This window comes from Caretta caretta, chromosome 4, assembly GCF_965140235.1.
Source record: "Caretta caretta isolate rCarCar2 chromosome 4, rCarCar1.hap1, whole genome shotgun sequence".
Lineage (NCBI taxonomy): Eukaryota > Metazoa > Chordata > Testudines > Cheloniidae > Caretta > Caretta caretta.
Window position 1 is genome coordinate 93,475,190 of NC_134209.1, and position 72,089 is coordinate 93,547,278.

Here is a 72,089-nt window from a genome sequence, read left to right on the forward strand (position 1 = left end):
CAAAAGGGGATTATCTTGTGAATTGCAGGTTTTCTTTGCCTGGAGGCAGGGTACTTAACTCCTGCAGGGAAATTCACAGTCTTCCAACCCAGAGGGTTTTTTTTTCTCTTTTCTTCCTAAAAGTAAATAGGGGGTGTGTGTTCTACCCATTTGCTTTTTCTTTGGGCTGGGTAAGCAGGTTTCCAAGTAGGTGGAGGTTTTTTTGCTTTAATTTGGGCCCAGAGCAGAGACAAGGGAATTGTCTTTTTCTGTAGGCTGACAATCACTATCAGAGAATAGGTATTCTATTCCAGCACAGCAAAATTTTACAGCCAAGTTTTGTTTGTTTATTTCTAAACCTCGGGTGTAAAGTTAGTAAAAACAGAGAGGTTAGAATGGCAAAATCCGCGGCTCGACTACAGCTCGAATTAGCCAAATTTCAGGCTGAGGAAAGACAAAGGGAACATGAAAGACAGATAGAACTCATGCAGCTGAAGAAGGAACAAGAAAGGGAGGCAGAACAACACCAAGAGGCTGCCCACAAGAGGGAAATGGAAGCAAGGGACAAAGAAATGGAAGCAAGGGCCAAAGAACTGGAGGAGAAGGAAAAAGAGAGGAAGCATGTGGAGGAGGTGGAGAAGATAAAGGCCCAGCAGAATATACCAACAAACCCTAGCAATCCTTCTCCAGGTACCACTTCCCATCCCAGAAAGTTCCCCACCTACAAGGCAGGTGATGATACTGAGGCCTTCTTAGAGAACTTCGAAAGGGCCTGCCTTGGGTACAACATCTCTACTGACCAATACATGGTAGAGCTGAGGCCGCAGCTCAGTGGACCCTTAGCTGAGGTGGCAGCTGAAATGCCTAAAGAACACATGAACAAGTATGAACTGTTTAAATCCAAGGTGAGAGTCAGAATGGGGATAACACCCGAGCAGTCTCGTCGGAGGTTCAGAGCCCTAAGGTGGAAACCAGACGTGTCATTTACCCGACATGCCTACCACATTGTGAAACATTGGGATGCCTGGATATCAGGAGCAAGTGTTGAATCTCCAGTAAATTTGCCCTTCCTAATGCAAATGGAACAATTCTTAGAGGGTGTTCCTGAGGAAATAGAAAGATACATCCTAGATGGGAAACCCAAAACTGTAATTGAGGCAGGAGAGATTGGAGCCAGATGGGTGGAGGTGGCAGAGAAGAAGAAAACTGGTCGCAGTTGGAGCGGAGACCAGAAGGGACCACCCCAGACCACACCCTATTACCGGGGGCCGCCCAAAGCCCCACCTACCTCCCAAAGAACCCTCCAGACCCCTTATCGTCCCACCACCCTGTTCTCCAGCAACCCTCCTCGCCCCAGTGACCCGTCAGCTGGACGATGTTTTAAGTGTAACGAGCTGGGGCATGTAAAGGCCAACTGCCCCAAGAACCCCAACAGATTACAGTTCATTGCACCGGAATCACACCAGAGGTCCACAGGCCCAGATACCTCCCAGATACCCTTGGAGCGGAGGGAAACTGTGAGTGTGGGCGGGAAGAAGGTCACCGCGTGGAGGGACACCGGAGCACAAGTGTCAGCTATCCATGCTTCCTTAGTGGACCCCAATTTAATCAACCCAGAGATCCAAGTGACGATTCAACCCTTCAAGTCCAACTCTTTCAATTTGCCTACAGCCAAGTTGCCTGTCCAGTACAAGGGCTGGTCAGGAATGTGGACTTTTGCAGTCTATGATGATTATCCCATCCCCATGCTGTTGGGGGAAGACTTGGCCAATCATGTGAAGCAGGCCAAGAGGGTGGGAATGGTCACCCGCAGCCAGGCTAAACAAGCCGTGAGGCCTAGCTCTGTTCCGGAAACTTCTATCAGGACCCAGTCAGAGGTGATGGACCTGGACCCCAGGCCAATGTCTGCAACAGCAGTAGTGGATCCAGTCCCAGAGACCCAGACGGAACCAGTCCCAGAACCGGAACCAGCCGAACAACCAACACCAGACCCCATGTCAGCACTGAATCCAGTACTTGCAACCTCAACACCAGAAGGCCCCACCGAACCTGAACTGGCAGCAGCCGATAACCCGACCCAAGAGGCTCAGCCGGAGCCTGAATCCCAACATAGTGCACCAGCGGAGAGCGGTTCACAGTCAACAGAAACAGCTCCATCCCCTATATCGCTTCCAGAGGGACCAAGCCTAGGTCCACAATCCCATGAGGAACTGATGTCTCCAGCATCAAGGGAACAGTTCCAGACCGAACAGGAAGCAGATGAAAGCCTCCAGAGAGCTTGGACGGCGGCACGGAGCAACCCACCGCCTCTCAGCTCTTCTAATCGATCCAGGTTTGTTGTAGAAAGAGGACTTTTATACAAGGAAACTCTTTCTGGTGGACACCAGGAAGACTGGCATCCTCAGAGACAGTTGGTAGTTCCAACTAAATACCGGGCCAAGCTCTTGAGCTTAGCCCATGATCACCCTAGTGGCCATGCTGGGGTGAACAGGACCAAAGACCGTTTGTGGGGGTCATTCCACTGGGAGGGAATGGGCAAGGATGTTTCTACCTATGTCCAGTCTTGTGAGGTGTGCCAAAGAGTGGGAAAACCCCAAGACCAGGTCAAAGCCCCTCTCCAGCCACTCCCCATCATTGAAGTTCCATTTCAGCGAGTAGCTGTGGATATTCTGGGTCCTTTTCCAAAAAAGACACCCAGAGGAAAGCAGTACATACTGACTTTCATGGATTTTGCCACCCGATGGCCGGAAGCAGTAGCTCTAAGCAACACCAGGGCTAAAAGTGTGTGCCAGGCACTAGCAGACATTTTTGCCAGGGTAGGTTGGCCCTCCGACATCCTCACCGATGCAGGGACTAATTTCCTGGCAGGAACTATGAAAAACCTTTGGGAAGCTCATGGGGTAAATCACTTGGTTGCCACTCCTTACCATCATCAAACAAATGGCATGGTGGAGAAGTTTAATGGAACTTTGGGGGCCATGATACGTAAATTCGTAAATGAGCACTCCAATGATTGGGACCTAGTGTTGCAGCAGTTGCTCTTTGCCTACAGAGCTGTACCACACCCCAGTTTAGGGTTTTCCCCATTTGAACTTGTATATGGCCGTGAGGTTAAGGGGCCATTGCAGTTGGTGAAGCAGCAATGGGAGGGATTTACACCTTCTCCAGGAACTAACATTCTGGACTTTGTAACCAACCTACAGAACACCCTCCGAACCTCTTTAGCCCTTGCTAGAGAAAACTTACAGGATGCTCAAAAAGAGCGTTCCTTCAAAGTAGGAGACCAGGTCATGGTCTTAAAGGCGCTCCAGGCCCATAAAATGGAAGCATCGTGGGAAGGGCCATTCACGGTCCAGGAGCGCCTGGGAGCTGTTAATTATCTCATAGCATTCCCCACCTCCAACCGAAAGCCTAAGGTGTACCATATTAATTCTCTAAAGCCCTTTTATTCCAGAGAATTAAAGGTTTGTCAGTTTACAGCCCAGGGAGGAGACGACGCTGAGTGGCCTGAAGGTGTTTACTACGAAGGGAAATGTGCTGGTGGTGTGGAAGAGGTGAACCTCTCCATGACCCTTGGGCGTATGCAGCGACAGCAGATCCAGGAGCTGTGCACTAGCTACGCGCCAACGTTCTCAGCCACCCCAGGACTGACTGAACGGGCATACCACTCCATTGACACAGGTAATGCTCACCCAATTAGGGTCCAACCTTACCGGGTGTCTCCTCAAGCTAAAACTGCTATAGAACGGGAGATCCAGGATATGTTACAGATGGGGGTAATCCGCCCCTCTGAAAGTGCATGGGCATCTCCAGTGGTTCTAGTTCCCAAACCAGATGGGGAAATACGTTTTTGCGTGGACTACCGTAAGCTAAATGCTGTAACTCGCCCAGACAACTATCCAATGCCACGCACAGATGAAGTATTAGAGAAACTGGGACGGGCCCAGTTCATCTCTACCTTGGACTTAACCAAGGGGTACTGGCAGGTACCGCTAGATGAATCTGCCAAGGAAAGGTCAGCCTTCATCACACATCTCGGGCTGTATGAATTTAATGTACTCCCTTTCGGGCTGCAAAATGCACCCGCCACTTTCCAAAGACTTGTAGATGGTCTCCTAGCGGGATTAGGAGAATATGCAGTCGCCTACCTTGATGATGTGGCCATATTTTCGGATTCCTGGGCAGACCACCTGGAACATCTACAAAAAGTCCTTGAGCGCATAAGGGAGGCAGGACTAACTGTTAAGGCTAAGAAGTGTCAAATAGGCCTAAACAGAGTGACTTACCTTGGACACCAGGTGGGTCAAGGAACTATCAGCCCCCTACAGGCCAAAGTGGATGCTATCCAAAAGTGGCCTGTCCCAAAGTCAAAGAAACAGGTTCAATCCTTCTTAGGCTTGGCTGGTTATTACAGACGATTTGTACCGCACTACAGCCAAATCGCTGCCCCACTGACAGACCTAACCAAAAAGAAACAGCCAAATGCTGTTCAGTGGACCGGAAAGTGTCAGAAGGCCTTTAACAAGCTTAAAGCGACACTCATGTCTGACCCTGTACTAAGGGCCCCAGACTTTGACAAACCGTTCCTAGTAACCACAGATGCATCCGAGCGTGGTGTGGGAGCAGTTTTAATGCAGAAAGGACCTGATCAAGAATTCCACCCTATAGTGTTTCTCAGCAAAAAACTGTCTGAGAGGGAAAGCAACTGGTCAGTCACTGAAAAAGAATGTTATGCCATTGTCTACGCTCTGGAAAAGCTACGCCCATATGTTTGGGGACGGCGTTTCCACCTGCAAACCGACCATGCTGCACTAAAGTGGCTTCACACCGTCAAAGAAACTAACAAAAAACTTCTTCGGTGGAGTTTAGCTCTCCAAGATTTTGATTTCGACATCCAACACATCTCAGGAGCTTCTAACAAAGTGGCTGATGCACTCTCCCGTGAAAGTTTCCCAGAATCAACTGGTTAAAATCGTCCTTGAGATGTGGAAAATGTTGTTAGTCTTTATGTACTTGGTAGTATATTTAGAGATGCATGTGTCTTATTAACTCTGTTTTCCTAGAGCTCCAGGAAGAAATCCCAGCCAGTGTTTCACCCTAGCTGAGATTTGGGGGGCGTGTCATAAATATAAAGGGAAGGGTAAACCCCTTTGAAATCCCTCCTGGCCAGGGGAAAGCTCCTCTCACCTGTAAAGGGTTAAGAAGCTAAAGGTAACCTCGCTGGCACCTGACCAAAATGACCAATGAGGAGACAAGATACTTTCAAAAGCTGGGAGGAGGGAGAGGAACAAAGGGTCTGTGTCTGTCTGTATGCTGCTCTTGCCAGAGACAGAACAGGAATGGAGTCTTAGAACTTTTAGTAAGTAATCTAGCTAGGTATGTGTTAGATTATGATTCCTTTAAATGGCTGAGAAAAGCATTGTGCTGAATAGAATAACTATTTCTGTCTGTGCATCTTTTTTGTAACTTAAGGTTTTGCCTAGAGGGGTTCTCTATGTTTTTGAATCTAATTACCCTGTAAGATATCTACCATCCTGATTTTCCAGGGGGGATTTCTTTATTTCTATTTACTTCTATTTTTTATTAAAAGTCTTCTTGTAAAAACTGAATGCTTTTTCATTGTTCTCAGATCCAAGGGTTTGGGTCTGTGGTCACCTATGCAAATTGGTGAGGCTTTTTATCCAACATTTCCCAGGAAAGGGGGGGTGCAAGTGTTGGGAGGATTGTTCATTGTTCTTAAGATCCAAGGGTCTGGGTCTGTAGTCACCTAGGCAAATTGGTGAGGCTTTTTACCAAACCTTGTCCAGGAAGTGGGGTGCAAGGTTTTGGGAAGTATTTTGGGGGGAAAGACGCGTCCAAACAGCTCTTCCCCAGTAACCAGTATTAGTTTGGTGGTGGTAGCGGCCATTCCAAGGATAACGGGTGTAATATTTTGTACCTTGGGGAAGTTTTGACCTAAGCTGGTAAAGATAAGCTTAGGGGTTTTTTTCATGCAGGTCCCCACATCTGAACCCTAGAGTTCAGAGTGGGGGAGGAACCTTGACACTTGGCGTGGGTGGAGGCTTGCCAGGCCATCTATTCGGCAGCCTCCTCCGTCTGGGTCAACTGGGTCAAGAGCTCTGGCTTGGCGGTAGGAGACTGGCGGCAGGCGAGCTCCCTCCCACCTATGCTTCAGACCAGCCGGTGGAGCGCGAGTCCGCTGCTCTACCTCGGCATTTACCTTTCTGCCATGCATCCCTCTCCGCCGGAAAACTGGGAAAATTTAGAGGGCGGGGTAATAGAGCAGCTCCGGAAATAGATGGGACTACTCCGATGTCTCTCCCTCCGAGGGAGAGCTCTGGTGCTTAATCAACTAGTCCTGTCCATTCTCTGGTACCGGCTCAACACCCTGGTCCCAGCCCCGAGTTTCCTGACCAACCTCCGGACATCGATTCTGCGGTTCTTTTGGTCAGGAATGCACTGGGCCCCTGTAGGGGTTCTTCATCTACCCCTGAAGGAAGGAGGACAGGGCCTGAAGTGTCTACACACTCAGGTCCATGTCTTCCACCTCCAGGCCCTACAGAGGCTCCTCTATGGTGCAGGCAGTTTGGTGTAGAGCACACTGGTGCACGCCATCCTGCGCCGCATCCGGGGGCTCTGATATACACGCTCGCGCTTCACGCCGTCACCCTAGTGTCCCGCCCCAACACAAAGTGGCGAGACCTTCTGCCACCTTTGGAGGGTGAGCAGCCCCGGTGGGCCAGCCTATATTCCACCTTGGTTCCGAGGCCCGTCGGGGACATCAGTTGGCGTCTCCTTCATGGAGCTGTGAGTACGGGCACGTACTTGGCGCGGTTCACCCCCGTCCCAGATACTTGTCCCTTTTGTGGTGTGAGAGAAACCCTCACGTATATTTGGAGCACGCCAGGCTGCAGCCCCTGTTCCAGCTCCTCACAAATCTTCTATTACATTTTTGGTTGCATTTTTCCCCTCACCTTTTTATTTATGCACGCCCCATCCGTGACCTCACAAAGTCGCGGGATCTCCTGGTTAACCTCCTCCTGGCCCTGGCTAAAACGGCCATCTATAAAACCAGAGAGAGGAGGTTGGCCAATGGAGTTTCCTGTGACTGTGGGGCCGTTTTCTGATCCTCAGTCCGTTCACGTATCCGGGTGGAGTTCCTCTGGGCAGCATCCACTGACTCCCTTGATGCTTTTGAGGAGCGGTGGGTGCTGTCCGAGGTTCTCTGCTCGGTGTCCCTGTCCAGGTCCCTTTGTCTGACCCTTTGATTGGGGGAGAGTGTAAGGGACCCCAGCCCCAGCTGCTGCAGACACCACCACCTTAGAGGAGTCCTTTCACATGTGGGTGCACGTGCCACCCCCCCCCCCGGATTGTTCACCCCACAGCCTGCCCCTCTTGTTGCGTGTTTTCAGAGGAGGGAATTGTTGGTGACACTCGGGCGTGGCGCCAGGTAACTCGAGGGAGTGGAAGACCACAAGAGTCAATGAAGCCTCCTTGCTCTGGGCCACCAGGTAACTCAGAAGGGTGGAAGACCATGAGAGTTGAGGAAGCCCCCCGCTCTGGGCCCAGGCAAGCTTTTTTTCATAGATATTTGGTCAGAAGGGACCACTATGATCATCCAGTCCGACCTCCTGCACAATGCAGGCCACAGAATTTCACCCACCACTCCTGCAAAAAACCTCACATCTATATCTGTGCTATTGAAGTCCTCAAATCGTAGTTTAAAGACTTCAAGGAGCAGAGAATCCTCCAGCAAGTGTCCCGTGCCCCATGCTACAGAGGAAGGCGAAAAACCTCCAGAGTCTCTTCCAATCTGCCCTGGAGGAAAATTCCTTCCTGACCCCAGATATGGTGATCAGCTAAACCCTGAGTATATGGGCAAGATTCATCAGCCAGATACTACAGAAAATTCTTTCCTGGGTAACTCAGATCCCACCCCATCTAATATCCCATCACAGGCCATTGGGCCTATTTACTGTGAATATTTAATTACCAAAACCATATTATCCCATCATACCATCTCCTCCATAAACTTGAACACTTCCCTCCCCTGAAGCTAATGAGAAAACAATTGTGATTGGTTGCTGTGTTACACATTGCATATGCTGCTGTTTTTACTTTGTAAGTGTGTTATGCAAATAAAAAAATTACTCTCCTTAAAAAAAAAAATTTACTCTCCTATAGCCATCTAGCCAGACCCTGTCACAACTGTGACAGATATAATTTTATAAGGTCTGTAGCCAGGGATGTCCTGTGACATAACTGGTTGTCGCCCGGGACAGGCTGTAATCATAATTTTGCAGCACTTGGGATAAGTAAGTGTGACCCTTATGACTGGTTTAAAAATGCGATGAAAAATTTCAAATGAAATGAAACATTTACTGTGTTTAAAAATTTTCCCAACTTTTTAAAATTTAATTTAATTTTTTGACAAAACATTTTTTTAAAGTTTTTTTTTCTTTGTATTTTCTCTCATTTTCTTAATGGAAAAGAAGAGGAGGAAAACCAAACTAAACAAAAACCTCAACATTTTATGTTTAGATTCAAATTGATTTGAACACATACACACACACACACACACATCACTTAATTTCATTTCTTCAGAAAACTGGAAATTGTGAAAAGGTACATTGTGTAATTCAAAAAGGCATTTTTCTTCAAAAACATTGATAGAAACTTCAGTTATCTGTATGGACCATGATATAAATGACCAGCTGTATGTCTGTGAATGCTTTCCATGCTCTTTGTGCACACGGCACTTCTTTAGATCAATAAGTGCATATTGTCTTTGTTGGCAACATCCAAGGCTTTGTGTCCATGTCTTTTTTGCTTTGACCTTTAGAGTCCCAAAGTCCCTTTTTTCTTTCTGTTGAACTTCTTCCATCTTTCCAGCTGACTATCCTTCAGTGCTTGGATGTGGCCATGGCGATTATTCTCACAGTTGAATTACCTAGTATCTCTCAGTTCATAACACCATCTCTGCCAGCATAGATAGTTGTTGCCAAAGCATCTAGGCCTGTACTCTCTCAGGGAGATTTTCCACATATTGTTCCAATATCTGTATGTCCACTGTTTCCCTGCTTTAAGCGTCTCAAGCCTAATTCCACAGGTTAGCCATTCTGTCAGGTATCTGATGAAGGAGTTAAGACAATGGTTTATTTCAAAATCTCTGCCAATATTTATCTTCTGTGATCCCCAACCCATCCAAAATAACTTAGGTCATGATCTGTGTGTAGCAGTGTCCTTATCCAGAAGTCAATACACAGGTTGTTCCTATCCCATTAGAAAACCTCAGGATACTTTTCCATACTGATTTACGGTAGCTACCCATGCAGAAGTGGCCCGGTAAGCCTTTTGGTCATCTAATGATCCCAACTGGAACAGGAAACAGCTAGGGTTTACTAGTGGCCAGAGTGGAGCCCCAGAGCCACTATTGCTGCTGTTGTTCCTTCACAAACTGCAGCAAGGCCTGCAATGTTGTCGTTGGGCTGCAGTCTGACTTGCTGCTGTTGTCTGAGTCCTATTATTCAATTAATCACTTCTTGCATTTTGCCCTTTGTTTAGAAGGTGTGACACCCATGGAAGCAGGTGGCATTCATACACACACCATGAAGTAGTCCAGACTTAGCCGTGTTTGTTATTTAAATTAACAATTAAAATAAACCTCCAAACACAAACTTCTACCTAGGTTTCCTTCCACACATAGCTGTTCCTAGTGTTTTTTCAGTTCTAAGCCTTATATCTATTCACCCAATTTTCTCTGCCTTAGACACACAGTGGGATAGAGCTAAACAGACCCAGCTAATCTGACTGCTGGGTGAGTCAGCAGAATCCTATATGTCATGCTGTCAAAAGACCTGTCAAGGTTCCTTCCCGACTCTGAACACTAGGGTACAGATGTGGGGACCTGCATGAAAAACCTCCTAAGTTTATCTTTACCAGCTTAGGTCAAAACTTCCCCAAGGTACAAAATATTCCACCCTTTGTCCTTGGATTGGCTGCTACCACCACCAAACAAATACTGGTTACTGGGGAAGAGCTGTTTGGAAACGTCTTTCCCCCCAAAATACTTCCCAAAACCTTGCACCCCACTTCCTGGACAAGGTTTGGTAAAAAGCCTCACCAATTTGCCTAGGTGACTACAGACCCAGACCCTTGGATCTTAAGAACAATGAACAATCCTCCCAACACTTGCACCCCCCCCTTTCCTGGGGAATGTTGGATAAAAAGCCTCACCAATTTGCATAGGTGACCACAGACCCAAACCCTTGGATCTGAGAACAATGAAAAAGCATTCAGTTTCTTACAAGAAGACTTTTAATAGAGATAGAAGTAAACAGAAGTAAAGAAATCCCCCCTGTAACATCAGGGTGGTAGATACCTTACAGGGTAATTAGATTCAAAACATAGAGAACCCCTCTAGGCAAAACCTTAAGTTATAAAAAGATACACAGACAGAAATAGTTGTTCTATTCAGCACAATTCTTTTCTCAGCCATTTAAAGAAATCATAATCTAACGCATACCTAGCTAGATTACTTACTGAAAGTTCTAAGACTCCATTCCTGGTCTATCCCCGGCAAAGCAGCATATAGACAGACACACAGACCCTTTTTTTCTCTCCCTCCTCCAAGCTTTTGAAAGTATCTTGTCTCCTCATTGGTCATTTTGGTCAGGTGCCAGTGAGGTTACCTTTAGCTTCTTAACCCTTTACAGGTGAGAAGATTTTTTTCTCTGGCCAGGAGGGATTTTAAAGGGGTTTACCCTTCCCTTTATATTTATGACAAGACCCTATTATTATTCATTATATCTATACCACTCAAAGTGGGCCTGACACTTACAGAATGACATGAAAACAAGTTTCTTGCCCCAAAGAACTTACAAAGTAAGGGGCAGATCATGGAAGGAGCCAAGTGCCTACTTATATATTGCTGAACCCCCACCAACTCCCTCTAATTTCAATGATATAGGAAGGTGTTCAGCCCACACAGGAGAAGCTCAGCACTTTCAGGATTGGAATATACATTTACAGCACACAAACACAACAGAGGCAGTGAGAAAAAGCCAAAAGCAATGTGAGGGAATTATTTGTTTCATTTATAGGTTTAGAAAGAACTTCTTTTTCAGTAAGTTAAATGGAAAGGCCATGTAGGGCTAGGAGGAACTTGAAAAAGGTGGAAATATACCAGATGGGGTTAGGGAGGTGGTTTCAGGAGCATGGGGCATCATGGAGAAAGAGTGGGCACCAACAGTAGAATAAAAACAATGAGGAGTCCTTGTGGCACCTTAGAGAATAACACATTTATTTGGGCATAAGCTTTCGTGGGCTAGAACCCACCTCATCAGATGCATGGAGTGGAAAATACAGGAGCAGGTATAAATACATGAAAAGAGAGTTGCCTTACCAAGTGTGAGATCAGTCTAATGAGACAATTCAATTAACAGTAGGATACCAAGGTAGGAAAAATAACTTTTGAATTGGTAATGAGAGTGGCCCATTTCAAACAGTTGACAAGGTGTGAGTAACAGTAAGTGGAAATTAAAATGGGGGAAATTAGGTTTAGGTTTTGTAATGACCCAGCCACTCCCAGTCTTTATTCAGGGCCTAATGTGATGGTGTCCAGTTTGCAAAATAATTCAAGTTCTGCAGTTTCACATTGGAGCCTGTTTTTGAAGTTTTTTTGTTGAAAAATTGCCACTTTTAGGTCTGTTACTGAGTGACCATGGAGATTGAAGTGTTCTCCTACTGGTTTTTGAATGTTATAATTCCTGATGTCAGATTTGTGTCCATTTATTCTTTTGCATAGAGACTGTCCGGTTTGGCCGATGTACATGGCAGAGGGGCATGGACAGCATATATTACATTGGTAGATGTGCAGGTGAACAAGCCCCTGATGGTGTGGCTGATGTAGTTAGGTCCTATGATGGTGTCCCTTGAATAGATATGTGGACAGAGTTGGCACTGGGGTTTGTTTCAGGGTTTGGTTCCTGGGTTGGTGTTTTTGTTGTGTGGTGCGTAGTTGCTAGTGAGTATTTGCTTTAGGTTGGGGGACTGTCTGTCAGGGAGGACTGGCCTGTTTTCCAAGGTCTGTGACAGTGAGGGATCGTCCTTCAGGATAGGTTGTAGATCCTTGAAGATGTGCTGGAGAGGTTTTAGATGGGGGCTCCAGGTGACAGTTGGTGGCCATTGTTGGTATAATCAGTTGGTATAATCAGTCAGTAATAAGCCACTCTGTTTCTCTTACAGGAGTGTTCTTTCCCATCAGTATTTAACTCCAACAGTGTATTTCTTTCCACTTCTGTCACATTGTAGCTTTAACAAGATTTTAAGGCTTTAGTTATTTTATATATTATTTATAGCAGATGGTGTGCTTTGTGCTAGTGAATCTAAATTCTTTTAATCTATAACCCCCCCCCCCAACACTGTTCTATTTCAGTGCATTCTCCCTGCAAATGGTTCAAATTATTCCCCTTATTCAACATATGGCTTGCATATGTTAATTCACAATACCAATAACACAATGACCAGCATTTGCAAAAACAGCTATTATTTTCAGTATTCATATCTGAAGAGAAATAGGATGTGTTCATTAGTTAGTCATTTTTTAAGTTACAATAAAACAATATTTTGATATGTCTCTATCAAATTAGTACTTTAGAATTAGGAACAAAGACTCTCTCTGATCCCTCAAAATGATGATTAGCCTCAAAGTCCATTGTCTTCAAGATACCATGGAGATAGATTCTTTACAAGTTCCCTTGCTAGATACATATAGGACACTCAGGATCTTGCCAAAAGTGTCAGCATCCTACAGGAGCAGATTTGCATAATATAGTCTGAATAGATGTGCTTCTTTGAGCTTGTATCAAATTCCTCCTTGTAAAAGATGGCTTTGAGACATGTTTTACCTTGGTTGTTCCATTTTATTTGTAATCCTGTTTTCCTTGACATGGGTAACAGTCCTGTCCTGCTCAACTAGGAACAGAGGAAAAGTTACCCTTCATGGACAGAAAGTCTTCTGCCTCCGATCATCTTATATCAGGGATCGGCAACCTTTGGCCCGCGGCCCACCAGGGTAAGCCCAGTGGCGGGCCAGGCCAATTTGTTTACCTGCCGCATCCAGAGGTTGGGCCGTTCGCAGCTCCCACTGGCCATGATTCACCGCTCCAGGCCAATGGGGGCTGCGGGAAGCAGGGGCCAGCACATCCCTTGGCCCACGCCACTTCCTGCAGCCCCCATTGGCCTGGAGTGTGGAACCGGGCCAGTGGGAGCTGTAATCGGCCGAACCTGTGGACAAGGCAGGTAAACAAACCAGCCTGGCCCTCCAGGGGGCTTACCCTGGTGGGCCACGTGCCAAAGGTTGCCGATCCCTGCCTTATATCAATTAACTCGCCAACACATAACATCAGTTGGTCAGGCCAAGTTACTTGTATATGTGTGTATGTATAAAACTTTCATTTAAATGTATCTGACTGTATGTCATACTAAAAATAAATATAAAGAAAATCATATATTCAGTTACATGTACTCAACACTGTCCAGCTGGATACACTGCCTTCTCTGGACCGGGTCAGAATCTCTCCGAAATGTCTACTATGTGTCAGTCTCTTGTAGACCCTCCCACAGCCAAGGATTAAACACCATCCCAAAAATTCAGAGAAAACCTTGTTAAGGAATCATTTTGAGAGAGTAAACCTTGGTAAGATTATGTTTCTCTCCCTGAAAAGTATAAGGGACCAATCTGTCAGCAGCCTTGTTGCACTGAATGAGCATTGTCCCTGGCTTTGCCTGAATCTCCCTTCCTACTTCATTTTCCAGTCCAGCACCAGAGGCACTATACAAATGTTATATATTTCTATGAAATAAAAACAAACAAAAATCATTGCCATGATGGTTTAAAAGTTGTTGTTCTATTGAGAATGTTAAGGGAAATCAACAGCAAAAATCTATACTCCTATTTCATTTCTTGGGAAAGCCCTGACTCATAACCAGTTTATTACCTCTCATACAATTGTGATTATTGCAGGTTTTTTTATTAAAGGAAGAGCTAATGTGTTCTGTGGACGTTCACTATACTGAAAAATGTTAGAGATATATACATTTTAGGTCATAACTGGTAATTCATTGGTAATAACAGTGCAAGCTTCCTCACAGTGTCTTGCTAATCTACCTCAGTCCTCTTTTAGAGGAACCACCAGCATATGTGGGAAAGTGGTTCCTTTTATCATGTTCAGTCTGTCTTTGGTTTCAGTGCTGAAATTACCAAAGTGGACATTTGTTCACCATGAACTGGACTGAGACCACCAACTCACTAAACATAGGACGGACAGATAATAAATTTCATTCCTACTGATATTTGTATGATAGAACGACTTCAATGAGAGATAGGTGCTTAGGGGGATTTTCCACCTATCTTCATCTTAAGATGCCTAAATACCTTTGAAAATCTGACCGTCTCTCTTTCTCAGTGGTTCCATTGAAACAGTTTGGTTTCTCTCTCATATATTGTTTTTTTCCCCCAATCTAAATAACTGCTGACACATGAAGCATCATGTAGAAAACGTCACTGAGTTAAACTAACTTAAATTGCCCCTCTGAAGCCAAAGTAGCCCAGTGCAAGGAGCCACATGGTATTATTACATCAGGAAAGATGTTTAAACAAAAGTCTTCCTATTAAATTTCAAGGTGCTGCTTATTGGAAACTTATATCACTCAGTCTCTCTCAACACTTCTGCCCTAGGCTTTGGATATAAAGGGTGTAGACAAGGGTGGCATGGCATGGAAGCTGAGTGAACAAAGGGAGAAAAAATGGAAGATAAGTAATTAAAAGCATACATCACACTCTTGTTATTGGGCATTTAGATGTTGGCTGATAAACTAATATTGAGTCAAGTATCAAGGTTTCATTGTTGCAGAAGATAGTTCTTGCAGAACAAAACTAGGCAAATATAGCTTGTGAGTATGTATGGGGAAACTAAGAGAAATTTAAAAATACATTTTAATATGCTTGGAAGCATCATGCATATTAATCACTGGATGCTTTTTCTTACTTAAATAAAATTATTAAATTATATACACATACTGAATGGTTTGTAAAAAGAGTCTGCACCATATTAATTTATATACATATAGCTGTATTTGGAACTATAGTGTAAATACTGTCTTCAGAAAGCAAACATTTTGAATCTACACCATTTTGCATCCTTTTCATTTTTAAAGGAAGTACATAGTTTCTAGCCATATTTTCACAGAACTTCCTCAATTGTGCTTAAAAATATTTGTGAGCACATTCATTTCCTTGTGCAAAATCTCACAGTTGCAATGGCAAATTGGGTGATTATGCACTAGTTTTCATGTTCTAAAGCAGGGCTTTGTGTACACAAATGGATGCATTTACACATTGAGATGACTTTCTGAAAGTTTGACCTTAAATGCTTAATAAAGTTGTTTTGAAATGTAATTCATCTGCAGTCAGACTGCTGTGTATAATATATTTACTGGTTTCTTTAAAAAGGAAATAGAAGATACATCTACATATCCATCATTTGTTTATTACTCTCAATACTGCTTTATTATTATAATTTCTGGGTGTTATTTTCTTAGTTATAAATTGTCTAGACAAAGTAATAGAAATCAGTGAGATTAGAGATGGGCTCAAAGCAAAAAGTTAGAATCCATGTCTAGATTTTAAAAACTTTGAAGTTTATAAGCATTTAGCTCTGAAGTTATAGTTCAGCTCACTATAAAAGACAGGGATTGTTTGTAAAACTTGGATTCAGATTTCGATTTTGAACACCCCAAAACTGGTGGTGTTCAGATGGCTGGTTTTGGGCCTCTCTAACTGAAACAACAAAATCTCAAGCATGAGTTCCATTGTTCTTTCACGCTGCATTCTACCTTTTGACCTCTCAGTACAAATATGTTTTTCATGTGATCTGCATTACAGTCTCTCATTAGAAAAAGGGAATTCTTTTGGTTACATTTTATGACTCTAGTTTATGCTTTGTACTTTTGATAGTTTAATTTTCTGGGTCCTGCTCTTACCAGGAATAAACTATATATATATACACATACACATACATGCTGAGAAAATCTGATTTTCATGTAATTTAGATGAGAATGCTTTTATCTATGGTATTTATTATGTCTCCCTTTATTGTAGTATCTGAGTGCCTCACATTCTCTGAAGTATTTACCCCTCTGAGGTGCTAATTGCACTTTTTTCCCTAACAGATGGGGACCTGAGAAAAAGAGGCTAAGTAAACTGCCTGTGATCACACAACAAGTCTGTGGCACGGTAGTCTTGAACCTAGCTTTCTCAAGTCCTAGGCTAGTGCCTTAACCACTGAACAATACTTACTCGCTACAAAGTGTGCTTATCAAATTCAAGTGAAAGTTTTATTCAGTAGGCTGGAATTTTAGCTATGTCTGGAGGCAGATGGCAGGTTTGGTTTGCAAGAAAGGAAGGAGAAATCACTAGTGGATGGAGGATATCAAAAAAGGGGAGGATTGAACTCCAAAGAATTTATGAAACTTAAAACAAAGTTTTCAAGACGTGTTATGACCTGTTGTCTACTTAATCTACTATCTGCTCTGTTCGTTTCCTCTGGGGCCCCTCGCTTTGGCCACTGTTCGAAGACAAGATATTGGGCTAGATGGACCTTTGTTCTGACCCAGTATGGCCATTTTTATGTTCTTAGTACCACTGCAAGCCAATCTTTACAACAGCACATCTGGTGTTGAAAACCTGACAGAGTCACAGAGGCAAAAATATGCTTTCTATTTACATTACACATATTCCATTGTTGTTCTGCCTTTTTTTATATTTTTGTACAAACATCTGTTTACGGTGGATGCTGTCAATAAACTTTGCACAAGGGAGTTCTATGAGGGTCAATCAGAAGAATAGAATCCTCTCTCCCAGAGTAAAGTAGTATCACTGCTCTTCTACGTAGCAGCCTCTGTAGTGTGTCTGCCCTCTGCAAAGAGGTTTGGCCAGGAATTGTCAGATACCATGGTTACACTCATGTTCCCAGTATGTTTACCAGGGTACTATAGATAGCCCACACAGAGTACATCACAGGAGGGTGTGGATGCCTTTTACAGGGTCGCTACATTTTGTTGTCTCCATGTAGTAGAGCTACACTCCTTCCCCTGCCCTTTGGATTATATTTGCTATGAGGAAACAAAATGAAGCTGGATTTAGGCCTAAATATGTCTGAATTGCTCTACTCTCTGAATTCCCAAAGGCAATGATATGCAGGGTTTCTCCAATATATATATATTTATTAAGTATGCACAGAGGGGTAGATTTTTCTTCAGGGTTTGAGTGGTCCTTCTGCTCCATTTGTGAATAATTACATATATATCTTGGCCTATAAACGTCCAGCTTAGATTTTGGCTCATCACCAAAGAGAGGACAATGATAAAAAAGAAGGATTCAAGGCCCACAGTGTATATGGTATCAGGTATAACAGCATATTAGCAGACCACCAGACTAAAAAGCATTTGCTGGTTTGTAAATGGTTTCAGTGACATTTTGTCTAATATCACAGATTTATGAAAGAAGACTGAACAAAATAGCATGGACAGAAGCCTGTCAAAGAATTTTCATTACCTCATCACAACCTATCAGAGAAGTCTATTCTGGCCCGTCCAGATTGACTAAATGTTTGAGCTGTTCACCCATGCATCCAACACAGGTCTAGGAGCAGGATTGATGCAACCCAGGGAAAGTAACAAGTAAAAAACTGACACCTAATGAACAGAATTAGTCTGTCATAAAAGAGAATGTCATGAGATTGTATGGGCCATCAAATAGTTAAGGCCTTGTCTATTCTGAGACAATTTAGAGTCCTGACAGATCATTCTCCATTGGTATGGCAACACAGAGCAAAAAGGTACCAACTCCAAACTGCTACTCAGGAGCCTCTCTCCAAGAATATGACATGGAAATTGTACATTTAAAAAAGGTAGAGCAAATATAGAGCAGACAGGTTTCAGAGTAACAGCCGTGTTAGTCTGTATTCGCAAAAAGAAAAGGAGTACTTGTGGCACCTTAGAGACTAACCAATTTATTTGAGCATGAGCTTTCGTGAGCTACAGCTCACTTCATCGGATGCATACCGTGGAAACTGCAGCAGACTTTATATATACACAGAGAATATGAAACAATACCTCCTCCCACCCCACTGTCCTGCTGGTAATAGCTTATCTAAAGTGATCATCAGGTTGGGCCATTTCCAGCACAAATCCAGGTTTTCTCACCCTCCACCCCCGCACACAAATTCACTCTCCTGCTGGTGATAGCCCATCCAAAGTGACAACTCTTTACACAATGTGCATGATAATCAAGTTGGGCCATTTTCTGCACAAATCCAGGTTCTCTCACTCCTCTCCCAAAAACCACACACACAAACTCACTATCCTGCTGGTAATAGCTCATCCAAAGTGACCATTCTCCCTACAATGTGCATGATAATTAAGGTGGGCCATTTCCAGCACAAATCCAGGTTTTCTCACATCCCCCCCACCCCCATACACACACAAACTCACTCTCCTGCTGGTAATAGCTCATCCAAACTGACCACTCTCCAAGTTTAAATCCAAGTTAAACCAGAACATCTGGGGGGGACACATTGCCAAGGCAAGAGAGAGTTTTGAACCAATATCTATGGATCAACCAGTGAGTGATTCTACTGCATATATATCTGGAGGGGGGTTGCCCAGAAGCTTCTTAGTACCAACTGAAGTGCACAAGGTATACTGAGGGGATGCACGGAGTTAGAAGAATCTCCGAAGTCTAGTATTTACATTCTCGTTCACCAAGTGTTGTGTGAGGTCTCTAATAAAAGCCTTCTACTCTAGTCATCACTGTTGTGGAATATATGTACAAATACTATGCAAGGAGTTATGTACAGATACTGAATATATGTTCTCAAAGTCTGTGTCTAGGGACTGGACTGACTTGCTGTCAGACAAGAAAGGTTGATCTCGCAGGATGTTTACATATAAATTAAGTATTGTTTCCCTGTGGGTCTCCTATCACCAGTCCCAAATGAATGTTAATGAAGGACTGTAAAAAATTCCAAGGGAGAAAAGCAACTGGAACACAAGCAGCAGGAGGTGGTGGGGCAGGGAGGACCATATACTGAGGTTTACATCAAAGGTTTTCTCTGCTATATTTGAGGAACAAAGTAGACACCATATCATTCCTCACCTAGGAAGTGAATGGACAGAGAATTTGCTTCATAAAAGTGAGATCTCAACCAGGCTTGATGGAAAATGCTAGAAGGAACAGTGAGTGAGATAACTAATAATTTATCCTCTTGTCGAAAGAATCTTAAGTTTTAGTCTCTATAAAGCATGTTATGATTTTGTTTGATATGTAATCATTTGTTTCCACTATTCTTACTCACTATTATATGAATCTCTGTTCTTTGATAATAAACTGATTCTTGTTTTTACTATAGATACATCTAAAGGGGGTGATCCTGAGATGATTTTTACAACCTGGTGTGTACTTTTACATTCAAAGCAGCAGGCCTGGTAACTCTGTGGGTGTTCAGCAGATAAGGGGCTGGACACCTCAAGGAATGCTCTGAAGGCTTGGAGGTTGGTGTAAGCATACAGAGCAAACAAGGCTTGTAGAGGCATGGAAGGCACTGCTTGTGCTCCCAGAGCCTGATGATTTCAAAGAGCTGATCACAGCAGGCACAGACAAGACTTCCTCACTCTAAGGGCAGGTGGTGGTGAGGTGCCTCACAACCGTGGGTACCCCCGGGGAGAGTCACAGAGACATCTATGTAACAAGGCTGCTTTAAGATTGGATTGGTTTCCAAGTACATAGAAGGAAATAATTTTCTCTTTTGCTGAAAAGTGGTTTTTAAAATTGTCAAATTCCCTTATATGTTTAATGCAGATTCCCCACATCCATATATGAAATCAATGCTCCATTATCTGATTGCCTGATCAACATTTATACTGCTGTACAATTAACATTCTTTTTACTTATTACCAATGTACCATGCAGTTAACACTATTTAAATGCAGTTCCCATTCCTGCTTTACAAATTATTTGCACAAAAGAGATATATTCTTATCTAATTTCATAAAGCCAACATGGAGACCTTAGTTGCTGGTTTGAAGTGATCCAATTCAGCACTGTTCTGACAATCATTCTATTTACTTTCCTTATTGTCTCAGGTCTTGGCTTCTCCAGAGTTGAGTAACAATTGTGATAGTTTGAATTATATTTCTTGTTCTGTTGTATACTTCTCAGCCTTATAGAGAACAGCTTGTGCTCATCAAATTCACTTAAGACCTAACTCCTTTATCCATTAAGCCCTCCAGCTTTCTGAATATGATCTTAACCCTTTACAAGATTGCTGCCATTGGCACCAAAGAATATCCATTAGTGATGAAAAATAATAAACTATCGCTAAGCTCTCTGCAACCATGTCTTGCAGTCAGACCCAGATTAATAATAAAAATTATGGAAATAGGTTTTCAAATATTGCTGTACACTGCTGGCCTATCTCCTCAGCCTAGAAAAGATTGACACCACACCCAGGGTCTTTTATGGCTTTTTTCTACATCAGGACTTAAGTTTCATTTCTTCTAGGTAACACAAAGTCATCAGTTGTCCCTCTCCCCTCAACCCAGGGCTTTTGGTTGGAGCCTATTAATTTCCCACATTTCCACTCTACTGACCACTTGCCTGAGAGTCATCCTGCCCCAAGACCAATCTACTTCCTGTTACCTCCCCACCAGGGCAACCAGTCTCAGCAGGAAGGTAGACGATCTGTCACAGGTGAGGCTATGCTCAATTCCCCTTAAGGGCTAGGCATCCTGTGACAGTTTTTTGTTTTTTTATTTTTAAAAAAGAAAGAAAAGGTAACATTTTGGGCTACATATTGCTTGATCCATGAAACTCTTACTAATATCAATTTAATGTTATGCAAGATTTACCAAGCGTGCCTGGTTGATCAAGATGAGGAAATAGCCATTGGTTGTATGCATTATTATTTACTGCATACTGTCAGCATCTCAGCCTGATATATGCAAATAAATACATGGACACATCACCTGAAGTTATAGTTTAATGGCCCAGTCATGAGAGTTGATGACCACATACAAATGAACCATCAGCCATCCATCTTTCAGGGGACATCTCTTTCTAGTGTTTAATGTCCTATCTCCAGTCAGGAGTTATTTGTATTGTAGTAGCACTTAAGCTATCAAAACCCTATTGTTAGGCACAGTACAGACATAATAAAAAAGACAGAGTTTACAATCCAATTATAAGGTGAGAGACATCAAATAAATACAACAGACAAATGGGGAAGACAAGGTAGCAATGATGTGATTATGTTCAAGTCAATCTAATCTTGTATTTCAGCATTAATTATACAATGGACCATGCTCTCTGAAACAAACATATTTTCATTGTGTATTATTGTGCCCCAAATGAAATATTGTGGGGTGCTGACCTTTAAAAATTAAATAAAATGGTTCTGCAGAGAGTGGAAGTGTCCAAATTGGTGTGATCTAATAGGTTTTGTCTAGATATTGGGGATTGGTCCTGCTTTGAGCAGAGGGTTGGACTAGATGACCTCCTGAGGTCCCTTCCAACCCTGATATTCTATGATTGATGGTGAGACACTTAAGGCACATATTATGCATGTGGATAGTGATCTGTGGGTATTGCATGGCTGGACATTGCTACATAAAAATAGTGGTAGAAAACCACATTCAATATTGATGGATGTTTTAACAAGTCTGGGATTAACTCAGCAAACTTCTCAAGCAATTATCCTGACATATGCCGTATAATTAGGATAGTCTAAAAGCTCTTTCCCACCATGCATATAGGGGGAGATTCGCAAGTACAGAGATTTAGGTACATTACATTGAAGTATTATTGATGCCATTCTAAAACTTGAGCTGACAGTTGTAAGCAGAAAGAATATGAGCATTACTTCTTACGGCAGTATTACTTGGGTCACTATAGTTACTATTGTGTCAGCACTTCTATTATCAGCCTATTTTTCAGGGGTTTATAAATCATCCTCATAATTTCACTCCCTTCTTGCAACTGGCATACACAGTCCCTCATCATTATCCCTCATCTCTGTTTCTCTGTCACACAAACATACAGCTGCCATCACTGACTTGCCCAGGAGACCCTCACAGTTTTAAGAGAGTTGTTTTATTCACCTCCATGTATAAACATTAAAAACTCAAGGAAGTCACATAAAAATGCACATGTATAATGATAAGGTTGTGACACAAACTGACATAGGCCAGGAAATAAAGTCAAGATTATCACAGCATCTTTAATGCATGTTTATCTTCTCTCAAGACAATGAATATTCAAGATTCAGTGACAATTATAAGATTTGTTTCTTAGCTGGTTGGTATGGCTCATACACCCAAACTAAAAGTGTGGTTATACTCTGAGGCACAAAATTAAATAAATTGTTCCATAATTGTTATTCTTATGTGGCAAATAAATTATTCACCCACAAATACAGAGCTGGTGGAACACTTAAAAAAAACCTTTGGAAAATGATGAAATAAACAAAATTTATTTTTCCAGTAGATTTGAAAATTGGCTGTAAATTTACATTGTTCATTTACATATTTGTTGCCTCAATGACCTTCCAACTTAAATTTGCTAACTACAATTAAAAAGGTAACAGAACTTCATACCTAATCTGGTATTTGAGTTCTAGGGCAACATGCATGTTTTCTGGCATGTACATTAGGAGACGTAATAACGATTATGAAAAACAAATTGAACGATTTAAAGCAGCCTGCTTTGTCTCTGTTTTTGACTTCTGGTGTTGTCATTCTGAATTCTAAGAAAGAAAGTAGTTTTATGCTGTAACTTTCCAGCAAGAGAGAGTATTTATGTTTTTGTCTAATTTCTCTGTGTATGGTGTGAACATAACAAGGACCAGATCTGTTTAGCAAGAAGGTGTAATGTTTGGATAGCCACTTTTCTGATAGTAACTGCTGTTTAACTTTATTCCAAGTCTATTTTCTTTGCTAAAGTTCATTCATTTTGAATAAGTTTTGTTGCACTTGAGCTGGATCAAAGAGTTCCTACTCTACTGAACTTTGCAGAGTCAAACTTGAACTAAAATGGAATTGCAAATCCAAATGCTTCCACGGCTTTACTTCTGTGCTCTAACGATATCGAAATACTGGGTATGAATTTGTTAGTTGGCCCATTCTAGTTTCCTGATTCAAAGGAATGGTGTAGTGATACTTGGAATTAGCTTCATTTTGACACAATTTCTATTAATTAGATCAAAAGTAAACAAACCATTGTTTTAACTGTCATGAACTGTGTGTGAGGACATTAGCTCCTCCTCCTTCACAATGAACTGCTGAGGTTACATCTGTAATTTTGGGGGGTATTTTTTTTAAATAACAAATGTGTGAGCATGAAGTGCATGAAAGGGTCAAATGGATTTAGTTCCTTCACATGCTGCCATCAAATAAGAGAGAGGGTTTTAATTATGTTAGTTAGCACTGTATGTACAGCCAGTCCCATCTATGCTCTGCCTGCTCAATTTATTTTATAGCATTCTAATAGCAACACTTGCATGTGTCAGATAGTACAGCATTGCTCCCTGGTGAAATAGCAATGTAAGAGTAAATGAGATTCTAATCGTTATGGGAGACAACTGAAAGTAGGGTCAGGAATATTACATTTTCCCCCTATTAACTATCTTGTATAGGTGCCATATTTGTAATTAATCATTACACTGATTTGTGTACATGCTAGTTCAGCATGGTGAAACAAGTGATTACATTACTCCAAAGGAAATTCATATGCTCTATACCATAAGATAATCACACATAATTATGTAATCAAAATAGGAGAAAAGATGAAGAGAATTGTTATCAAAGAACCATGTGATAATCATTTTACTAGAAAGCAATAGAGCCAGATTTACCCCTTGACTTCCACCAGCCTAGTCCACTAACAACTTTTATTCTGCTGGTGGACTTAAAGCCAGCTGGTTCAGGTCACAGACTGGCCTTAGGAGAAGTAACAATACTGTGTACCTTCTGAGCACCCTTCACAAATGTAGATCTTAAGTAGACTTGTCTGCAAGATATAGCTTATAACTGTGATTGGATGCTAGTCTAGAAGGGCAATGGTTCTACCACATGTCCACCCAGGATGAGGACAAAAGAATAGGATTGCTGGTAGAATCTGTGGAATGTGGGTGCAGTAGCAGAAGCAATTTACATCAGCTTGAAACCAGATGAGGGGATGAATTTGTCTAAAATATTTATCCATCCACATCATCGTGGACACCATTGTCACTATTAAGCTATAGCTCTGACTTTTAGTCAAATTGAATTTCTTCATAGTGAGGAAACATGTATAGGGAAATGAAGATGCTATCGTTGCTTTTAAGGAAAATATCATGGGTGCCATGCAACCCAAGCAACCCCATAATCTATTTGTAAACCTCTCCTCCACTTTGCACAATGCCATCTACTTGTATGTCAGGTCATCTCAGTTGGAATGCCAGCTCCTCAGGGTAGGAACCTTGTCTTCCATTTCTCTGTACAGTGCAATATACACTTCATGGCACGTTATTTAAATATTAAACAATAATAATTTTATAACTATGCATTATCGGTAATGCCATTTCCACACCCACCAGACCCCAAAACATGCCTCCCAACCCAAACATTTCACACTTATAATTGAGAAGTTACATCACAATGGAAACAACCAGTTAACTGGCAAAATGCATCAGTATTGTGTATACTTGCTCCTTTACCCTCTTAAAAAGTCAATAATCTATAGCCAAATTGCAAAATCACTGGAGGAATAGGAGAGGCAAAGAGTGGAATTTCAGATGGAGTGTTAGAGGCTCTCTTTCTAGGTAGAATTCTATCCTCAAAACTGATGGTCAGCAATAGAATAATGGTTGCTACCTGCAATAGATTGTCATGTTGTCTTTCCTGACAGAAGCTAGAAAGGATTTCCTCTGTGGCTACAGCTACACTGCACACAACTCATGGGGGGATAATAAGGTATGTGTAGTTACACACCGAACACAGCCTGCTTTTCATTGCACGCTGCTGTGTGTAGCTACATATGTCAGTGAAAGGTTCTGGCAGTGGGGAGGCAGCAGGGAAAGACTCTAGCAGTGAGGAGTTGCTGGAGCCTTTCCTCGCTGCCTCCCCCTCCCCTCCCGAGAGCATTTCCCCACTGCTGGAGCCTTTTTGGGGGGCTTCAGAAGCATAACATTACACTGCTAAAAGTAGCAGTGTAAAACAGGGGAAACACTGCTTGGATATGTAGAAAGCTATGTAGGGGGACAAACACACAGGGTTCAGGTGTGCTTTTACTTGCCTAAGCAATGCCTCAATATCTACATTGGTATTTATACGAATGCTAGGGGGGCTGTATAGTGTACATACTTTCCATGCTACCATAAAGAGTGTGCAGTATAGATTTACCTTTCGTGAAGTGTAAAATGGTGGCTGTACTGCAATAAGAGATTTGTGATCTGGAAGGACAAATACAGACACTATGGATCATAGAGGCTGAGGAGTTATTGGAAGACCAGATTTGGAAAGCATCACCAATCCAAGATTCAAGAAAGGAACTGGCCATCAAGGAATCAGAAAATGGAAACCAGAGGAAAGGTTTGGTAATTGATAACCACCAGACACAAGAGAACCAGATGACATTTCTTCTCTGCCTACAGACGTATAGCTGGTCAGGCTGGGGCCTGAGAGGAAAGAACCAGGATCCCACACAACAAGAAGTATCCATGGGTTATGTTGTCAGTATGGAAAGTCTCTGTGAAGATGCAGTCTGATTGAATAGAATTGAGATCTATATAGAACTTACCTATGGATAGCTGCTCAGCCCAGCAGAAAATCAACATGTCCACAAAGATCTACAACCATCCAAGGAAGACAGACTCTCTTGCTGGAGATGCTATATTAAGAAGAATGGAAAGAACGTTTTGCAAGGGACAGGCAGACAAGAGGATGGTGTGCTTGTTCCTGGAGCCAAGACACCATATGCAAGATTGGATAGGGATCTGAAGTCTGTGGGTAAGGATCCACTGAGGATGGTGATTTAGTAAGTAATGACACTTTCACATGATACCTCACGGTTTGTAGATGACTTTAAGCAACTCAGAAGGACGCCAAAGAGAAGAATGGCCAAGTGATCTTCTTGGAGAACTTTTCTATCCTGCAATCAGAGAAAGGCAGAAGATTCTGGAAGTGAGCAAATGACTAGGTAAGTGGTGTAGGCTTTTGTTTTGTGGAACATTTGTTCACCTATGAAGAGAAGAAGCTGTATAACTGAAGTGGAAGGGGAACCAATTTTTCAGGGGACAGGCTGGCTAGACTAGCCAGCCCGTGTTAAACTAAAAACAAAAAGGAAGAGTGAAAAGGAGGAACAAATGAGCACTTATTTAGAACCAAATCAAGGTGTGGGAGGACAATGTCAAGGCACATGAAGAGAAGAAATTAGTTAATTGCCTACACACCAATGCCAAGAGCCTGGATATTAGACAAGAGGTATTAAAATTGCTCATTTATGAACATAAATTAGACCACAGTTGGTATTACTGACAAAACTGGTGAAAAGAATAACATGATGTTAAAATAGGAAGGATAAAGTAGGCTTTTTTTTTTATCTTGCCTTCTGTAATATAAACACATAGCAAAAGTATATTTAAAAATAATAAAATAAAACCTACCAAAGCGAGATACTCCTCTGCACATACTTCTCCCTCTGGGGAGAGGATGAGACAATAAACATGTGAGGGATATGTAATCACCTTGATTAATGCACTACTGGAGGGTGCTCAGGTAGTGTGATGATAAGCATGGTATAAAATCTACATGGAGCAGAACTGAATAGAGTGGCACTCTTTATAAAAATGGCATTACTTGTTTCTGAGTCACAAGTCAGACACAAATGGTCTTGAATGTTTACAGATCAAGATACTAACAGATAAGACACAAGATGGGGTACCAGTTGGTGTCTGCTATAGACCACCAAATCATATTATAGAACTGTTTCTTAAGGAGCCAGTCATCCTATTTCTAATATGCAGAGGAAAAAAAGCTGCATTATCATGGGAAACTTCAATCTGAGTGCCAAGTGCTGGAGGTCTCATGGTGTCAGTATTAAAACATATTCTGAATTCCTAAAAGTTATGGATAATTTTCAAACTCAAAGCGTGTTGCATCCGGCATGGGGAAATTCAATATTAGACCGCATATTGACATGTTTTAAACAAACATGGGGAAGTAATTCTTCACACAATACACAGCCAACGTGCAGTACTTGTTGCTGGGTATGTTGTGAAGGCCAAAAAAGAATTAGATAAGTTCATGGAGGATAGGTCTATCAATGGTTATTAGCTAAGATGGTCAGGGTGCAACCCCATGCTCTGTGTCCCTAAATCTCTGACTGCCAGAAGCTGGGACTGGACAATATAGGGTAGGTCACTTACTAATTGCCCTGTTCTGTTCATTCTCTCTGAAGCATCTGGCACTGACCATTGCCAAAAGACAGGATCTGGGTTAGATGGACCATTGCCCTGACTTTGGCAATTCTGATGTTCTTAGATAAAGAGGAATTAATCACAGAAAGAAAAATTAGTGATTTATCAGGTGAAAGTGATCATGATTTAATTATTCTGTTTGCACACAACAGATGCAAAGTCCTATCATTTTACAAAGCTGAAAACAATTATGAGCCAAATCAGATGGGAGAAATCATTTAAACAGAAAAATGTGAAGAGCATTTTACTAGCCATCCAAAAAGGCATAGCCCTATAATTAAGAAAGAGGAGCCACATTTTTGATTAAAAAAAAAGGTTAAAATTCCTCTTAGAGAGGAAGTGAAAGCAGCTGTACAATGTTTTGTGTACATAAGAAGAAGAAAGGGGAAGTCAATAGTAATGAAGATAAATAATATGCTAGGAATTGTAGAAAATTGATCAATGAAGCAAAAGGATACAAAGAGAAATCTATGGTCAGCGGAGTTAAGTTTTTCATTTGTTTTTTTGTTTTAAGTATTTTAGGAACAAAAGGAATCCTAACAATCATGTTGGTCCATTATTAGATGGAAATGATGTGATTATCAGCAATAATGCAGAAAAAGCAATGGTCTTTGATAAATATTTCTGCTCTGTATTTGGGAAAAAGCCAGATAATGTATTCATATTATATTAGATCAATGAAATACTTTCCACTCCAATACTAACTTAGTAGGATGTTAAAAGCAGTAAAGCTAGTAAAGATAGACATTTTAAAATTAGCTCCTTTTGCATACAAAAATTTTAAGGGAGCTGGCCAAAGAGCTCTCTGAACCTTTCATATTGATTTTCAAAAAGTCTTTGAGCACTAGGGATGATCCAGAGGATGAAAGGCTAATGTTGTGCCAACATTTTAAAAAAAAGGATAGTAGGATGATCTAGATAATTATAGGCCTGTCAGGCTGACACCGATCTCAGGCAAAATAGAATGGCTGATTCAGGACTTGAAGGTAATATAATTAATGCTGATCAACATTTATACAAGATAGATTTTGTCAGACTAACTTGATATCTTTTGGATGATATTACAAATTTAATTGACAAAGTTAATAATCTTCATGTAATATACTAGACTTCTGTAGGGCACATGACATGGTACCACACAACATTTTGTTTAAGAATCCAGAATGATACAAAGCCAACATGTCACCCATTAAATGGATTAAAAACTGGCCAACTGACAGGTCTCAAAATGCAATTGTAAATGAATAATCATCACTGACCATGTGTGTTTTAGTGGGGTTCTGCGGACACTGTTTCTTGGCTCCATGCTGTACTTTTATGAATGAAATGGAAGAAAATATAAGAGCATTACTGATAAAGTTTGCAGGTGACATAGAGATTGTAGAGTGGTAATTAAAGAGGACGGGTCACTGATATAGAGGAACCCAGATCGCTTCACGAGCTGGGCTCAAGAAAACAATGTGTGTTTTTATATGGCCAAACATAAGTCATAGGAACAAACAACGTAGGCCATACTTATCGGATGGATGACTATCCTGGGAAGCAGTAACTCTGAAAAAGACATGGGCCTCATGGTGGATGATCAGCTGACCAGGAGTTCCCAGTGTGATACTGGCCAAAAGAGCTAATGTGATAATTGGATGTATAAACAAGGGAATATCAAGTAGAAGTAGAAAAAAAGTTATCATCTCTGTGTTTGACACTGATGAAAGCACTATTGGGATACTGTGTTCAGTTCTGGTGCCCACAATTCAATAAGGATGTTGATAAATTGGAGAGGATTCCAAAAAGAGCCATGAGAATGATTAAAGTATTGGAAAAAACTTGCTTATATTTATAGATTCAAGAAGCACAATCTGTTTATTTTCTCAAAGAGAAATTTAAGTGACTAGATCACAATCTGTAAGTACACACATGGGGAACAGAAATTTGATAAGAGAGGGCTGTTCTACCTAGCAGACAAAGATATAACAAGATCCAGAGACTAATTCAGAATTGAAATAAGGCACATTTTTTAACAGTGTCAGGGTCAGACTAGGCTACGGACAGCCTCTGTGCACCAGCCAGTTACCAGGATGCAGGTATCAGGTAAGTAGCAGAGTCAGGGTTGAGCCATGTCAGGATACCAGGAACTCAGGGTCAGAATACCAGGTTGCAGACAGCATACAAATTGCAAAGTCAGGAACAAACTAGCGCCAGAAACCAGAGCTTAGGATCCACAGCATTGCTCAGACAACTCCCTGTCATGTAGCCTGGTTTATTTACCAGCATGAGCAAATCAGTGGACTGTGCAGGACCACCACTCAGGTTGTGCTGGGTGGTACTTCCTGCAAGGCCTAGCTTCATGGGGTCCTCCAGCAGAAATGTCCCCTAAGCTTCCCATGATGCTGCAGAAATGTCAGCCCCCCACAACCCTCTAAGTCCCAGGTTCTAGTCCTGCAGGATCTTAGAAACAGTGAGGGTAATTAGCCCTTGGGGAAAAAATACAAAGTGTTGTTCTGGAGTCTTCCTCCCATGAAATCTTTAAATCAAGATTGTATGTTTTCTAAAGGATATGCCTTAGTTCAAACAGGAATTAATTCAGGGAAGTTCTTTGGCTTGTGTTATGCAGGAGATCAGACGAGATGATCACAATGGTCCTTTTCTGGCTTTATAATCTATGAATACGACTGACCTAACTGCCTGACACATTGGGCTGCATGAGTTTTTCAAACCTTTCTCTCTCCTTCTTAGTGCTTCCTCTTCCTGTCTGATCTCCTTTGTTCCTGTGTATTCCAGCTGTGGGGCACCTGACTGGTGAGCACACAAACACTGATCAGTGAGACTCCATGAGGGATCAGTAACAGTTTGCGTAAGGCAGGGGAAATCCTGCCTGCCTGCATACTGATGGTCCCCAACAGAAGGGTGAGCTCAAAAGGGACATTGTGTTTAGGATGTTTGCTCTATTCTATATGAAATACTTGCTTGTGCTTTATATGATTATGTATAAAAGAACAATAATGTGTTAGACTTTTGTAAAGTATTTCTCTGTGTAGAATACTTTATAGCTACTATGATGCCTCCTGAGAGATTTAAACTATAAATCTGAAGCTTCACACCATTCTGGGAGAGGGTGTGTTTAAGTAACTGAGGTATTTGGGGGGCCGGTGCTGGTCCTCGCAACATGGATTGAGGAACTACATTTCTGCGAAGGGATAGTAGACTGAGAACCAGGAAGAAAACAGTGCTGCAGCCTGCTGAGACCTGGGGATGCTTAAACTACTTGGGGATCCAGAGACCTACTGTCTTGGATTCCCCTCACACAGTCCAGTAAGCAGCTACTGTTGGAATGCCCTGCTCTATCTGTGACACCAGGATAGTCATTGTCATTGTAATCTAAATGGAATTTATTTTAAACATTTCCCCCCTTCAGTCTAGTCACATACAGAAGAATAAATATTGGAATAAGTCAATCAAAGCATTTACATCAAAGGCTTACAGTCCTTCTTCAGTTTGAATATCCATATAAATCAACCTTGGATCGCTAAAATAAGCTATTATTTATTTATTTCAGAAGAACTTAAAGGCCCCAACATAGATTGGGAGCCTATTAGTCTAGGTACCCGTGCAAACACATGGTAAGAGAAAGTCCCTGATCTCCAGAAAAAGTGGTTGGTGACCCTAAGAACAAAACTAATGCACCATTAATTTATTACATTCCATATAGCCATCCAGTTTTTCTTTATGCATTGATACTTTATTCTTCCACTTCATCAATATGCTTAAATATTATTAATCTTATAATGCAGTATTTCCAAACCCAAGCACTCAAATATCATGAATCAGCCCCCACCCTCATCATGAGAATATCCTAACAGTAATACATATATTAATATTTTTTAAAGTGTGGGATTCTTCTTATTTCGCTTGTGATTTTTGATCCTTTAGGGTTTATATTTTCAAGCTGTCCTCCACAAGCATGAGGGCTAGAAACTTACTTTTTTAAAAAAAATGAAAGCTGAGAGTCTAACGTATTTGCATTACTCAGGAGTTGGGGCTGTAAGAGAAACACCAAATATGACAAGTCTCACAATATAATCATGAGAGCTATAACACTATAGTGTTACCGGAGTGCTTAGCAGCCCCAACCAAAATTAAGTACCTTTGTCAACTTACAAAGAAGGCCCCTTCCCAGAAGAACTTACAATTTACATAGACAAGACCAGACAAAGAGTGGGGAAAAAAGAAATATTACTTGACTTATATTCTTGAGATAAAAGCCAACAGCATATTAACCTTTACTGCTGCTGTACCTTGGACCAACAGTTTTAATGCCCAAACTATCAGTACACCTACATAACGTTCATCTTATTAATAATTCAATGCCATTTGCATTACAGAATACTGAGTTTGGGGACTATTTCTACCCCAGTGAGATACTTCAAACTTAGACACATTAAATTTCATATTCCACCATTCAGCCTGTTCACCCAGTCTGTTAATATTATGCTAAGAAACTACAGCCCTCGGAGTTTTAACCACTCTTCCTACTTATTTCTAATTTGCTAATTACTTGTTACAGATACAGATTGTTTAAATATTTACAAGTACTGGCACCATACTGTCATCAGTTACACTGGTAAAGTGTGTGTCACATCCCCTGCTGGTGGCTGCTGCACTGGAGGATATCAGTCTACTGCTGCTACTGCCTATGGAAGTTACCTCCTTAGTACAAGTGATATATGGTAGGTCAGATCAATTTACTCCCTTGTAGGTTTAAAATCTGGAAAGTTTGAGCTGTGTGCTGAAGTTCCCAGATTCAAATTTGTCTAACAACTCTTGGAAGAGGAAAGGGTTAGCACTCTCTCTCTCCACATACATACATACATGCACACCCCTCCCCCCCTTTAATTACAACTTTCTATTTACTATGGGGTTTTTTTGTAATGCACTGAGCATGCTTTTGAGCACTGCAAGAGGACTCTTTAGACCTGTGGAGAAAGGGGGAAGTTTGCATAAAACACTATAATACCAACTAATTTCTGGAGATTCAGGGTCTCGATTGTCACAAGGTTGCGGACGATATCTCCTACAGAAATACCAATTGTTCAGTGTTCTTTATGCCTTAATCTCAGTTTCACAGCCCTTCTTGTCTATGCAATGATTTATGTAGAGAAGGAAGAAAAGTCCAAGTTCAAAAGGTTCAAATAAATACTAACTTTCAAATTAAAAAGAGCAGACAGTAAGCACGGTTTGTGCACTGCATGTGTTGATACTCCATAATATGAATGTTTCATGTGGAATGTGTAACTTGTGAAATATAGATTAGAAAAATAATATCAGGGAAAATGTTACAAGTCAGCCTTTTGCATGTGTAACTATTAGGTCAACTGAGATTAGGAGTGAATTCTGGTCCATGCATTTTATAAATGGACAGAGTCTCCGAACATCAAGCAGATATTCTGTAGAACACTCAGTCCCTGCCAACAGGTTCATCAAATAGTATTGGCACCCACTCCTATGAGAAGCACTGTCCCACTTTTCTAGCAGAAGGGGCAAATACTGCAGTCATTACCTTGAGCAGGAAGCTGGTAAGGAAATAATGATAGTAAAACAAATCAAAAACAAAAACATAACCAAATAGAACGTTGGCTCTGCAAAAGCAAAGATTCTTTACCATGAATGCTATAACAGTTTTAGATACTTTCTTTTAAATCAAGGAAATGGGCCAGACTTGGAGCACTAGCAAACATACACATTATTTGCAGTGACTGCAAACACACATTTCCAGGAAGGCCTGCCCTGTATTTCTCTGACTTGATGCCTTTAAGGGTTGTACTTCCCCCCCTTTCTTTTGCAGCAGAGAATAGAATTATATTATTTTCTTTTTGTGAAAGAAAACTTGGCATGTGATGGCCTGGTTGTGCTTTGTTGCTGGGATGTGAAGAAATTGACATGACTAAATGACAGAAACAAAATAGCAGTTCCAAGCCACATATTAAAGACTTGAACACTTATTTTTGGTTGCAAGAAAAGCTATTAAATCAGACTGTGGCTTTTTATAGCTGAAGGGCTTGAAGAATGGGAGGGATGTGAACACTTGCAAGAAAAGGATATTTTATCTGCTGCTCACAAGGCAGACACAAACCCCTACTGAGCTGTACCCATATTTATTCTTTATAGTTCATTGCACTGTCTTTGGTAATGTTATTTTTGTTTTCAAATAATGTTCAGCACATGAACATTTTAAATTATGTTATTAAATGTTATACTAAAAACTGGCCCTCCAGGGAGGGACACTGAGTTTAACCTTTTAACGCAAAAACCAGAAGAATTAGCATGAACACAGTTGGGTTTTTTTTCGTCCACCTTCTTCTTTGGAACTCAGGCCACCTTTCCCAGCCTCTGACTTCTCAGTATTCTCTAGGGGGCAAATACTGCCCCCTTTCTCCACAGGTCCACAGGACCCTCTTGCAGTGGAACTGGCATAGCTCCACAACACATGTGATTTAGAGAGTGTGTACCCCTTCTGTGGATGGAACCATGGGGGCTCCATCCAGGCTGTCGTATCCATCTGGAGGAGAAGCAAGTGTGGAACCAAAGGATTGGGGGATATAATAAGAATAAAACTATACATTCTTGTTTTCTATGCTGCACTGTACTGCACGTTCTAAGGATTCCTCTCTCTGTCTAGGTCCTTATCTGTCCCTCTTCTTCATAGTATCTGAGTGCCTCAGAATCATTAATGCATTTTTTCCCCAGAAGACCCCTCTGAGGGAGGGAAATACTATCCCCATTTTACAGATGGGAAACTAAGGCACAAGGTAAATTGAGCAACTTGAGACACTATGACCTTGTGCAAGTCCCACTCCAGTGCCCAAGCTGCTAGAAAATCCTTCCTACCATCTTGATAAGCACTTCTGTTTCTAGCTATTTAATGTACTTATATGGCCCCCATATAAGTTGTATCTGAGCACATCATAATCTTTATCCTCACAGAACCCCTGTCAGATAGAGAAATAGTACTATCCCCATTTGTTTGGGGTCAGTACTCAATGTACGAACATATATTCTACGGGGACAAGGATAAAGACAAGTTGGGCTATATTGTTTCACCCTAGTCACTGCTCTGCTCTTGGATCACTGGTTAAGGCTTTCCGCCCCGCTATATGCTATGAATGAGTTTTATTAATAAGAATTGTTAAAGTTCTGTCTGAGAGCTTTTCTGTACCACCTTGGCTAAGCTAAGCAGCGACCAGAAGCTCAACTGGTGTCCATTAAAGGAGGATTGATTTCATATTGTATAACAAATATAAAATCTTATTACAAAAGAAGCAACACATCTGTAGTAATGACTGATGTGAGGCTAGTAACTTGATAGGTAACACGCTCCCTTCCAAGTTGCTACTGAACCAGTACCTCAGCACAGCATTAAGGGCAGTCTGCTGTGGAAGGGGCTATAAATTTGAGTGAAACAAAACTAAGCCCTGACAATCCATCGTCTAAATAATTTACAGGTGCATATCAAGAGGCTGCTTTTGACTTAGGAAGCCATAAGTAGTTTGGATTCTGCCTACTGTTTTACACCTGTGCAAATGGAGTGAGTTTGTGCAACACATTACCTTTCTGATTTGGCAGCCACTTTGCCCAGCTGTGAATGATTACACAGGATGCAGGGCAATGGGGAATCATCACTGTGTGTGATGATACCACTGATGAGATCAGCTTGAAGAGAGTGATCACATGGACTCTAGAATTTTCTCCAACAAAGTTTGAAGCTATTGACACTCAGAGTATTTTGGAAGGTCTCTCGGGCTTTCAAGAAGGGGAGGAGAGGAGTATTATGAGTTCAGGAGATTAGAAGCTACTGGCAGTGGTATGGGTGAGGAGTTATAATTATTTTTATACTGTTCATGCATCTACAGCCCAGAATAGGCATATTTTATACATGATATAGGTACAATTGCACTTTTTATAAAGAATAGTGGCATTGATATTGATGCCTTGTTCAAATTCCCATTGAAGTAATTGCATTCTGCTTACAAATAATTCCCTAGTAGTTTCACTTGTAAAAATTATTCTTCATGTCCCGTTCTAAATAGAATTACTGTACATAGTGTTACTGCAGAAGAACAGCTGAAAAATTCCACTCAAAAATGAATGCATTTTGTCTGAGTGTATCTAATGTTTATTGAAATCTGATGTTCCTGAATCTAAACAAGGTTCTCTCCTTTTCTTGGGCTTTATCTCTCAAATAGTAAACCTAGAATAAATTAATGAACCCCTGGCATTCAAATGTGTCAAAATAACTCACCAAAATGGTTAGACTTACCTGTCTGTACTATGTTTCCCTTTTTCAATATCACCTGCAGACTAGGATTTCCAATTATTTTATTGTTGAAAATCTCAGCTTCTGTTTTTAGATTGAATATCAATTGCATATACTAGATGTAAAAAAAAATTCATTTATAGATATCGTGCTTTCAAGCATGACAATTTTATAATTGTTGGTGTCAGAGTTTCGAGAACAGTTTAAGACATTTTTGTAAGACTGATTTTTATTTCAATCAACTACAAATGTGTATATGGTTAAAAAATAAAACAAACAGAAAAAGTCAAGACATTATTCTCTATTTCCTGTTTTGAACCATTAAACATACCAAATGGTTTCTCCTACATTGTTGAGAAGGTTTTCTGAGATAGAGTTCTTATGGTTAGTACATTTCACCCCTTCTCCTTCCTCCCCATTCCGTCTAAAAAAAATCTTTACCTTATACATATTTTCTGTAAACGATCAACCTGTGAAATGTTCATTATAAGTGTGTTACACATTTCCTCAGTCTGACCTCTGAGCTGAATGTAGGGCTATGAGACTAAATATAAATTGCAAATTGCCCTTGTATTTTAAGAATGGCCATACTGGGTCAAACCAATGGTCTAAATAGCACAGGATCCTGTCTTCTGAGTGCCGGTGCCAGATGCTTCAGAAGGAATAAACAGAAGAGGACAATTAATCAAATGATCCATCCTTTGGTGTCCTGTCCTAGCTTCTGGCAGTCAGAGGTTTAGGGACACCCAGAACATGAGTTGCGTTCCTGAGTATCTTGGCAAGTTGTTGTTGTTGATGGACCTATCCTCCATGAACTTATCTAATTCTTTTTTCAATCCAGTTATACTTTTGGCCTTCACAACATCCCCCAGGACTGAGTTCCACAGGTTGACTGTGCATAGCGTGAAGTACTTCCATATGTATGTTTTATACATACTGCCTGTTAATTTCATTGGGTGACTTCGGGTTCTTGTATTATGTGAAGGGGTAAATAACACTTCCTTATTCACTTTCTCCACATCAATCATGATTTTATAGATCTTTGTTATATCCCCCACCCCTTAGGCATCTCTTTTCTAAATTGAACAATCCCCGTCTTTTTAATCTCTCCTCATGTGGAAGCTGTTCCATGCCCCTAATAATTTTTATTGCTCTTCTCTGTGCTATTTTCCAATTCAAATATCTTTTTTGAGATGGGGGTGACTAGAATTGCATTCAGTATTCTCAGAGTGGGGATGCTATGTATTTAGATAGCAGCATTATGTTATTTTCTGTTTTAATATCTACCCCTTTCCTAATGGTTCCTAACATTCTGCTAGCTTTTTTGACAGCTGCAGCACATTGAGCACATGTTTTCACAGAACTAGTCACAATGACTTCAAGGTCTCTTTCTTGAGTGGCAATAGTTAATTTAGACCCCATCACTTCCCCTAATGTGTATTACTTTGCATTTAACAACATTGAATTTCATCTGCCATTTTGTTGCCCAGTCTCGGGACATCACTCTAACTCTTCGCCGTTACGTTTGGCTTAACTATTTTGAGTAATTTTGTATTGTCTCCAAATAGTGCCACCTCACAGCTTATTCAGATAATTTGGTTATATTGAAAAGCACTCATCCCAGTACAGATCCTGGGGGGACCCCTGCTATTTACCTCTCTCCTCTGTGAGAGCTGACCTTTTATTCCTACCCTTTGTTTCTTATCTTTTAACCAGTTACCGATCCATGAGAGGATCTTCCCTCCTATTCCATGACCGCTTACTTTGCTTAAGAGTGTTTGGTGAGGGACCTTGTCAAAAACCTTTCTGTATCCAAGTAAACTATATCCACTGGATCACTCTTGTCCACTTCTTTGTTGACCCCCCTCAAAGAAATCTAATAGATGGGAAATCATACTCACCAATTATACAAGCTTATATGTATGTCTATATAACTTAGAATCATAGACTTTAAGGTCAGAAGAAACCATTATGATCATCTAGTCTGACCTCCTGCACAATGCAGGCCACAGAATCTTACCCACCCACTCCTGTATCAAACCCCTAATCTATGTCTGAGCTATTGAAGTCCTCAAATCATGATTTAAAGACTAAGTAAACAGAATTAGTATATGATGTACAGCTATATATCTAGAGGTGCAAGATTGAGATGCCAATCATTAGTGGTTATTAACTGTTCCCCTGCCAACTGTAAAGAGTAAGGGTACGCTATTCTGTCTTAAGCTGTTGTGCAATTTTGTTGTGGGCAGGAACACAGCAGCTGTTTGCCCATCACCTCCATATAGTTCAGGAGCACTTGAAGTAACTTGTATCCGAATACATAGGTCTTCATGTTGCCCTGCCAGCACACAGTTATATGAGAGGTATGAGAGAGCTCAAGGTATAGGTATGAGAGAGCTCAAGGAGCCTTCACTCCACCTTACTCTTCACCCAGAGGAAGAGAACACACAAGACCTGTGCTTTGGGGGGAATTTAGGGACTGTTCCCTGTGTATCCTTGTGACAGCATCTGCTCTACAAACCACTGAGCAGCAACTCTTTGTGGCTCACCTGGTCTGACACCCCTTCCTGCAGTTACTCAGCCCGCCATTCCCCTCACTTACTCCATGGTTTCGTATGTGCCAGGAGCTGCAGTGCTTTCCTCTTCATGGCTTAGCCCTCCAGCTAAGTCACATAAAAGTCCCCCCCCCTTTTTTTAAATATGGGGATATACCTATCTAACAGAACTGGAAGGGACCTTGAAAGGTCATCGAGTCCAGTCCCCTGCCTTCACAGCAGGACCCAGAACCATTCCTTCTGGGATATCATCAAAGTCTGCTTCTAGCTATCCCAAGTGTGTCACTCCAGCAGTGACTTGCAAAGGAGCCCGTGACCACATGCACATCCACCCTTTACATTGGGTTCCAGTTCAGCCCTCAGCCCAGCAACTCTTACTCTGCCACCCTTTCTGCTCCTTCCCTGGACTGCTTCCTGTCTTCCTCACCTTGTATCTAGGAGTATGAAGTCAGATCTCTTCCTGTCAGTCTACCAACTTTCTCTCTTTATAGATCCTGCCCAGCTGCTCCCCTAGTTGGACTTCATCAGCAATTAGGCCCTAAAATGCCCTGGATTTCCTCCAGGTGCAGCTGAAGATTAATTAGCCTAATTTACCTTTCAGGCTCTGTATGGGGTGGACAGCCCCATCACAGTCCTTATAAGTGCAAACCACTGCAAAATGCATAGGAGTGATATGTGGCTAAGTCATCATTTCCACTCAGCATTGATCCATCCAGATGGGCATCCTGTGGGGGTGAAGGAGAAAGGAGCAGGCTGCACCATCCTAATAGCTGATTTTATTAAGAGCACTTTCCCTGTACACAAAAGATCTTGGGAAGGTGCTATAGGTGGGATCCATAAAAGCATTTATGTGCCCAAACCCCAGGATTAGGTGCTTAAGTGCCTGTGTTAGGGATCTAAGTCCCAATTTTGACTCCACTGCGATCCACAAAACTCCAGCCAAACCCTGTAGGTGCCTAAACTGACTCAGGGCTTGAGTTTTTCGGGGTAACGCTTCCCTAGGTGCCTATGTTTCTACCTCTGGGAATGTGCACTGCTGCCTAATGGTGCAGAACCTAAGCCTCAGGGATTCATGAACCAGGAAAGAAAATCATTTGGCTGTTTAAATCATGTGTGGGGCCTGATCCAGTAGGTGTGCTCAGAGACAGCTTACCATATGGGGTCCTAGTTACAAATCCCATGAGAGGAGAATGGGGAGGTGGTCATGTCCACCTTATAACTGTTAGCCCAGTGGTTAGGGTACTCATGTGGGATGTGGGTGACCTAAGTTCAATTTCCCCCTCTTAGACAGAGAAAAGAATTAAATAGGGGTCTCCCACCCCTCAGGAGAGTTCTCTAACCACTAAGCTGTGGGATAGCTTGTTGTGGGAGGGTATACTCTCTCAGTCTCTCCTGTTGAAGCTGTTCCACTTTGGGTAAATAATGAAAGAGTGGTTGGAAGAGCGGAACTGGACCTACGGTCTCCCGTCTCCTAGGTGGGTGCTCTAGTCACTGGGCTACAAGAGTCATATTCTCTCTCTCTCTGTCTGGCCCAGTGACTATTTTAATATTTATCCTGAGTGCAACAGCTTCAACAGAAGGGACAGAGGGCACAGTACCTCAGACTATCCCATAGTTCAGTGGTTAGAGCACTCTCCATCGGAAGACCTAGATTCAATTTCCCTGCTGGAGAGGGAGAAAGGATTTGAACAAAAATCTCCCTTCTCCCCCTCTGGCAGGGTCTCTAATCCCAAATCTGGGTCTCTGACATCCCTGAGGATTGCTCTAATCACTGGCATAAAAGGTGAGTATCTCCTCATCCTGTCATTTCGTATGTAGCAAGGCAGCACCTAACTCATTCCCTCAAGAAATGATTTAGGTGTCTAAGCTGCCTAACTCTAGACACTGGGTTCCCATTCATGGATCATTAAGCAGAGTTTGATGCCTCCATGCAGCCTGGACTTAGGAGCCTCTCTTGGAGAGAGGGGAGGGGCTTAGCACACGTCTCTTATCAGCATCTCCTATTGGCTAGCTTAGGTGGCTCTCTGCCTAGGGTGCTGGCTGTAGTGGATCACATGCTGAGGCACTTATCTCTCCTCATCCATTGTGTAAGGAGCCTAGGTGTCTAACTTAGCTTGATGGGTCTCAGTATTTTTCCTTTGATTTTCTAGGCACCTAAAAGTTGGGTGCCATGACGTTCAGCGCTGCAACACCTAAGTCCTTTTGTGGATCCCGCCGTGTGCCTTTTCTTATACCTTATCCCAAGGATGTTCACACAATCTGGTCCATAAAGCTCAGAGAGTCCTTGGGATGAAAAGTCTGTATAAATATAAGGTGTGAGACCATGCCATTACCTTAGAAGTGAGAAAGGGAAAACAGGGGAAAGTCTTAATAGGAATTAAGAGTATTTAATAGCTGAGACACCCAGCAAAAGCAGGAAATTGCAAAATAAATATTTTAAGGCAGCAGCTGCTTGACTCTGCCAAGGACACCCCTGCCCATCTTCTCTTACCCCCAAGAAAAGCATGCTGGGGAAAAAATCTATAAGAAAGCAACCCTGCATTCCAGAGCTTTAATAGGCCCTAGGCAGTCTTGAGGAAAGGCTGTCTGAGAGCAGTGAGAATGGTGATTGTATGAGCAGCAGAAGTAGCTTGTATGTGCTGTATATCACACAAGATATTAGGATTATATAGTTGTTTTGTTCTGTATTGATTACCTTACAATTGAGAGTATTAAATTTCAGCACACGTCAAAAGATAAGCATAGATCCAATTACTGTGTCCAATAACTTGGCATACATGCCTCAAATAGTACAGATTTTTGGTTCACGGTAAACAGATTGCAATATTCTTTATGTCAAAACAAAACATTAAAATGTGTGTGTGTGTCCGTCCTGGGATGAATGTATTGTTCTTATGGGAGCTCAGAAATACTTATGAGAATGTTAATGTTGTCTTATGTTGTACCCACATTTCTTACAAGTACTCTGCATTTATTACTGTGGCTTTGGGCACAATATAAAGAAAAGAAAGACATGGGAGGCTGTGAAATTATTATGATTTTCAGAGTTTAAAAAAAAAGTAACTTTAAGGTTTCTTTGCAACAATGTCTTGTCTAGTGCTCAGAAGCAGCCAGAAAACAACATTATGAATTCATGCTCATAGGAAACTCATTTTTCAGCTGTTCTGCTCTTCAAAGATACATGAAAACATTTTTTTTTTGTTTTTGATCTGCTTGAGTTTGCTTTCCCTGTCCCTGTTTTCTCTGCCAAAATGACCAATTTTTACCCACTTTTATATTAAAGCTATTCTCTGCAAAGTAGTGAATTTCTCATGCAAAATCATAAATTTATCAATAGTTGCTAGAAGATAGATGGGTAGGAAAGAAAAGACCATAGAAGGATATTATGTTTGCTCTGATTTATTTGCATTTAGTAACATCATTCCAGTCAGCATGAATGGAATAGCAAGCCTGTCTTTGTTCATGAATTGTTCACAAACAAATCCTGATTTCTTTGAATTCATTAATTATTTTTAAGCGTTTACTGAACACTTGGACATATAATATTCAGACTATGGATATTTACTAATGGTTCACATCCAATATTTCCTATTTGTGTTTGGTCACCTAAGTCATATAGCATTGTTTGTTTTCTATGACTGAAACTTTTAAAACAGGAGAGTAATGAAAAACAAATATCAAATAATAAATGTTTTGGCTAAACAATCATTTCATATCCAAATTTAGTGACCATTCTGGGATTGTGTACCTTTCATGAATACCCAAATACCTGTGAGCAGTGAATAAATTGACTACATGAATACTAACAAAATAATTGTTGAAAATTAATTTCTGAAGCTTACTGGGGGGCTCAGAATCAGAAATTAATTTGCTACTTGTGTTTTTCAGTATTCAACCAGCTCTGAAGGATCTCCATCCACCTACACCCTAGATAGTACACTGAAAATGTACCTCTTAGAGTTATGCATGTTTATGACAAAAAATCGTGTGTGTGTGTGTGTGTGTAAAGTACCAAACTGAGATACCTGGAAATCAAAGTTCTCTATTTTATCTACAGAAAAAGTAGTGCAACAATTCAAGCTTTCTCACATTGTCCCCATTCCTGCAAAACATTCAAGCATGTGCATAACTTTAAGCATGAGAGTAGGGTTGACTATTCTGGGAGAGACTACCCATGCTTAAAGTTAAGTGATTTGCTGGATCAGGATCATTGTGCCTCAATTGTGATCTGATCACTCTTTGGTCCTCTGCTGAAAATTCAGAAAGATTTGCCAGTTCTGATGGTGCTTTTTACAATGTTGGACATCTGACTACCTGAAAATAGGCCAAGACCACTGACTGATTTGAATATACTACCACACAGCCATGAAATGATAACAACATTTTGTCTTTATCATGTAAGCAGAATTTGACTCTGATCTAATGGTGAAAAGGGCTACTTGCCGTTACTAATATGTTGAATATTCTAGTCCCCAATAAGTGGTTTTATGAAGCTCTTTTATACTTGCTTTCTCCATTTACTTTCTTCTCACATTTGATTAATTTCAGTATGGTTGAAATTCAAACAGCAGGCAATTAGTAAATGTAAATTTCTTACGCTGTACTTTTATTGTGTTGACTGTTATTTCAGTGTTTGATTAAAAGCTTAGAAAATGGTATATTAGCTACCTCGTCTTGCGAATCATAATTAAAATGAAGTGTATAATATAAATAACTAATATATCAATGTAGGCAAGATATAAAACAATTTTTGAATCAGTTCCTAATATGTGGATCAAATCTCAGTAGAGTATTAAGTACTACATTAACTGTGAATTTCACACATTCTTTGTTCTCTTAACCATGCTTGTCTACTGGGATAAGAAGTTAGGCTCAAAATCAAATACTCTGTCCCTGCTTCTCTTAGTAGAGTCTAATGCTCATTCATTTATGCACAAGAAAATTTGAGAGCAGGAACAATGATTCCTAATGTGCGCTTTTTTTTTTGTCAATGAATTAAGGAAGATTTAATGAAATTCTTTATACCATTCATCTACCTGTCATGTTAAACCACTATAATATTTTTCTCTTGGCGATTACAAAATTGAGAATTATGGAGCACAGTCTTCAGCTCAGTAATTTTAAAACAAAAAAGTTGTCCAGCTGCTTATTTCATGGATTGAACATTTAAAAGTAATGGGCTAGGTTAGGAATCACAAAATAAGCTGCTCTTTCCAATGCTGCATTAGGGATTTTAGAATTTCTCATGCTCCATACCTTTAGCCCTATTTTTTGTGATGGTCACAACCTTTTAAATTAAGAACTTTACATTTTTGCTAGTTAAGGAACACGTGTTGCTTTTTCTATTGACTAATGTCAGTGTATTTGCTGCATAGTATGAACAGTTTTCACTATCTGAATGGTTCAAAGTGATGGTTCATGTTGATAATTAATTTTTCATTATTTGTGAATGATCAACTAAATTACATGATATTGCTTCTCTTTCCTAAGCTGAAATTTAGTATACAGAGCAGTAAAAATTAACAAATGAGGAAAAAGAAAAAAAACAATTAATAGTAATCATGTTTGTTTGTGTTCATGAAAATAAGGATATTCATGCACAGAGCAGAAATTCCCCAAACATTTGTGCTACTAAAAATGTTTTCATGCAAATATTCATGAATAGTATATGATATGGAGTTTGAACATCAAACTGAACAGCTGTTCAGAAAACTGATAAATTTGGTGGTGTTTGGCCAGCAAACTTTGACAAAAACATAAACCCTATAAGAACCAGAATTCCTGGTTCCTCCAAGGAAGTCAAAAAGCCTACACAACATTTGGCATTTTCTCCACCTAAGAATTGATTTCCTAACCATGAAGAGTGATTGGTCAAGACCTTTAGCAGTCCTGGAAGACTAACAACACTCAAAATAGCAACAACAAGGGAATGGTGGTGATTGTACTGTGTAGGAATAAGGTAGTAGCTTTTTCTCTTATGTGGGTTAGAAGCTGCCAGAACCCAACCAGAGAAGTAGTATATATATGTTTCTAGGCCTTGCATGTTCTGTATGTTCAATAAACAACATTATTAGACCTCCATTGTGCCTATGTGGGTCTTTTATATTATGTTTATGTAAAAAGCAAAGTATACAACAATAGTGGTGGTGGGTGGATTAAAAATATCCTCAAAGGTGGGAGCTGCAAAGGAATGCAGGCATGGGGATGCTGTGTGGCTGGAAGCCCTGGCCCCACACTCCAATTTTTGCACTTCAGGGCCACATCCAAGAAAAGTGGAGAGGCAAAACCAGAGGGTCCATCTATCTCAAGATCCTGTTTGAATAGCCCAACTCCGTGCTTCACCAAGGGAATTTATGATAGAAGCTACCAATGACTGCATCATTGTGAGGGTTATTGGGAAGGGAAGACAGACAATATGCTCCAAATCTAGCAATTTCATTTTTGAAATAAACAGAAAAAATTGCATAGCTCATTAGGGCTCATTTCCCTTGGGATTCTCAGCAAGAGGCAGACTGCCATCTCACCAACTAGTATCCACACCCTTTTCACTTTTTAATAGTTCCACACATGCTGTGGAAGCACCAGGGAAACTTCATGACAAGAATGTAGTTTGTTTACCTCTTTTATCTCTCCTAACTTGGTAGACTCTGAAAGTATGATCAATATATACTGGCGGTGGATTTGCTCACATAGCATTATAAGTTTCGTATACACCCATAATTTAAATGAGAATGGGAGATGGGAAATGGTGGTTATTGAGTGCAGAAATCTTTGATCCCTTTTCAGCTATTCTTTTACAGACCCTAACACTGAACAAAAATGTCTGATGCAAACCCATCTTTCTGAAAGCCTCAGCAAGTAATCCTTGAATGATACAAAGCCTTAATGACTCTACAAAACTGATGAGGGATGATAGGCCAGGCACTTTACATTTGACAACCACTCAGTAGGGTTTTCTGAATGAATATCATCAATTGTATGACACCACTCTGAGACCTTTTGAGATGAAAAGGGATATTGGCATTTGAATGAGTTTGCTGATATTACTGCAGTGATTTCCATGGACAAGTGAGTCACAATGACAGAAGAATTTCACATGGAGCACAGTGAAGATTTTAAAGAACAGAGGGTCCAACCCTGCAGGTTTTACACATGCAAAAGTCCTATTAACTTCAATAAGAATTCTGAATGCTTGTAAGCCAGATGATCCTCGTATTGCAGCCTCTATGCAATATAGCACTTAAATCTTGTGGTAGCAAAACCCAAGTGAGGGATCATTCAACATAAGGGGTGTATGTTCTAAAAGGGAAAGCTCAGGAAGCCCTTTCACTCTAGCTATCCTAAGTTAGGTTTTCAGAACTTTGTTATTGCCACAAGCCAGTGTCACTTTGAACAGTCCCAGGCTCTTATAACACAGTACATGGTAGAAGCAGTGAACAGACCAGCATCAAGATGATGGCCTCATGTGACTCAAAGACATCTAGATGCCAACTGATAGAGCTCACAAGAGGCATACAGATTACAGTGATCCCCAGGGTCTGATATCTACATTCTAATTCACCAAAGAGGTTTCTGCTGGAAGCCTGTGTCACACTGGTTATAGTAATCTTTGCAAAATGTATATATGGACAATATGTAAGGAGATAATTTACAATATATATATTTGTGTTCTTAAGGTCTTTTAGTTAAAGGCAGGCCATTCAAGGTATGTCTACACTGTAATTAAAAAAACAGCATCTGGCCTGTGCCAGCTGACTCAGGCTTTCCCCCCGCAACCTCAGCGCCCCCAGCTCCCCCCAAACACAGGGTGGGCAGCCCCAGCACCAGCAGCCTCCCCCCTCCCCGAGCACTGGGCAGTGTGGCCCTAGCACCCTGGAGCCTCCCAGCTCTAGGCGGCCCCAGCCACCGGAGCATGCTTCCCTGAAGAGGAGCATCCAGCCTACCTGGGATGGGACAAGGGTCCAAGGGCAAGCAGGAGGGGGCCTTCTGGGCAGAGCATGCGCAGGGCCATGCTTGGCTGTTTGGGGAGGCATAGCCTCCCCCAGCCTATGATATGCACCACCCATGGCTAAGAGGCTATTCAGTGGCTTCATAGACAGTCGGGCTCGGGCTGGAGCTTTGGCTTTAGGACCCTGTGAGGTGGGAGGGTCCCAGAGCTTGGGTTGCCGCCCAAGCCTGAATGGCTACATCACAATTAAACAGTGTCTTAGCCTGAGCCCTGTGAGCCCAAGTCAGCTGGCGTGGGCCAACCATGGGTATCTAATTGCAGTGTAGACATATCCTCAAAGATAGTATGGCTTGAGTCAGACTTCTCCAGACAGGAGGTGGGAGACACTTACCGCCCTAGCTGACCATTGTTTGTCTTATAAGAGAAGTGTATTCACATTCTGAGTCAAATGCTAATGAAGAGCTTAAGACACTTCAGGAAGAAAATTAACAGGAAGATGTAAACAGTGGGGTTGTTTTCAGGTGCAGATCAAAGGTCTGAGGAGCTATAACAGGGGGTGCAGAAAGATGCCCAGACACTCTTCTTCAGGGGGAGGCTAGCTGTCATGGACTCCATGAAATGAAGGTCGCAGCCATCATGGTTGAGAAATGCAGTAAGAAGGATGCTGGGGTAAGCAGTACCTTATTAGACAGCAGGGCATCTTGTGAGTGGTGTTTAGGCTCCACACAGTGTATTATGACTTTATTTTATCTGTAACTCCTTGTTTCCAATATTTCTGTTCGCTAGCATTTAAAACTCTGTTCTCTGTTAAATAAACTTTTATACTGGCTTTCTCTATAAACAAATCTAAGTGCTGTGTTTTAAGCAGTATTGTATCCTATGGTATGACTAGTCAGATGCAGTGTACTGTTCCTTTGGGACCAGCGGGCCTTGTAATTCTGTGAGTGTCCCGCATATAAGGGGCTGGACACTGCAGGGGGATGCTCGGAAGACTCGGGTTGGTATGTGCCTATCGCTAGCCTGAGTGAGGGACAGTGAAGCCTAAAGAGAGTACTTGTGTTGCCCACGTCTAGTGGTTTGAGCATTGGCCTGCTAAACCCAGGGTTGTGAGTTCAGTCCTTGAGGGGGCCATTTAGGGATCTGGAGCAAAAATTGGGGATTGGTCCTGCTTTGAGCAGGGGGTTGGACTAGATGACCTCCTGAGGTCCCTTCCAAGCCTGATATTCTATGATTCTAAGTCAGGGAGCTGACCCCCTGCCAGGCACAGACAAGGCTCCCTCATGCTCAGGGTAGGTGCTAGAGAAGTGTGTCCCAACCATGGGTACCCTCGAAAAGCATCAGACATGCCAGCTTTGTGGTGCTCAGGGTACGTTGAAAATATCTGTTGAGGGGGGTTGGGCCCTTTGGGTGGGATTTTCAAAGGTGCCCCAAAATAGCTTAATTCTGTTCCTATTGAAGTTAATGATAAAATTTGCATACCTTTTTTTGTCAGATAAAGGTGGCAAAGTGAGATAGAGGGCTAGAGGAAGCTGTCATCCTCACACCTCAGTGATGAGCTTCTCCTCTATTAAAGATAGTAATTTTAAGCTGTCACTATGTACATGCTTGATGTGGGGTATCTTACAGGTCTACCCACAAACCCTTGCTCTGGGTATGTTTGAAGTGTTGTTGGAACTGTTGTCACTAGTCTAAAGATTTATTTATTTGACATATGAAAAGAAAACTTATAGTCATAAAAATAAACATATTTTGAGTGATAGACTATTAATATTTCTTGAATAATGCCCTCTAGGGCAGGGGAGGAAGAGGAGGAAAAAATAATGAAGAAAACTCAGAGGGATTCTTTTGTCACTGAAGGTATGAATAGTAACAAGTCAAAAACTATTAGCCCAATAGGCAGGCTTTTCAGATTTTTATTGTTGAGCTAATTTGTTCATAACCTCTTTCCTGTTTTAAAACCTTGTTTGAATTCAAAGCTCATGAAAGTGAGAAATTTATATCCCTTTCTACAGCCAAACTAACTAATGTAGGAGGAAACTAACACGGTTTTGCCAGCATACTTAATCCATTACTGAACTATCCAAGTCTTGGCATAGAGAGAATGCTAATTGTGTTAATTTGTGTGGTTATTTTATAATGTGACCAAACCAACATCCATGAGGGACTGAGTGAATTCACCCAACTCACTTCCTTCTCAACAACTTTTGAAAGTCTCTGGTGAACCAACAAAAACAGAGTGGAGGACGAAGTGAAAGTGCTACCTAGTAAGTGCTATTGCAGAGATTCATTATTTCTACTTCATTCTAAGGAAGAAAATTACAGATGATTAGCAAATACATTCCCAATGCCACATCCCTCCAGAACATTTAAAAATAAACCTAATTGCAGGTCCTATCTGAATACAAATACAGTTTAGAGAAAAGCAAAAGCTTTTTGCTTTAGTCAAGTTATATCTTTACTTAAAAGTAATTCAAGACGATGAACGTTACATTATCAAATCTTTCCTAAATAATCTACAGAGCCTACCTCAATTTAAATACACTACCAATCAACAAACCCCACTGCTCCATTCCCCTGCAAGACTAAGACAATTTAATGAAAACATCACAACCAACTGGGTTTTGAACCTTGTTTGTAAGGGGAAATCCTACAAAGGGTTTGGAGGAGAAAAAAATCTATCCACAATTGTGAAGGAATTTCTTGAAGAAATACTAATGCACAAGCTCTCCAGTTCCTGGCAAATTGCCATTATCTCAGTCATTCTAAAAGAAAAGATCCCACACTGTGTAGTTAGTACAGACCAATTTCTCTTTTAAATATTGACCTTAGACTATTAACAGAAATAATAGTGAAATAATTAGAACTGTTGGAAATGCTCATTAACACAGATCAAACAGGCCTCATAGCTAACAGACTCAGAGTCTAGAGTCTGAGGAGCAATTGTTTAACATAATGAAAAATTCAAAAATGGACAAAAGAAAATGTTACTTTCCCTAGATGCCAGATATGCACTTCACTGAGTAAATTAAAGTATTGAATAATGTGTGATGTCTGCTTAAATATATCACTCAGATTAAAACACTCTAATCACTCTCAAAGGTATAGTTCAGAGTGAAAACTCTTAATTCAGATGTGTTTAAACTACAGAGAGGCATGCAGTAAGGTTGTCCTGTGTCCTCTCCTATTTATCCTGGCAATTAAAAACTTGACAGTCATAATTAGGGAGAACAAAAATAATCAGGCAAAGGTGGGGGGAACAAAGCTAAACAAACTTTCTGTGCAGATATCAAACCATTATATATTTCTTAGTACAGAGAGTCCATCTCCAAATTATCCTTTACACTAGAGAATTTAGGAGCACCATTTGGTTATAAAATCTATCGCATAAAAAAAGTGGCCATGATGATATGTGCCCAGAAACTTGCTGATTTTATGGGAAAAAAAGAAGGCTTCTAGAATTTAAGACCTCAGGTAACAAGAAATCAAAAACTCATATGAAGTCAGCAGTGATAAACTTGTCATTATAAATTAAAATGCTCAGGCTAATGGAAGAAACTTCCTGTGACAGATTGACATCCTGCAGTAGCCTGGATGAACTTTATTGAACTGAGTTAAACTTTATTCAATTAAGTTTAACATCTTTGACATTCATTAGATAAAAATACAATTGTCTATGCGTTAATATGGAATTGCCTGTATATAGAAACCTTCTCTAGGAGATTGACTGATGCAATCTCTGGAAAGTGTTAGGAACTTCAAAGGACTTTTTGGAACAATATATATGAAGTGGATTTCTTAGGAAGTGTTTGGGAAATGCAGATGACACACTTTGAACCTTCCCTTTTCAAGCTTTTCCTGGGAAGGAAAACCCTTTTTCTGCTTATTAATTGTTATTTGATATTCCAGAGCGGAGACCTTGAAGTGTGTGAAGACATAGGTGCTGACTCAGTGGGTGCGAAATAATGGTGAGCGCTGAGCACCCACCAGCAGCCCCCCATCAGCTCCCCTCCACCACCCCCAGTGCCTCCCACCTACCAGTGGGCCCCACAGATCAGCACCTCCCCCTCCCTCCCTGCACCTCTCAACTGCCACAATCAGCTGTTTCGTGGCATGCAGGACAGAGGCTCTGGAGGGGAGGGATAAGGAGTGAGGATGCAGCATGATCGTGGGAGGGGGGTGGAGTGGGGGCAGGAAGAGGCAGGGCGGGGGTGCAGCTTTGGGAGAAGGGGTGGAGTGGGGGCCGGGCCTGGTACGGAGCCGGTGGTCGAGCACCCCCAGCACTTTGGAAAGTTGGCACCTGCGTGAAGATGAACTAAACATGTTATCAGTGTGATTGTTCTGAGCTGAAGCTGTGATGAACATGTAACCACAAGGAATCCCTTTGGGTGGTGGTTTGAAAGATTGTTTCTGCCTGAATCCATTTTAGGATTCGTGTTAATACTGGTAAAATTTATTAGCACTGTGTAGGTTTTTAATTGTTTTAATATGTTTTTTCTGTAGTGCTTTTTACCTTAAGAATAAAATGGGCTTGCATAGGAAGTGCTGTGTGGTACCTTATAACTGTAGCCATTAGATCTGTTAACTGTCTCTGAAGAGAAAGTAAGCAGGTGTCCTTGGGCAGCTTGTCTGATGTGTCTCCACCCAAGAGAGATGAGAGCCTGGAGAGCCAACATTTTGAGAGTGGGTGCCCTTGCTGGACCACTGAGGGGAAATACAGATGCAGTTGCCCTAAGCTATGACACTTGCAGGTTGGCAAGATAAAAGTACTACTCAAATTTCAGGAGGGGGACATACTTTTAGAGATCTAAAATTTTGCATGTAAGATAGTAATATTCAGAAATCAATAAGGAATTGCATGGGCAAAAACTCTTTTTGCCCACACAGCTCTGTCCTTGCATGTCTAACTGAAACATCGTGGGTCACCTGGGATCATACTTTGGAAACAGTGGTCTTTATTTTTACTCCAATATAATGTTATTACCTTTGACTTTTTAATGTATTACCTTTTTCATAGAGTTAATAACTACATATCTTGTTTTCCACCCTTGGCTCCAGGCCAAGGATACAATACAAAATCCTACTAATTCCCAAACTAAGCCTTGCCCAATATTTGGCTATCAGCCAACTAAAATATTTAACCGAGCAAATTGGAAGAAGACCAAATATTAAATTGTTAGCAAGTGAACAGACTCCATTTTTTGTGCATACCCTTCCTTTTATAAGCATCACCACAAAAGCCACTCGATGACACAAACCTTTTGAATATGGATTCCGCTGTATGAAAAATGGAATTACACATCTTTAAAACAACCACAATTCCTACTGTTCCTAGCTTTAAGAACGATTGAGAAACTTGAAATAATATACAAGCCAGTTGTACTGAAATATGAGCGGGCGAGGGAAAGTGTGTTTGAAATACAACGAAGGAACAAGTAGAAATGTCATTAAATATAACACAATATTTACAAATTAGATAATTGCACAATACAAAATCTGGAACATAATGAAAAGAGAAATGTCTCCTACTGAACTCTTCATAAGCCAAATAAAAAACAAAGAAACAAAAACATCTCTTCCACAAATTGCCAGATTACGAACAAATGGGAGTACATATGTAAAAAACCCACTAAGCCTCCCACCCCACCAGTACATACAAAATGCAGACATCTTCCTTGTCTATCAATGCAATTTTGTTCCTCTCCTCCTTAACTTTTGCTGGCTTCTCATTTGGTATCACATCAAATTCAAGCCTCTTTCCACCTTCCAAACTGTACATAATTCTGTCCCTCATACTAATCCTCTCTTGTCGAGATTTGTGACACCTGTGGTCCCCTCTGGTATTCTCACTCTCATCTGTACATTTGTCAGTTTCTTCATGCTCTCTTCTCTGCAGCTGCTTGTCATAGAAGAATCATAGAAGATTAGGGTTGGAAGAGACCTCAGGAGGTCATCTAGTGCAACCCCCTACTTAAAACGGGACCAACCCAAACTAAATCATCCCAGCCAGGGCTTTGTCAAGCCAGGCCTTAAAAACCTCCCTAGGTAACTCATTCCAGTGCTTCACCACCCTCCTAGTTAAATAGTTTTTCTTAATATCCAGCGTAGACCTCCCCCACTGCAACTTAAGACCATTGTTCCTTGTTCAGTATTTTCCACCACTGAGAACAGCCTATCTCCATCCTCTTTGGAACATCCCTCCAGGTAGTTGAAGGCTGCTATCAAATCCCCCCTCACTCTTCTCTTCTGCAGACTAAATAAGTCTAGTTCCGACAGCCTCTCATCATAAGTCATGTGCCCCAGCCCCCTAATACTTTTCGTTGCCCTCTCCTGGACTCTCTCCACATCCTTTCTGTAGTGAGGAGCGCAAAACTGGATGCAATGTGGCCTTACCAGTGCCGAATAGAGGGGAATAATCACTTCCCTCGATCTGCTGACAATGCTCCTACTAATGCAGCCCAATATGCTGGAGCCTTCTTGGCAAAAAGGGCACACTGTTGACTCATATCCAGCTTCTCATCCACTGTAATCCTCAGGTCCTTTTCTGCAGAACTGCTGCTTAGCCAGTCGGTCTCCAGCCTGTAGTGGTGCATGGGATTCTTCCATCCTAAGCGCAGGACTCTGCACTTGTCATTGTTGAACCTCATCAGATTTCTTTGGCCTAATCCTCCAATTTGCCGAGGTCACTCTGGACCCTATCCCTACCCTCCAGCATATCTACCTCTCCCCACAGCTTAGTGTCATCTGCGAACTTGCTGAGGTGCAATCCATCTGCTCATCCAGATCATTAATGAAGATGTTGAACAAAACCAGCCCCAGGATCGATCTCTGGGGCACTCCCCTTGATACTGCCTGCCAACTAGACATTGAGCTATTGATCACTACCCATTGAGCCTGACAATCTAGCCAGCTTTCTATCCACCTTATAGTCCATTCATCCAATCCATACTTTTTTAACTTGCTGGCAAGAATACTGTGGGAGACCATATCAAAAGCTTTGCTAAAGTCAAGCTATATATCACATCTACCACTTTCCGGATATCCACAGAGCCAGTTATCTCATCATAGAAGGTAATCAGGTTGGTCAGGCGTGACTTGCCTTTGGTGAATCCATGTTGACTGTTCCTGATCCTTCCTTTCCTCCAAGTCTCAGGAGCAGAGTTAGGCCACTGGTGTGTGCTTTTCAGAATCTCACCCATATTTGTAATTCCAGAGTTGTTCTTATTGGATGTGGAGCTTGACAAGCCAATTTGTGACAGCCTCATCAGTGAAGTGCAGAGCTCTCAGGCCACCATCAAATCTGGTCACAGGGTAGTCGTCAGTGATGTGTGATGGCCACAGCTGCATGTGGGATGCTTTTGCTGGCCCTAAGTGAGAAGGCTGCTTGCACATTGAATCCGGGCACACACTTGGGACCAGCAAAAGCATCCCACATGCAGCTGTGGCCATCACACATCACTGACGACTGCCCTCTGACCAGATTTGATGGTGGCAATGGATCGGTGGTCTTGCTACACACCCTGTGAGTATCCAGTTTCACGTGGGGAAACTGATGATCTAATCAGTGGATCATATTCAAAGTCCTTTCTAGGGCTGAAGCTCGGTCACTTGCCAGCCAACATCCCTAATGCAATTCAGCTTTCCAATATTCAAGCCATCAGGCTAGCCTGAGAATACTGCAGCTCTAGGTTGAGGGATTATCAGCAGCCAGATGCAGCATTGTCAGTGATAATTCCAGTTCCGACAACTGTCAAAAGTATAACACCATATTTGTTACTGAAAGAAATCCCTTCAGTTGGAAGCTGCTAAATAAACTGGATAATCATCAGTTTTTGTGTACCCTAAACTTTGTCTTCTGACATCATTAGCAATGGTGTTTTCATTTGCTAGAGTGTTTATATACTTATAACTGTGCTACTTCTTTACCTAGAGTGCAATATGTAAAATGACTATAGATGCAAAACATGACAGGCTATGAACACTTTGGCAATACCCTCATCCCTTAATGTGTCCAATTGGACTGTTGTAATGGACATATTCAATACAAACTTTTGTAATACCTGTAATATTAGCAACCATCATATGGGAAAAATAAATGAATTACTCTGCAGGTAAACAGGAAAGACAAGGATAACTAATTATGACATCATCCAGAAGCTATAGACATTTTCTTTTCTATATTTTGTAAAACAGATTTTAATAAGTGGTTTGGGAAATTACATTCCCAGGTATTCTATTTTGATTTATTATCTCCTAATGCTGGTTTATGTAGAGCATACAAAGCTCCAGAAAAATTAAAATTGATAACAACTGTAGTTAGGGACCAGCTATGGAGTTCAAGTCTTAAATAGATTTTTAGATTAATGTAAATGGTGTGAAACTGAAAATTTATGTGGCTTATTCATTAAACTTCTGTATGCCCTTTATAAATCCTTTAAGCACTGAAAACACAGGGGGTAGGGGGAAAAGCCTGAGAAATTGTTGAACAATCCTGAAATAAGTTAAACTTTGTATTAGAGCAGTGTCAGTGGTTTTATTGTCATAAACCCTAAACTCTTATATATTATGTCCCTAAGTAAAAGAATAAAATTTGGCATCAAGCCTGTACCAGCTACAATCCTCTGCTCCACAACAGCCTCTCCTCTCCCCAATACCCAAATGAAAAAACATTAGAAGTGCAGCTAAACTTTCTGGCTTCCAATGGTTGGACTGGAATAAGAACACTCATGATTTACAAGTTCACAAAGTTGGCTGGGCTATTAGGAAAGGCAGTGGCAGCCCTGTATTTCCACAGTATTCTCTTCTATAGGCATTGCTTCATCTCATAGCCAGTTACAACAGGGTAACATTTATTCTGAGGATATAACAGTAAAACATCATCCCCAAGGAAGAGAGAAATAGTGGATTAAACTGAATTTAATGTAAAAAGTGGTTTTTGCTTGATACGGATTTGAACAGGTGCCCTGTTAGTGCAACAAGTTTGTTATTACTCACAAACCCCACCCTCCCAAATGAACCCTCTATTTATTACAGAAGAAAAAACATAAGAAGAAAACTTTAAAGTGGTCTTTGTACAGCACAGCAAATCATTCCAGAAGTACTTTAGTAGGTAGAGTTAGTCTGTCAGCATTTCCATTATAAACTCATATTTTCTGGGGTTTATAACTTGGCAGTAAAATTCACTCCAGACTGGAACTTGGCATAGAAACCTTTATGACAAAGTAGTATATTTGTAATATACTTATATGGATATACTACAAGCGAACTTGCAATGTACTAAAACTATGGTAAGAAGACTATGGGTTTTTTCATGATGGAAGTTAGCCCAGGATTTGTAAAAATCTATTGGAAAAAAAAATGCTCAAACATTTTTTTTTCTTAAATATTACAGGAGAGTAAATATTTGGGGCCAAATGCTTTTGTTAGTTCAGTCATCTTGCACTAGTCTAACCAAGAGCAGATTTTTGTTAGGAACCACTTTGACGTCCGGTAACTTGAAAATGACTCTGTCCAATGGCTATTCTTGAATGTACATAACATAGGAAACTCTGTGATGGTTCTCAGGGTAGCCAGGACTGAGTCACCTTGTTATCCCCTGTATACAGCAAGATGGAGTCTGTTTTGTGATAGCTGGGTGTCAGCTCTCTGGCATCACCAGCCTTTCAACTATAAAGCACCCTCCTCTGGGCTATGCCAGCCCTGACTTCTCCTTGCAGGTTAACAATAGTTTCAACCCAGTCCTCAGATCCCTTTGAATCCTTCTCCTGTGACATCCACCCCTGACACTGGCTACTCACAGAAATTCCAGATCCTCTGCACCCAAAGATGCAGTGTGACCCAGTTTACTAGTTTTACCTTCAGCCATTGTTCCTGTAAGCCACACAGCACTTGTGAGCATTTATGATAAAACAAAAGTAAGTCTATTTAAGACAAAATAAAGATTTAACTAGAAACAAGAGAGTCTTGGAAACAAGTGGTTACAATAAAAAACAAATATCGAACTCAAACTTGGGCCTACATTCATTAATAGTTACCTTTCCTATCCAATAAAGTAACTGACTGAACTTTTGGGAGAAAATCTACAGAGCTGGCTCGTTTCCTCATAATCAGGATCCAAAATGTTCATGAAAGAACCTCCCTCCACAAGGGCTTTTCCTCAGTGAATTGATCCCAGATGTCCTTCCCTGCACTCTTTTCTACTGAAAACAGACAGGCTTTGGTTTCTATTCAAAGCCATGGTGAAGGTCTGTCTGTTGTAATGTTCCTTTTTCACTTCTAAGAGATTATGATTAATTGGTGGTGCCTCTGATGGTTTTCCATTGACAGTTTTGGGAGGGAGCAATCCTGGTCAGCTGAGCCTTGCATTACCCCGCTAGCTGATTAGGGAGGAGTGACAACTCCCTATTGCTGGGATGGGCCATTCCCGAGGTCCATTACTTCTTCCTGATTACTTTCTACTCCAAGCCCATAAATCATACTTTCAATATAAGTTCATTGTTCCTTAAATATTACTCATATACACATTTCACAGTGATTATGAGTAAGGCTAAGATTTTGTCATGGATTTTTTTAGTAAAAGTCATGGACAAGTCATGGGCAATAAAGAAAAAATCATGGAAGCCTGTGACCTGTCCCTGTCTTTTACTAAAAATATCCATCACAAAATGGGGTCCCTCTCCCATGGGGCTCTGAGCTGTGGGGTCCCCTGCTACCAGACGCCAGGAGCTGCGTAGGCGGGCCAGGAGCTGTGGGGTAACCTGCATCCATGGCAGGTGGGAGCTGCAGGGAGCTGCCAGGTGGCAGGGGGCCCCTGCAGCTCCCAGGTGGCAGCGGGACCCTGCAGCTTCCAGCTACTGGTGGGCTGAAGGCATGGAGGTCTTTGGAATTCCATGACTTTTGCAATCTCTGTGATAAAATCATCATCTAAATTATGAGTCTTGACAAGTTATGAGCTTTCTGTAGACACTTCACGTGATCTCCCTTATGGATATATATGGATAAGTGTTACAGGGCATGGTGGGAATATAATATACAAGCACATACTTTAAGACTGCCTCAACTCCTATCTCAAGGAAAGGTCAAGTAACCAGTTGGGAGGGGCAAGTGAGGATTGGGGGGAAGATATAAAACACAAAAAGGCCAAAGAAATGCCTGTCCCTGACCATAGCAAACCTCACTCCTTACCCCTCCCATGGAATATGAAAGAGGTGGGACAAAGACCGCAGACTCACGATCCCCCAAAACAGAATATGACCATAAATTGTAAGGGGTGGGACCAAGGGCATGCATTTCAGGTATAATTATGCCTGCTAAGAGGGGGGAGAACAGGACACTGGGAAACAAGATTCTGTAGCATCAGAGTTATGGGCATGCTTGCTGAGAAACTAACCCCAATAAACATTGCATTGCCTTGGACTTCTGGCCTTCTGCTTTCTGTCTGTGTGACAAGAACCAGGGGAGAGGGTGAAGAGAAAGCCCTCTAACATTACCTATAAATACATCTCACAGGGATTATGAGTAAGGCTAAGATTTTGTCATGGATATTTTTAGTAAAAGTCATGGACAAATCATGGGCAGGTCTGAGGTGAGAGCTGTTTACAAAGACATGGATACCCTTTGCCAAGAAGTCTCTGTGTCACAAACTCACATAGGCAACAATGAGAACTGTGTGCATAAATCTGAGGACAGAATTGGGTTTTTAATTTCTTAAAAGAAAATTGCATCTGTCATCAACAAAAGTGAGCAGAGGTGAGAAAAAGAGAGAAAAAAACATTCTTTTTGAGTTCGTTCGGGGGGCTACTTATTCTGCCTAAATGAATTGATTGTGTCTATTTGTCATGTTTATAGGGCTAGCTGCACCTTTTTCCTCTTTGTGGTTTCTCTGAATGCACATCCTCAGGTGTCAGGCCTCATGTCTTTACCTAACCCAGGGCAGAATTTTACAATTTGGCAACTCTTGACCTAGAAGAAAGCATAAAATCATCACTGATAAAGTGTGTAGATCACACAAAAATTTGGGGAGTGGTAAATAATGAAGAGGATAGGTGACTAATACAGAGCGATTTGGATCACTTGTAAGCTGGACTCAAGGAAAAATATGCATTTTAATAAGTAATATGTAAATGTATACCTTTAGGAACAAAGAATGTAGGCCATACTTACAGGCTGGGAGACTCTATCCTGGGAAGCAGTGACTCCAAAAAAGGATTTGGAGATCACAGTGGATAATTAGCTGAACATGAGCTCCCAGTGTGATGCGATGGCCGGACTAGATGATCACAACTGTCCCTTCTGGTATTGGACTCTGTAAAACTCTCCTAGTTTAATACCAAGCCCTGGACTACTTTGTGTGTCAACCACTTATTATCCTGCAGGTCTGATTAAGTCAGCTTCTTTGTTTCTAGCAATAAACAGTTAACAGGAAGCCTTCTTGAAACAAAGGCATTGTTTATTTTCACTGTCAGAGCAAAGGTCTAATGCAATCTACAGCCTCATGGTAGTCACCCAGGCTCCCTATACACTGCAGGAGGGAACTGGGCCCCTAAGACAGGATCCACAAATGCCAGAATGCTAAGTGGGGAGCCACCTAAACTAGGGTATAGGAAATGCTGAGGAGAGGAGTGAGGTCTAAGCCCCACCCCTCAAAGGAAATTAGGCACCTAAGTCCAGGTTGGAGGAAGGTACCTACAGGGTTAGCCGAGCAGTGGTTTTGAGGATTTAGGCATCTAAAGTGTTAGTTATGGGCCTACATCCCTTTGTGAATCTACCTCAAAGTTTTCAGGAAAAAGGATGTTAAAACAACAAACAGTGTACATACGTGTATCTAACCTAGACTCTTACCCTTCTCTGATGGTAACCCAGGCAGGCCTAACTTCTTCAGACACTCCCAGTAGGTTCCTGTGTGTAAGTCTAGTTCCCCAAAACAACTACTGGCTCTCTGTAGAGAACGTGTCCCTTTACATCCTGCCAGAGTTTTTTGTTCTTCTGTGTTCGGTGAATGCTTGGTCATTCCTCGTCAAAAGCAGTTTTTAAGGTTGACTGGAGACAGAGGTAGAATCACTGAGACTAACAGTTCAGGTATTGTCCCTTAACCACTCTTAAGTGTCAGTTGATTAGAGAGTGGCTGGAGCCATCCAATCCTTTCTGCCTCTGCCAGGACAGCCCCCATGAATTAAATTAATATAGACACAAAGAAAACATCTCAATAATTAGGACAATGTCCAGTATCAATAAATTATGACACAACTCCAAATCTATCATGATCTATCATGCTATTTTTCATAATAACATAACAATGGACACAACTGGGTCAGACCAATGGTCCATCTAGCTCAGGAACCTGTCTTCCAGCGGTGATCAGTACCAGATGCTTTAGAGGGAGTGAACAGAAAAGGGCAATTATCAAGGGATCCATCCCCTGTCATTTAGTCCCAGCTTCTGGCAGTCAGAGTTTTAGCGACATTCAGAGCATGCAGTGCTTAGCTTTCCATGTCTTAAAAAGAACATGAACACAGAGTAGTATGCACTTCCTTATAAATCTCAGATCACTTGCTCAAGACCATATCCTACCACTCAGTGACAATGTCTCCTATCCCACAGATATTTTTTACAGACAAACCTGAAAAGACTTAGGACTGAACCAGTAGATTTCCCCTGATATGTTTCATAGAATTATAGAATCATAAAATCATAGAATATCAGGGTTGGAAGGGACCTCAGGAGGTCATCTAGTCCAACCCCCTGCTCAAAGCAGGACCAATCCCCAACTAAATCATCCCAGCCAGGGCTTTGTCAAGCCTGACCTTAAAAACTTCTAAGGAAGCAGATTCCACCACCTCCCGAGGTAACGCATTCCAGTGCTTCACCACCCTCCTAGTGAACATTTTTTTCCTAATATCCAACCTAAACCTCCCCCACTGCAACTTGAGACCATTACTCCTCGTTCTGTCATCTGCTACCACTGAGAACAGTCTAGATCCATCCTCTTTTGAACCCCCTTTTAGGTAGTTGAAAGCAGCTATCAAATCTCCCCTCATTCTTCTCTTCTGCAGACTAAACACTTTTGCACCTCATTATACCCACCATTTAGGAAAACCCCATTAAAAACAAATGTACAGATTCTGCCTCCACCCTCATTACTGAATTAAGGCAGGAATTTATCCAATTACCCTCTTCCCCTCTGCTTAGGTTGGGGAGAGAACTCAAATTTCCCCCCCAACTGCAAGTGTGGTTTGTCTTATCCAAAAAGCAAAATAGACCAACCAAACGGTGGACCAATCTTTCTTCCCCACCTATCCCAGCTACTGGAGGTATTATATTTTTTTGGCCGAGGGAAACCCCATGGTATACAGAATAACCCCTCAAGTGTTTTAGCTGCAGAAATCCCACATCTGTGGCAGTTAGGTACCTAACCCAGTCACTTTTATAAATCCTAATAGGCATCTATCTGCATCTTTAAACAGCTAAATACCAGAGATGGTCAGGATTTTTTTTTTTTTATAAAAACCTTTTTTTGTATGAAAATGCTTCTGGTCCCTGGCGACTGTTCACTTAGCTAGGGGATCTCCTGGGGTGGATTGGGCTCATTTTTTGTATGAAAAATTTTGAAAGCTTTTGGTATCATTCTGATGAACAAAAACAAATTTCAAAAGCTCCATGTTTTTGATGTAACTGAATTCTGGTTTTCTGGCCAGCCTCACTAAATACCATTGTAAATCTGGCCCTGAGCATTTTTATTGCACATAATAGCAATCATCTGCTATTACAACTTCAACAAGTAGCTTTGCTACTCTTGTGTTAGTAACATTGGTTGTTTTTATTTTCTCCCTTGAGTACTGGGCTAAGCACTTCCCCTCAACAGACTGACCTTATACTCACCATCTACAAAGAGCTAGAACGTCCCATCACATTTCTGCTGCATGGGGCTCCAAAATTACTGCTCCTCACAAGACCTTGCTGTGGCAACTTTTTGTATAAAGAGCAACTAGCGTTCAAGTGCTAGTTACAAAATTGAATTAAGTTTATCGTGACTGTCATAATGTCAAATCTCTCCTGGCCAGAGGCAACATCCTGTTACCTGTGAAGGGTTAAGAAGCTCAGATAACCTGGCTGGCACCTGACCCAAAGGACCAATAAGGGAACAAGATACTTTCAAATCTTGGGGGGGGGGGGGGGAAGGTTTTTGTTTGTGCTATTTGTTTACATGGTAGTTCTCTCTTGGGACTGAGAGAGGCCAGACAGAAATCCATCTTCTCCAACCCATCCTAATCCAAGTCTCCAATATTGCAACCAGTATAGGTAGGCCAGGCAAGGCAGATTAGTTTATCTTTTGTTTTATGTGAATTTTCCCTGTGTTAAGAGGGAGGATTATTCCTGTTTTCTGTAACTTTAAGGTTTTGCCCAGAGGGGGATCCTCTGTGTTTTGAATCTGAATACCGTGTAAAGTATTTTCCATCCTGATTTTACAGAGATGATTTTTACCTTTCTTTTTTTTAATAAAATCCTTCTTTTAAGAACCTGACTGATTTTTCCATTGTTCCAAGATCCAGGGGTTTGGGTCTTTGATGATTTTGTAACCAATTGGTTAGGATATTATTCTCAAGCCTCCCCAGGAAAGGGGCTGTGTAGGGCTCGGGGGGATATTTTTTGGGGGAAGACTTCTCCAAGTGGTCTCTTTCCCTGTTCTTGGTTTAAAACGCTTGGTGGTGACAGCATATTGTTCAAGGACAAGGCAAAGTTTGGGGAAGTTTTTAACCTAAGCTGGTAAAAATAAGCATAGGGGAACTTTCATGAGGATTCCCACATCTGTACCCTAGAGTTCAGAGTGAAGCTATCTGAATATCATTTCTTAAGGGTTTTCAGTTGTATTTTCTTATCTATTTGTGGTGTTGTTTTTGGGTTTGATGTGCTGGCAAAATAATAATAACACCATTCAAGTTCCTTTGAATTTGATAAAATGAACAGGATTAGCTTAATCAATTACAAGACTACAGATGCAGGAAGCTTTTCATGTTAAAAGTTCACTCTTGACTAGATCTGTTCAGTTCCAAATAGAGATGGGACTGAACCAAAACCCAAGATTCAAACACTGCAAACTTGTGGGGAGGTTCAAAACACAAACTTAAATCTGGATCAGAATTTCACAGGTAAGAGCCATCTCTCAGACCAATGTGAGGATTATGATTTCTGATCTTTGTGAGTATCATTTTATGGCCATTCTTTATCAGTCAAAAATATTCTCTTGCCCTTACTTAAATTTATTCAATTTAATTTCTATTTTAATCTTGGACCCACTCTAATCTTGGCATATAGATAATTTGCATAAGGAAGTACATAGCTACCCTGCCTTACAATTAATCTACACGTTATGACATGTTTTGGTTTTTTATTTACATTTTCTGTTTGCATTGTCTGTGTACAGGAGCATATCAAACAAAATAACTAAGGACAATAGCTTAATAAAAACATATATTTTGAGTGGGAGCTATTTTTAAAGTTTGAAGTGAGATGTTCATTGGTTTTCCTGGTAATAACTAAGATCAGTTCTAAGTTTATATTATGGAGTCTGATTGATTCATTATTTTTAGTCTCAAGCGACCCACATGAATGATTTTATAATAAAATTGAGTTACTATCACAAATGATGTCAATTATGGTTTTAAATTGAACACTAATTAAAAATTAGAGTGTCTTTCACAAATTTATAATGAATTTTTTTTTCTACCAAATAATTCTAATAGTGGCTAGTAATAGCACTGTTGCAGTTAAGGGTCTGTCAGCTTTCCCATTAAGAACCCTCTTATTCAGGTCCCATAAATATGAAAGAGAGTCATTGTAACAATTCCCTTTACCTGAGAGTGAGCATGTGTTGTTTCATTCTCGAAGGACTGTATGTGTTAAGGCCCAGATTCATCAGCGCATCTCTATTCAGCAAAGCACTTAAGCATGTGCATAATTTGCAGCATATGCTTAAGTCCCATTGACCTTAACATTGAGCATGTGCTTAAGTGATCTGATGAACTGCAGCCTAACATTTTCACAGTGAGTGTCTTGCTATCTGAGGGGCTTCACATAAGCAGTTTGAGCAGTTAAAAATAGGGTGACCAGCTGCCCCTATTTTATAGGGACAGTCCTGGTATTTCGGGGCTTTGTCTTATATAGGCACCTTTTACCCCCCACCTCCTGTCCTGATTTTCCACACTTGCTATCTGGTCATCCTAGTTAAAAAAGATTTCAAGTTGATGTCCAAACTTTCAGGCAAAATTCTCCTCTCATATTGTGGCATGAAGGCAGTGCAGCATATATGGAGTGGGAGAAGAACATGGCACTGTGATCTTGGAAGCTATGCCATTGACTTCTAAGGGTCCAGGATTTCACCCCATGGTTGTGAGAAAAAAAAATCTGATTGTAGAGGAGAATTTTAAGCTTAGAAACCACATTGTTAACTTCCAAAAGTGACAGCTACCTCAGAATATATAGATAAAGATGCTCAAATATAATTAATAGTCTTTCATTAGTTTTTTTAATTAAAAAGATTAAATGGCAAAAATAAAAAATAAAAAGTTCATTGCCTGTGCTCTAAGCTATGTGATGTTTGTCTAGATTGTTCAGTGATCTTTTAACTCTATGTAAGATACCCATATGTAGATATTTTAAAACTGCCACATATAAGCTATAACCGTAAAACACAGTGGATTTGATTCTTCTCACACTTTCATAATTCTCTTGAGTAGATTTGAAGTCGTTTCTGATTTACTCCAGCATAAATGAGGGAAGAAGCAGACTCAGTGAATGCAAAGTGGGCAAACACATGATCCACTTTGGAAGATTAGTTATAGAAATGGGTGAACCTTATGGATAAAATAGGACTCAAACCTTCGACACAAACTAAAACCACAACCTAAATGTTGCATCATTTTTATTTGTACACTTGCAGATACTAGCCAGAATGAGAATTTTCTTCCTAAGAGGCTTGTATTTGTCAGCTTTACAGATCCCAAAATCCACATGTGTTATAGATCTAGGATAGTTAGGCTAAGCCCCAGGTAAGCATCTGAATGTTGGGGAAGTTATCTGACATGAACCTGAACAGTTTGGGTACTTACCCAACTTTTTTCAGTTTTACAAAGGAAGTTGATTTGGGAAAAGAGCTGATATTTGGCATCCTATGTTCTCTATCTAAACCAGCTTGCCCATCAATACTGTAACTGCCATTTTTTCTTTATAATTTTAAACTGTCATGAGAAAATGAATGTAGAAAGAAATACCAAATACTAGATCAAAATAAGATCAAAATTCTAACCTCATGTGCCAAGTAATTAGGGCTCAATTTCCCATCCCAACATTATATGCTTACATACTGGAGCACATGTGGTACTGTATATGAAATGACTACCATAGGGCAGGATAAGGACTAATGAAGTATCAGCATTAATGTCACATTTCTGGCTCTATTTATTTTATGTTGAAGGTGAACCTTAATGTAATTTTAATTCACGTACGGACTTTTAAGACCAATGACATTTTGATCTTCTCATACAGAACTACTAATATATTCTCAGAAATAAGTATCTGAATAGTGCCATAAAAGAAATATTGAGCAAATCCTTATATCAAAAGTGTAAGATGGTGTGTACATTTAAAAAAAAATAATACCAAGACCTTTTAATAAGGAAGCAACAAACTGTAGCTCACTTTTGGAGCTTCAGTTATCTTTGAGCATAAAAATGGAAATACTGATACCATGACAACACAGCTGAATTTTCTGCTTTGCAGACACCAGATTTATTTTTAAATGGTGTTTATCAAATCTGGGCTGAGAGGCCAACTTCAAAACACAAAGGGAAAATTGGCAATGGGAGATTTTCACTGTTTTGGCTGAAGTAAAGCTCTCCACAGCATTTCAGACTAGTAGAGCACCTAACTGTGAAAATCGTTCAAATTGTAATTCTCCTTGGCTTGCGAAAAGGGGATTATGAATTAAAGTCAGTGTTGCAGGAAATGTCACCTGTCCTTCTGAAAGACTAACAATAAATCAAAAAGCTCTTTGTTCATCTAAAAGAAAAAAAATGGCCATGCCATAGTTTTTGCTCTTTATTTAACATGGTAAGTAAATAATGTACCAGGCATTTAATTGTATATTCATTATGTTCCCTTTTGTGGCAAATCAAGCCAGTATATATATATTTAATTTGCAATTAAATATATATATACTGGCTTGATTTGCCACAAAAGGGAACATAATGAATCTCCTTTCAGTGTATGCTCATAAAGAAAGAAGCACAGAAACAGGCTAGGGGACCCAATGACATCTGATGAGGTTGTAGCATAGATTATTCTGACAAAGAGTTTAGAAAGAGTGCCTAAGAGTTTAAGTCTATTAGTGTATTAGTCTATAAGGTGCCACAGGACTCTTTGCTGCTTTTATAGATCCGGACTAACACGGACTACCCCTCTGATACTAAGAGTTGAAGCTTTGTTTATTTCTTCAATCACTGTGCCCCAAACACAAGAATGATAAGAAAACAAAAGCAGATTCTGGAGAATAAAACTGTCAGAGATCCTAAATCAATATACCGCACTTTAAACTAAAGGAGGCAAGATTATGACAAGCAGCACAGAGATTTTCTGTGCCTCCTCATTTGCTCTTCTCTTATTTTAATCATCTCTCCAGAGACATTGGCAATAAATACTGCCCGTGATGAGAACATTTTATCACAGCACTGAAAGAAAGCTATATACCCCTGGGATACTCCTTGTATTGTGGGTATTTGTGAATATGGGGACAATGTCACTTCCTCTAGCAGAACTACAGTGAATAATGTAGGGTTGTCTGTTATTCTAAAAAGACAGAGGAGTGTAAGTTTTACATGATGGTATATTTACAAAAGCTATTTTCATCCACTAAAAGTTACATTCAGGGAACATTAAGATGACACAAATACAATGAAAGAAATAAAATTCATAGGTCAATATATTCAAACGTGCTATACAATTTGTTCTCTAATACATATGTACATGGTGTGCTTTCAGGCCCCAATTCAAGAAAGTGTCTTTATTCAGTAAAGACACAAGCATAGAATCATAGGGACCTTGAGAGGTCCTCTAGTCCAGTCCCCTGCACTCATGGCAGGACTGAATATTATCTTGACCATCCCTGACAGGTGTTTGTCTAACCTGTTCTTAAAAATCTCCAGTGATGGAGATTCCACAACCTCTGTTGACAATTTATTTCATTGCTTAACCACCCTGACAGTTAGGAAGTTTTTCTTAATGTCCAACCTAAACCTCCCTAGCTGCAACTTAAGCCCATTGCTTCTTGTCCTATCCTCAGAGGTTCAGAAGAACAATTTTTCTCCCTCCTCCTTGTAAGAACTTTTAATGTACTTGAAAACTGTTATCATGTCCCCTCTGTCTTCTCTTTTCCAGACTTCTCTTTTCCAAACAAACCCAATTTTTTCTATCTTCCTTCACAGGTCATGTTTTATAGAACTTTAATCATTTTTGTTGCTCTTCTCTGGACTTTCTCCAATTTGTCCACATCTTTCCTGAAATGTGGCACCCGGAACACAATACCTGAGTTGAGGCCTAATCAGCGTGGCGTAGAGCAGAAGAATTACTTCTCATGTCTTACTTACAACACTCCTGCTAATACATCTCAGAATGACGTTTGCTTTTTTTGCAACAGTGTTACACTGTTCACTCATATTTAGCTTGTGGTCCACTATGACCCCCAGATCCCTTTCCGTAGTACTCTTCCTAGGCAGCTGTATGTGTGCAGCTGATTGTTCCTTCCTAAGTGAAGCACTTTGTATTTGTCCTTATTGAATTTCATCCTACTTACTTCAGACCATTTCTCTAGTTTGTCCAGATAATTTTGAATTATAATCCTAGCCTCCAAAGCACTTGCAACCCTGCCCTGCCCCTCCCCTGCCCTCCGGCTTAGTATCGTCCACAAACTTTTTAAGTGTACTCTCTATGTCATTATCTAAATCATTGATGAAGATATTGTACAGAACCGGACCCAGAACTGATCCCTGCAGGACCCCATTCGTCATGCCCTTCTAGCATGACTGTGAACCACTGGGAATGGTTTTCCAACCAGTTATGCACCCACCTTATAGTAGCTCCATCTGGGTTGCATTTCCCTAGTTTGTTTATGAGAAGGTCATGCAAGACAGTATCAAAAGCTGTACTAAAGTCAAGATATACCATATCTAACGCTTCCCCGCTCTCCACAAGGTTTGTTGCCCTGTCAAAGAAAGCTATCAGGTTGGCTTGACATGATTTGCTCTTGACAAATCCATGCTGTTACTTTTCACCTTATTATCTTCTAGATGTTTGTATTATCTTCTAGAAGCATGTGGTTCAATTCCACCGAACGCAATAGGATTTAAGGTTGTGTATAAGCAATGTCTACTGTGCAAACAGAGCTGTGACTGCAGCACATGTAGACATGCCCAAGCTAGCTGTGACCTAGCTAGCTTGAGTAAAAAGAGCAATGAAGCCAGGGCAGCACAGATGGCAGCATAGGCTGTACAGCTCAATCTGGGACCTTGAGTATGTAATCGAGCAGCTAGCCTGTACTGCCACTTGGGCTGTCAGGGTTTCACTGCAATGGTTTTTCAAGCTAACTAGATCAAAACTAGCTCAGATATGTCTACATGCACTGACGTCACCTTGCATTGTAGACCTATCCTTAGGTATTACAAGACAGTTGGTGCATTTCGATTTAATTGTCCATTTCTTTAATAGATTTATCGCACACACCTTAACAGAATTGTAATACATTTTTTGTTGGAAATGTTCCTTTATCTTCTTCTGATGTTTAAAAACCGAGTAAATAAGTACAGAACTGCACTTAGGCCTGATTTAAAGCCCATGTCAACTGAAGTCAATGGGGGTCTACAATGAGCTTTGGATCAAACCCTCAGTGCTCAGTCCGACAAAGAGCTGAATAACTCTAGAAGTGCCGAGTGCCTTCAACTTTTATGGGCAATGGGATTTGAGTTGTTCAGCACAATGCAGGATTGAGTGCTTACTTATTATCACAATCATTGTCTGAAATAATGAAAGCAAATGATCAGTCTAACATAGTAATCTAGTTAGTGAAGGGAAAATCTCAAAAGGATCAGAGCTTTGAGTCACAGCTATGCTATTCAAATAGTTTTAGTGTCATAGCTGGAGGAGTATGGTTGTACTGCTATTATTTCATTGCCAGCAGAAATTACTTTTCATTTTCTAGTCCATGCAACATCGTATTCTGCTTTTAGTATAAAGGAAGCTACTTTGGAGCTAGACTAGAGATGGGCAAAACTCAAAAATGGCTCTTTTTGGTTATGTATCCAAAAGTTCAAATATTTCTCCATACCATCCTGATTTCTTGAATATGCACAATTGGTTGGTAATGTCATAGGAAGTGCCTTTTTTGATTCTCTATCCCAGTTCATCCAGAAATACCAAGTGTGTGTGTGTGTGTGTGTGTGTGTGTGTGCAGGGGGCGGGGGGCGGAGGGAGGGGAAATAGCTTTATCTGAACTTTTAAAATTTAATTTAGTAACTGATGAAAAGTCAGGTTGTGGTTCTTAGTTTTCCTGAAGCTGTTCACCTACCCTTCAGTCGGATCCAAATATTAAGGTGTGGGAGGAAGAGTAGTAGAACTTCCAGAATAATGTTTTTGCTATTAGGAAGGAAGAGAGTGCTATAACATGAAAACTGTATTTAAATACTGCACAAACTTCAGCCAAAAAAAGAACAAAAAATTACAAATGATATGTAACCATTAAAAAAGCTAAACTCAGCTGGATGTGGAAAATGTCAAACTTAAAAAAAACCCACCTCTGTTTGTGCAGCTTTCAAAAGGTTAGAAACACTTCAGGTTTTTGTAAAGAAAATAAATAAATAAAAAAATTAGTACCAAAGCATACAAAAGTCTTGTGCATCAGATTGAAAAGGTGAAGGCTTTTCAAATTGGGCCTTTTCTGAGGCAATACATTTCTTTTATTGCCTATTTTCTTTCTCGGTAAATGCTATTACTTTGAGACTGGACTGGTATTTTGCAAGCAATAAAAGAAGGCAAACAGTGTTCCTTCCTGCAAATTGTTCCAGTCTTGTCATCTGTATTCTTATTTAAAAGAAAGGTGTAAGTACCAACATTCAGCTTCCATTCACTTTGATAATTGTTACATTTACAGGCAAATAAAGTAACAGAGATTTCCATTAAGACATGAGAGTTTTTCACTAGGCTTGTCTCAGATGTTTTTCCTTCATATTTACAAAGGCAGCTTTCTGGAATTTAGGAGAAGGGATGGGAAAACCAATCTGGAGTCATTTCAGGAATATGTTTCAAAAGCACTTAACCCTCATTAAGGAGCCTAAGTCCCAAATGAAAGCCAATGAGACTTAGGCTCCTTCCTTGTTTTAGACAAACATTAGTCCATTGCTCAGCCTCAAACCAATAGAGATATTCATAGCTGTCCCCCAAGATGATCCCCAAATGCTTTATATTCTATTATGAAAAGGCATGACCCATAGTTAAATTTGTAACCAGACTCCATTTATAAACACTTTATTTACTTAAAACACTGTACCTTTGACTTGGAAAATTGGATTGGCCAGATTTAAAGTGCCAGATTTACTTTGATTTTAAAAAGGAAAATATTTACGTGCTATGATGTTCGTAACCATTTATTTGCTAGATTTGATTGCTTGGATTTTGCAGATAATGTGATTGGTAAGTATTTGAACTGGTCAAAAATGTTCTGATGGAAGTTCTCCATTGAGAAATGCTGATTTGATGGAATCTAAATGGTCTGAAGGAATATGTTGATGCCACTGAAACTTTCCTGGTTTCCTGACAGCCCAGCTGGCTGTCCAGATGGCTCAAATGTAGGCTGACTAGATCAGAGGTTGTCCAAATACCCACTGCCCATCTGAGCTCCCAGGCTGCTTGGATTGTTATCCCAAGAACAGACGCAGGGATCCCAGAGTAGCCTTCCTATTGCTTACTTGCAGGTTCCCAAGATGTTGACCTATTAATCTCTTCCTGCAAGGTGAAAGGAAGAGGCCTGCCCTAGTAGAATTTCCAGAGTTTACCCAGGATTTCCATATGCTCCTCAGGAAATTCCCCTACAACAGATAAGATCTGTTCACCCCTAGGAGGACCTCCATTCAAAGGTTTGACACCCAGGCAGTACATTCCCAAAAGGAAGTGTTTTCTTTATTTAGTGTAACCAATCTTTCCAAATACAATTAATCTAAACCTAAATTAAGACACACACATAAATCCCTTAGCACAGGTATACAAACTAAAGTACCCAAGGCCATAATGTCATACAGTTGGCATGGCTTACGTCCTGTACGTGGTGATTAGTCATATGCAGGACACTGACAGCAATCTTAATAAACTCTAAACTTTATATATAGTAACATAAACCTACATACCACAGACACTCATCAAATGCTGTTTCTATTCTATATCTTATATGGTGGCTGGCATGCTTACTATCCTTAGGCTTCTCTCCCTCTGTCTGTTAGGGTCCTTCCGCTCTGTCCCAGCAACACTGCTGCTGCTGCTGTCATCCAGTGGTTGCTGACAGGGTTGCTACTTGCGATGGTTGCCTGGTCCATCACAAAAACCGAACCCAGAGTTCTGGCCTTGATCTTCTCTCCTTACGCTTCCGTCTTCTGATGTCTCCTTCTTCTTTTTCTCCTCCGAACTTGACTGATTTTTGCCTGCTTGTTTTCTGTCTTTTATACAGTTTTTGGCTTATTTTTCAATCCTAGTTTTAGCATACTCTATCCTCTAATCACATTCAGACCCTCTCTGATAGGTCCATACTTACAGACTAAACATAACTGCTAAATCTAACTGTCACACAGAGCTGAATTAAATGTAAACATAAATCTATAGAAGCATGTTTTATGTTGGGTAATACAATTGACCATTGTGGAACCTTTAAAAGTAACTCCATCTCTGTATCCCCGGTAAAAACCCAATTTTAAAATAACTATCAAATAGAAAAATCACTGGGCTCTAAAGCTGAATTATAGTATTAATAGCAAAAGATGGATTTGGATATAGAAAACACCAAGAACTAGCCTTCTGATATCAGGCTTTGTTTGATTCAGGAACAACAACAAACAACAACAACAAGAAAATACAGTGTGGTGGATCCCAACTAAAATGTATAAGCTTAAAATGTTTCACAAATATGATGCTAGAAGGTTGGAGAAGTCAGTACAGAACTCCTAGATGTACTTAAGCTGTCCAATACTAATCCAGTCCATGAAGAATGTAATTAGTCAGATTAATCCAATTTTAAATAATGATCTACCAAGTGACCAGAGGTGTTTATACTTGAAGGTTTAGCAGAGCAGCGGCAAGTTGCAAGAGGTATTTCTATTGAAATCCAACTTCTTTGCAAATAGATCTATTGTTAAACATTAGAAAACTGTTATATAGTTTAATACTACATAATGATACACAAGGTTGTACAAGCTTATTTCTTCTTAGAAATGTATTGTTGCCCTGTGGCCTGAGCAGTTATTCAATAAGTGGGGCCTTGCCAGGTTGTTTCCATTAGGAGGAGAAATTGATTATTCGAGTACAATCCTGTTTATTTACAAAGAATATATACAGTCCTGTTTCCCTGAACATAGTAGGAACAACTAGCAGACAGTTTCCTTGTGCTCAATTTCCAGCTAGTACTGTGCTGACACACACTAACAGTT